Source organism: Apodemus sylvaticus, chromosome 12 (assembly GCF_947179515.1).
Source record: "Apodemus sylvaticus chromosome 12, mApoSyl1.1, whole genome shotgun sequence".
NCBI classification, from domain to species: domain Eukaryota; kingdom Metazoa; phylum Chordata; class Mammalia; order Rodentia; family Muridae; genus Apodemus; species Apodemus sylvaticus.
This window is the reverse complement of record NC_067483.1, coordinates 40523622-40594553: the sequence shown is the minus strand read 5'-3', so window position 1 is coordinate 40594553 and position 70932 is coordinate 40523622. Positions and strand designations below refer to the sequence as shown.

At 48.2% G+C, this 70932-nt stretch overlaps 2 protein-coding genes across 3 annotated transcripts; both read right to left on the bottom strand.

The window, feature by feature from the left end:
* Positions 1-11302: 11302 nt before the first annotated feature.
* Positions 11303-21936, bottom strand: Fmod (fibromodulin). The gene is made up of 3 exons (XM_052199820.1): positions 21811-21936; positions 18109-19094; positions 11303-13039 (listed from the first exon to the last, which is right to left on the bottom strand). The coding sequence occupies exons 2-3, from the start codon at positions 19085-19087 to the stop codon at positions 12888-12890; spliced, it is 1131 nt and encodes a 376-aa protein (XP_052055780.1). The 5' UTR covers positions 19088-19094; positions 21811-21936; the 3' UTR covers positions 11303-12887.
* Positions 21937-50522: 28586 nt separating this feature from the next.
* On the bottom strand, positions 50523-57095 carry LOC127697458 (histone H3.v1-like). 2 transcript variants are annotated; one of them, XM_052200628.1, is made up of 2 exons: positions 56944-57095; positions 50523-50974 (listed from the first exon to the last, which is right to left on the bottom strand). In XM_052200628.1, the coding sequence occupies exons 1-2, from the start codon at positions 57028-57030 to the stop codon at positions 50708-50710; spliced, it is 354 nt and encodes a 117-aa protein (XP_052056588.1). In that variant the 5' UTR covers positions 57031-57095; the 3' UTR covers positions 50523-50707. The 2 variants fall into 2 exon arrangements, 1 of the variants encoding a protein (XP_052056588.1); XR_007980472.1 differs by lacking the exon at positions 50523-50974 and adding an exon at positions 54689-55218.
* Between the last annotated feature and the right edge of the window lie 13837 nt (positions 57096-70932).

The window sequence follows — 70932 nt, the reverse complement described above, 5'->3', positions numbered from 1 at the left end:
GGTCCTCTCCCTCTCTGTCATCTGAGCATGGGCCTTCACAGATGCCTCTCAAGCTCACCTGTGAGGCTGCCTTCCTCCTGGGACAACGCAGATACCAGTGTCCAGTGTTGGCTCCCCTGTGCCTGACTGCCCTCCTGTTGTCCACTAATGCTGTGATAATGGTTGCAGTTGATCTCAGGTGGGCCCTGGACTGGACACTAGGGCGCTACTGAAGGGCCATCACTGCCCCCTTCTACAAGAGCAAGAGTGTTAAGGTGCCCTTCTAATTGTATACCCCCCAAAGGTGGGTCACTAGACAAGGTGCAAGCCACTTCGCCTTCCCCACAGCACAGAGAAGGAGCACAGCCTTCTTGATGGAGGGAAATGATCTTGGCTGGGGCAGAGCAGCTGTTTGGTTGATCCGTGCTCTGCTGGGCACCTTCCTTGGCAACTCCAGAGAGGTGAGGAATCACAAAGACTTCACATCAGGGATGAAGCTACACTAGGGTCATTTCCTTTTAAACAAAAGATGAGGGATTTCAAGTAAAAGAAAAATTAATACCAACTTACACCCATCATGACAGCAATGGGATGTTGCCCATTGTTCTGAAGCCTTGGCAATGTCTGCTGCCCTTCAACAAGGCAGCAGAGAGATCAATGCATGGTGGTTGGAGTGGAGGATTGGGAACTTCAAACATCAATGTGGATAAACCTTGAGCATATAACATTCTGTGGGGAATAGTCAGTTACAGACATTGGCATTGGGAAGGTGTCCAGACATGGCGTTCCCATTGACTATTACTTTAAAGGGAGCACCTCTTACTTTAAAGGGAGCACCTCTTACTTTAAAGGGAGCACCTCTCACTTTAAAGGGAGCACCTCTTTAAAGGGAGCACCTCTCACTTTAAAGGGAGCACCTCTTACTTTAAAGGGAGCACCTCTCACTTTAAAGGGAGCACCTCTTACTTTAAAGGGAGCACCTCTTACTTTAAAGGGAGCACCGCCTATTTTAAAGGGAACACTACCTACTTTAAAGCATCTAATGAAAGCAGTGCCTTCCTCCCAGCTGTAGATGCGAGCATCTTAAACTGGTGTTTAACTGTTCCTTTGCCTTCCACGGAACATTTGGCAATTCAAGATACTTGGATGGTGTTCACTGGGGTGGGGTGGGGGGAGATATCCTGGAGAGACCCAAATGCAAGGACAAAGAGATACTGCACCAGCTGTACCTAACAGTAATGGACTGAAAACAGCTGCCCCTCAACAAGACAGCAGAGAGATCAATGCACAGCGGTCAGGATGGAGGAACAGGAGCTTCAAATGTCAATGTGGATAAACCTTGAAGACATAACATTCTGTGGGGAAAAGTCAATTACAGACCTTGTGTGAAGTCACTGTGCAGTTTAACCTGGGTAGCCAATTAGATCGGCCGTGTAGACTCTGATGCTAATTGGCACAAACAACTCTAGCCAGTCTGAGATCTATAAACATGGAATAAAAGCCAGGATGCCCCTTGGCTGAGGATACAACCCAACCTAATAAACCAACCAGAAGTTGAAAGCATGTTCAACAAACCTAAGGCTTCCTAGCGCAGCAGCACAGCGGCCTGCGTGCCATAGCCTGGAAAAGTTAAAAAGCTCTGAAGTGTGCTTTCTACTGACGGTGTGCCACTCACTCTCCAGCGAAACTGGAAGGCAAAGGTGGATTTGAGAGAACTTGCCTCCGGAGAGGCTCGATAGCAGGAGCTTCAGGCGCGGTACCATTTATCACGGGTGAATTTGAAATTGTGTTAGCATGTGTAAACCTGAATGGTGGATCCACGGGGCTTGTTACATTGATCTCCAGGCTTCAGCATATTTTGGGGGGGAAATTCACAATTAATGGAAAGAGAAAGATAAGAGGCCTCTGTGAGAACCAACCCAGAAGGGGGCATCCGGGTACACAACGCCCATTTTAACTATCATTTTCTTGTCATCCAGCAGAAGGTTGCCTGCGTTTGTGGTGCTTGGACTATAGGAACATATTATAAAGTCCCCCCCCCCCCAAAGATCTTTAAGTCCTCCTCAGGAAAGTTCTTGTGAGATGGTGTCATGGGCTGTGTAACAGCGGACTCCGTGGCATTGGTCACCCGGACCATTAGAGCGTGAACTCATCTGGAGACCTTCTCCTTGCAAATGTAATCACCGAAAGTCTGGGATGAGAGCATCCTGACTTAGGGAGGCCCTTGAAGCTGCGCCCCGTGTCTGAGGAGAGATTACCAGAGGGACAAACAGAAGACACCAGATGGAGATGGAGACAGAGAGATGGACGTGTAAACCAAGCACGCCAGGACCTGCTGGGAACCGGAAGAGGCAAGCAAGATGGATTCCAAGACCTTCAGGAAGGCACAGCCCTGGAAGCACGATGTGTACGTCTGGCCTGCAGAGTAAACGAGACAATGGATAGATTCTAAATACTGCTGGACCGCCTTATTTGTAGAGACTTTGTCAGGCCAGCCATAGGAGATGAACGCTGGTGAGTATTTGAAATCTACCTTAAAGCAGGGTCCTGCTCCCACCAGAAGCAATTATCTGTGAACTTCAAGGAGGCAGGAATTTGTAGGTGACAGTCCCAGTCACAATCTACACCCTGGTGGTATCTCCTACTCAGGCCTTTGGGTGGCACTTTGCAAGCCCCGTTCCACATATTTCCTGAAAAAAAAAAATCATCTGCCATGTGTTTGGCTCCCATTTATTTATTAGGGAGACTTCCCGCCGTCAGAGACAGAGACAGCTCCTGCTCGTTGACGTGAGATCAACAGCCGCTCATTTTGCAATCCCGGTTGCTTCGTTGCTTCGGGAGCACCGGTATTGGACTCGGTCTTGCCGGACTCATCTAGACTTCAGAGATAGTGACATCACGGAACCTGGCCTGGTGAAGGTAGTAAAGGCAGTGGTAGCCAGACTCCACGCAGAAGCAGCCGGAAGTTCTCAGCACCGCCCCTTGGGGGGCGGGGCACCATGGTCTTCATGGACATGACCTTGGGGCTGCTTCTGGGTTGCACAGGGTTCATGTTCATGTTGCCAAAAGTTCTCTGTTCCTGACTTAACCTTTATTACTAGGCGGGGAGCTGTGCGCCCTGAAGCCTTGATATGTCCAGTTCTGTTTGGGGACTTGGGCTTTCTGGTTCTTTCTATGCTGCGACTTTAGTTACACCTTAGGAGTACCCGACTATTACTGGCTCTTATCTGGCTCCCATCTCCTCCTACAACTGCGGGCTTAAGCCTGAAGCCCACGGCACTCCTCTGTTGTCTCAGCCTGCCTCCCGAGTCTAATCTCATCACGACCCAAGGCTCAACAGGACAGCTGGGAAGGAGAGGTGGGGCTTGTTTAGATAGACTACAAGTCCAAAGCTGTTGTTGATCCTTGTGGACTTAGGAAGATTCGACACTCAACATTCAGTTTTCCTCCTAGGACTCTGACCCATTTTCTAGTGTAATCGTGCCCTTTGTCCATGCAGTGGGCCTAGCAGCCCAGACTTAGATGCAAACAGCTCATTCGCCTTCAGCGTTTGCGGTTCCTGCTGGGGCCCAGTGTGGCTGGGTGTGGTTGCGGGCCCTTTGTCCTTCCTAGCCATTTGCCTGTAGCTTCTCCTTTCCTCTGCTCCCAGGGCTGTGCTATCAGCAACGCCTTAGCTCACCCTGCAACGTGGTCCTTCCAGCTCCTCTGGTGGGCTTTGTCCCCAGGGCACGAACTAGTTTTCAGGGGTCAAAGCTTGCGCCGATGCGTTGGCTCCGTGTGAGCACAGCCTGGGGGCTGGAGATTCCCAGGGTCTCAACTTGGTAGCTGAAGTCACATTTACTCGCTCCCCTCTGTATGACTGAGGTAGAACCTTCAGGGAAAGTTTGAGCTCCACATGGGACCATTAGCTGCCTGATGACATTATAGCTGTGGTGTCAGCACCTGGGTGCATAGTAGAATGAGTGGCTTAGTCAAAAAATAAGGGAGAACGCTCAGGCCACTCCTATTGCTTCATTGGTCACACTGGTCCTCGTCATACGGGAGGAGGAGGAAGAGGAGGAAGGAGGAGGAAGAGGAGGAGGAGGAGGAGGAGGAAGAGGAGGAGGAGGAGGAGGAGGAGGAAGAGAAGTAAGAAATAACATTTTATCCATATACTTTATTTGGTACTTTTAACAGACTGCCTTGCAAGTTGCAGAATGAGCAGTGTATCTTTTATATTGTTAGGACAACAATGACTCTGAGTCCCCACCTAACTCCACAGCAAGGACCCTGGGAGCTTTATGGCCCTCTTATAGATAAAACCCAGCAGCTGCAAGCACCTTATCTGGCTCAGGGGCTGCAGGTGGCACCAGTCTGTCACGTGACCGAGCTGTGCCCGCGGAGAGGAAAGGTCCGTGCCCGGCGCTCTCTCCCGGCGTTCCTCCTGCGTCCGATTCCCTGCTTGTCTCTTCCCGAAGCCCCCAGATAAAGTCTCTGCATTTGCACCAGAAGACATCTTTTGGCATGCATGTAGCCAATCAAAATTTAGCGCAGCCTTCATTTCTGAAGGCAACAAACGCAGCAGCACTCAAGGGTTCTCCAGTTTCCCACCGAAATCCTAGGTTTGAGTTTTGCTATTTTGAGACTGGGCCGCATGTAGCCCAGGCTGGCCTTGAACTCTGAGGCTAGCCTTTATCAACTGATCACCATGCTTCTGTCTCCCGAGTGCTTGGACTATGGATGTGTCCCGCAATACTTGGCTTGAGATCATAGATATTTTTATATTCATGAAAATATATTTATATTTATTGAAAAGACTTCAACATGCCTTTTGCACTCAGCAATACTTTAACTTTAGTCAATGGGCCTCTAGATGAGTTTTGTTAATTGTAGTAATGAAAAAAATATACATTATATCTGAATTTTATGTTTTACATTTTGATATCACACTAATTTCTTTAATTACTGAACCAGGCTGGACTGCATTTGAGATGCTGTTCAAACCAGACAAGGAAGCAAGCACTCTGAAAAGCTGAGATAGTGGTTCCTATAATCCTACGACTCAGGACAGTGAGGCAAGAGGGTCATTTAAGCCAGGAGTTCAAGGCGGGCCTGGGTAGCATAGCAAGACTGTTTCGAAACAGAGCAATGCACAAACAGAATAAGATTCTGAGCAGAGGCCCACAGGCCTTACCTGCTTTTGCCAGCACAAAAGGCTACTGGTGGCACTGGGTCTTCTGGTGACAGTATTTCTCAACCTTCCTAATGTTGTGACCCCTTAATACAGTTCCTCAGGTTGTGGTGACCCCCAACCCTAACATTATTTTCGGTGCGACTTCATTACAAAGTTGCAACTGTAATTTTGCTACTGTTAAGGAACATGTGGGAGATATCTGGCAGCCATGGAAGCCTTTGAAAGGCTCTGGAGTCTGACTATGTGAGGTGGGATACTGCCCCCTTGTGGCCAAAGGCAAAACGGCGCGACTACAGAGAGCAACCCTTAGTATGATTGATGGTAGTTAGTGTCTGGCTACTTGAGTCTGAAAGAAAGAATTCAGGCAGTGTAGGCAGATTTGGTTTTACTCTATTTTGTTGGGTTTTTATATCTATCACCCTTCTCCACTCCAATCCTTTCCAACCAGGCAGGTTAGAGGGGAAAGGAGGTATAAATCTCTTTATACTATTTCCTGCTGAGTAGGGGCTTAGTTCCTTGGTGGCAAGTCAAATCTTCATCTTGTCAGGATATCTCAAATTTGTTGTTAAACTATAGCAACGGCAACCAGGAGCAGGAAGGACCACTGCCACCACCACCACCACCAGCGCCACCGCCACCACCAGCAGCAGCAGCAGCAGCAGCAGCTGCCGCCGCCCCTATCTCATCTGCAGAGCTCCTGGTGGCTTTGGCATTTATACCCTCTCTAGAGCCCCCAGAATTAAGCTATCTGCAGCGAGCAGATATTCCGCCCCTGAAAATACTCTGTTGCTGTGGATAATCTGAAGCCGCCTCATATCCCACGCCTGGGATTAAAACGAAAACATGATGGCATAACACAGCCGGATTTTAAAAGAAACCAAAACTCCCACTCCAGACAGTAGGTGATTTGATTCCTACGTAGCATCCTACCTGGTTGCTTTCAATGCTCTCTGTGGTCCGGCCATTTTTTGTTGCCTAGCATATCTCAAGCTTCCTTCCATATCTGGATGTTTTCCGTGGCCCGACCACTCCCTTCTCATCTAGATTACTGTGTCCACTTCATAGCCCTCAGCATCCCAGTCAGGCTCTTAACATCTCCTCACAGACCTGTGGTCATCTTGCCAGCTCTTTCTCAGTTTGTAATGTCTGGCTCTCGGGCTGTTTTTTCTGTTGTTATCGAATGAATGTCACGGTAAGACAGCGCTCCCCACCCCGAACCCGTTTACAAGCGAAGAGGGAATTTTAATTGAAAAACCACAACCATAAAGGCTAGCAGGATGATGGATTGAGAGTCATCTTTCATTTGCATCAGCCTTCTCTATCCTTCACCCACTGGATTCTCCGCTCTGAGAAAGGTGATCAGCATCACATGGCCTACAGGCTTCCCTGGTGGGTGTGGCCAGCATCACATGGCCTACAGGCTTCCCTGGTGGGTGTGGCCAGCATCACATGACCTACAGGTTTCCAAAGTGGGTGTGGCCAGCATCACATGGCCTACAGGTTTCCTAGGTGGGTGTGGCCAGCATCACGTGGCCTACAGGCTTCCCTGGTGGGTGTGGCCAGCATCACTTGTCTGCAGGCTTCTCTGGTGGGTGTGGCCAGCATCACATGGCCTACAGGTTTCCTAGGTGGGTGTGGCCTAAGGCCAGTGTGTCTCAGTTCTAGTATGGTAAAAACTGTGGCATTGCGGACAAGGAGCAGCAAACGAGGCGATACAAGTTACTTTCTGAGGTGGTTTGAATGAGGATGGCCCCCATAGGCTCATGTATTTGAATACTTGGTCCCCAGTTGGTGAGACTGTTTGGGAAGGATGTGGGGGGATGTAACCGCGTCGGAGGAGGTGTGTCACTGGAGATGGGCTCAGATTTCAGAAAACTTAGCGCTCTCTGCTTCCTGCTTGTGAGCCAAGACGTGGGCTCTCGCTGTTAGCTCCACCGTCATGGACTCTAATTCTCTGGAACTTAAACAAATGCTCTCTTTTATCCGTTACCTTGGTCATGGTGTCGTGTCACAGCAATAGAAAACGTAAGCAGGACACGCCTCTAGTACAGAGTCAGTCCTCACCAACGGTAGCATGTGGACAAATGGTGCCCGAGGCTGAGAGACGGCCCCTTTCTTGTGTCTGTCATGTGAAGCATTTAGAAATGAAATTTAGAACTGAGGGGAAGCGTGACTTTTTGTGTTCCCTTTACCTGTCTTGGTTGGTGTTATATTCTAAATCTGAATGGTCTCCGTGGACCATGTTTTAAATACTTTCCCCTCACCTAGTGCTGCTATTCTGGGAGGCTTGAGGAGCCTTTAGAAGGGACCGTCGAGCTGGTGGAAGTAGGTCATTTAGGTGGAATTTTGAAGGCTATACACAGCGCCTAGCTCCTACCTTGACCTCTGCTCCTTGGCCTGCTGTGCTGTCAACAGCTCCTTCTACACACCCCACTGCCGTGAATGGATGGTCTGAAACCCTGAGCCCAGAGAAATCATTCTTTTCTTGTCTGTCAGATGCCAATGCAGCAAGAGAAGGTACAATTGGTGTCAGGGAAATGGGGACACCCTTATAATTAAGTCTGCCCATGTGGTTCTTAGACATTTCCAACTGGTTTGCAGGGAGTGTTTGGAGATGCAAACTAAAGAACCCCTAATGACACAAGAAGACCTTAGTGGGTGATTCTGGTGGGGGTCAATAGACCTCCACCCCCACCCCATGCCAATACAAACACAAACAGTGAAGTCCTGGCTTATGAGGTTTGTTTGTTTGTTTGATTGATTGATTGGTTTTTAGACAGAATCTCTCTCTATAACCCTGGCTGTCCTAAAACTTACTAATGTAGACCAGGCTGGTCTGGAACTCACAGTGATCTGCCCATCTCTTCCTCCCTAGTGTTGAGATCAAAGGCATGCTCAGCTCTCTTGAGGGCTTAAATGTGAACAAGGACTCAAAAGAATTTGGACTAGGGGCTGGAGAGAAGGCTCAGCGGTTAGGAGCCCTGACTGCTCTTCCAGAGGTCCTGAGTTCAATTCCCAGCAACCACATGGTGGCTCACAATCATCTGTGATGGGATCTGATGCTCCCCCTCTTCTGGTGTGTCTGAAGACAGCAAAGTGTACTCATATACATAAAATAAAGAAATAAATTAATTAAAAAATAATTTGAACTAGAAGCCATTACAGAATGGCAAAGACTTTATGTATGTATTTCCCATATCCTGAGATTTTAAGTGAGGCTAAACTGTAATAGATAATTCGGTAGAGGAAACATCAAGATAGCATTCAGACAGCATGGCCATCACTGGCTGCTTCAGGGCTGGTTTACAGTGAAAACCGGCATTAAAAATATTCAGATCAGAAGGATGTAATAATCACAGTGTTTGTCCAGAAAAGGGAGCTGTTTGAGGTTACAGATAAAGAAACTGTGTTGACAACAGTAGAAGAAGCTGAGCACTTTGTATTAAGACAATAGGAAGTTTCCTTAGGGTGCTGCAGAATTACTGAGACTTCAGTCAAACAGGGTATAAAACTGCAAACTCATTTAAAGACTTCTTTAAAGAGAGCATGCCAGTGGGGTACCCTGCTCACAGGGAGTGCCTAAGAGCAGCTTTTCCTGGGCTCGGCTGCCTGGGCACTCAGAGGCCTCTGTAGCCACAGTGCAAGGAAGCCCAACTTCCGCTCAGGCTGGCAGCAAAACTTGGCACTATTTAAACCAAACTTGTTTTCTAGGTGTGGAGAATGCAAGAGTTATGGGGTCATGGAGAGCTCCTGCAAGAATCCAGAGGAAGGTCTGTGCGGCCAGGCCACATGTAGTTTCGCTGTAGGGGAGGTCTGGAAGGCTACACATGAAGCAATGGAGGTAAAGTCCAAGCTGCAACGGAGGAGGCCCTATGATGCTCCAGATGCCAGGAACAGAGGCTTGCTAAGGAGTGCAACCCAAATGAAGAGACTGCGTGCCCTGCAAACATCGTAAGGCTATGGCCGGACAGCCAAGGTCCATTGGAAGTCACGTCATGCTGTCCTAAATGTTGGGCACGCAGCTGCGGCAGCTGGCGTTCGCCCTGCCTGGATTTGGCTTTGCTTTAGTTCCAGTTCTCCCTGATATCCCCATTCCTCCTTTAGGAACAGGATGCTCACCGTGGACTGTAGACTGAGACCGGGCAGCGTTCTTTAGACCTAAGGGCCTCATGGCTAGAAGGTTGCCTTGAAACCCAGACGAGTCTTTGAACTGTGGTCTTCTGAAAGGTCTTGGGACTCTTGAAGTTTGAGTTGAGCAGGGCGTGGCACACGCCTCAGCACTCAGGGGGCAGAGGCAGGCAGATCTCTGAGTTCAAGGCCAGCCTGGCCTACACAGCAACTGCCAGGACATTCAGGGCTACACAGAAAAACCCTATATATATTTATATATATATTAATATTTTTAATTTATATATTTATATATTAATAGTTATATATTAAACATATTATTTATATATATATACACAGAGAAACCCTATATATTTATATATATTTATATATAATTTATATATTAGTATTTATATATAATTTATATATATTTATATATTAATAGTTATATATATTAAATATATATTTATATGTATACACAGAGAAACCCTATATATATTTATATTAAATATATATTAAGTATATATTATACATATTTAAAAATAATAAATATACAATTATATATAATATATGTTATATATTAAAGGCTTTTGAAGTTGGGTTATGCTTTGTGAGAAGCAGGGAAACCTCTGGAGGCTGGGGGTTTGCCGTGCTCAGGCTCCCACTTGAGTGTGTGTTCTGCAGCTGGTGGTGCTATTTTGGGAGGCTATGGAACCATTAGGAGGTAGAGTCTAGACAGAAGCCGGTCGCCAGGAATGCACCTTTGAACGTTACGTCCAGATCTTGCTTCCTGGTCTGCTGTGATGTGAACAGCCTTTTACCACACACGCTGTGCCACAAATTGAGGTTTCCCTCCCATGGTAGAGTGAGATCCCATGAAATTAAGAGTCACAATAAATCCCCCCTCCCTTAAGTTGCTTCTATCAAGCATCTGTTGAAGGAATCCCAAAAAATTAGTACAGTTGCGGTAGCCGAGTGGCTAAAACTGAAAGGCAGTTGTGGTTTGGATAGACCCCTCCATGTGTCCCTTCTCCTCCCCCTTCTCTAGCACCCTTCTGTGCCAGATCTTCAAGGTTCGCACGTCCCCTCATTCCATCAATAAACACGCTCCGGGCACCGTCAGTTCACGTTGGAGTCGGGGCAGTCAGAATTTGGCATGCATTCGTCCTCAGTCATTTCCTCGCTTCCCTGACTGGACGCCACAAGTGCAGCTGCCCTCCTCACTTCAAGGCAATGTTAAGTGCTTAACCTGGCACCTGGCACCAGAAGGGTTCAAGTGACACACTCTGAGAGGACCAGAGAGTAGGTAGGTGCTCGGGTTTAGTTCTTCCAGAACCAAGTGGGTTGTGCATGGTGGGGCAGCGTTCAGTTTCTGGCAGTTGCCACTAGAGGGCAGCAGCCATTAAGGCAATAGTACCTGGGCTCAGCCAGGTCCAGAATTACTTGGTTGAAAAGAAAGGAAGAAAAACATTTAGAGTGTTTGTGTGTGTGTTTATATGTGTGTTTGTATGTGTTTGTGTGTATGTTTGTATGTGTTTCTATGTGTGCTTGCCTGTATGTATTATGTGTTTATAAGTGTTTGTGTATGTTTGTATGTGTGTGTGTATCTGTGTTTCTATGTGTGTCTGTATCTGTGTGTGTATCTGTGTGTGTGTCTGTGTGTGTCTGTGTGTGTGTCTGTGTGTATCTCTGTGTCTGTGTGTATCTGTGTGTGTGTATCTGTGTATATCTCTTTGTGTGTGTCTCTGTGTGTGTGTATCTGTGTGTGTGTGTGTGTGTCTGTGTGTGTAGGGCAATGACAATAACAGAAACAAACAAAACCCAACCCTCAAACCCAGTTTTTCTTTCTCTCGGAGACAAATGGATGTGTAAATAGTGAGAAGAAATCTAGAAATTTTTCATAACACAACACTTGCTAACTTGAGTTTTTATATGTGCTACTTTTTAAAAAGCTCTTATAAAAGACGGAGTGGCTATGGTTCAGGGCCTGTGTGACTCAGCGCCCCGAGGCGATGTCGAGGGCTGCTACCAACAACCCCATCCTTCAGATGCACTTATAAAATAACTTTATTGGTCAGGTTAGCCACCATTCATGCTTGCTTCGTGCTGAGGACCCTTTATAGAGGCATGATGGCGTCCGCATGCAGGTGCTTCCCCGGAGCCCTGGGCAGGGCAGCCTAGCTCTGCACGTGCTGCTCTCTGGTTGAAACAAGCTGGTTTGGCTTTTGTGGATTTCAGGTTCTGGAACCCATGGCACAGTCTAAGCACCCCGCCCCGCCCCGTCCCTTTCAGAGACGCTTACTCTCTAAGTGCACGCAGTCAGGGGTCTAAGGCATCTGGGCAGGGACCCACCTCAGGCTAACAACTCACAACTGATTCTTGCCGCTGGCCACCCAGGTGGCTCTATCCCAGCGGAGTCTAGAAGAAGCTGTTGGTTGTACCTAGGCAATATCACCTTCAAAAAGAAGAGGGGGTTGCTCTCAGACAAGCTACGAATCACAGGCACCATTGGGCATAAGGCATGGCTCCACGGTGTGAAAGCTGAGAAAGCCAGGTCTAGTGCAGGCAAGACTTGGGCCTGGCCAGGGCTTCTTGACCCACTGAGCATCTCTAGCATTATGGACAAACGAGTTATTGATCACCCCCTAGTCTGGGTTAGCGGAAAGGTCCTCAGCTGGTGGAGTCTGCCTCTGCCCTCTGGGTAACAAACCTTCACACTTGGATCAAAGGATTGGCAGAGGCTCTCTCTCATGTTTTGGAAACCACACTTGCCCCTTCCATACTAGAAGCCCAAGAAGGGGTACAGATCATGTTGGGTCAAATGAAGCCAGAGAGGGGGCGCTGCCCCTTCAGTTCTGCTATTCTGAGGTGTGACCCTTCCTCATCTTCCTATGGATCCTGATAATGATCACTCAATTCTTCCCTCCTCTGATAGATTCGCCATTATAGAGCTGGTTATCCCCTCTGCCTTCGAGTCATAACTACCATTATTATGCTGTTCAGTATGGTGACTTTAAACAGGTAATTTGTGTGTGTGTGTGTGTGTGTGTGTGTGTATATGTATGTGTGGTGATTTTAGACATCCTTTTAACCTCAGAGAGTAGTGTGGCCTTTCTCCACAGGTTGTTGAACAGCTATGCACCAGCCTCTGTGTCTGCAGAGACATTAGAAGAGGCCTCAGTGAAAGAGGGCAGAGCGGGTGAGCTGGGCCGGGAGGAGGTGGCTGGCCAAGAGGTTTGGATGTTTTGAGGAGTAGTAAGTAGGAGCCCAGAGCAGCTGGCCATGCTGTTGTCTGGAACTGGTTACATGCTACTGTCTTAAGCAAGGTCATGGGGGAGGTTGAGGGACCGTAAGATTTGGGGGCTAGACTCTATGGCTGTTTCTTTTACCACCATGTTCGTTCCCTGCAGAAACTGGCCTGGCCCCTGATCCCACCTAACTTTACCTATCGGAAGGAGACTGAATAAGATTCTGTGGACTTCTATCATGTGCTTGTCCCAGACCATCCAGCAAAAGCCAAACCAGACCTTCAAGCCAAATGCAGCGGGGTGGCAGGGTGTGTGCTGGGACCCCAGTGCCCGGAGCCCGGAGCCTGGAGCCCGGAGCCCGGAGCCCAAGGCGAGGCCCCTCAGATCTCGATGAGGCTGGCGAGGCGCAGGCAGAGTGGCGCGTCCACCGGCATGGCGCTCCGCTTGATCTCGTTCCCATCCAGGCGTAGGACCTGCAGCTTGGAGAAGTTCATGACGTCCACCACCGTGCAGAAGCTGCTGATGGAGAACTCTGGCGGGACAAGAAGGGCGGGTGGGCGGGAGAAGCCCAGCTTAGGAACCAGATACAAAATGGGTATAAAGTGCCCCCTCTGAGCCCACTGAAATAAAGAGTGAAGACGCGGGTGGGAGTGGGGTGGAAGAGTTGAGATGGGGACTAACGTATTTCCGAGCTGGAGTCAGACAGATTGGCACTGTTGGGGACCGTGCTGGGAACAGAGCCAGTGCTGTGTGAGCCTCCCCAACTCAACCTCCTACTCCTCTACTCTCCGCCATGCTTTGCCACCCCCTCCCGGTGTCTTTCCCACCAGGCCTTGTTCTTTTTCCTGTCTGTGGACAGCAGGGGGAAGCAGAGGGTGGGAGGAGATCACAGCGTCTCTAAAGGCTCTGCGCACCACAAGAAGACCGCTCCAGGAATAGGGGCGCACTATTCTTGAACATTTCCTGTTTGCAGGTACAGAAAGTGGTAGGAAGTGAAAGAGAGAAATCCTAGAGGCCAACCTGAACTACACAGTGAGTTCCAGGACAGCCAGGGGCACACAGAAAGACCCTATCTCAAGAAAACATCCTAAACCAAACAAAATCAAACAACTAATTCCCCTGCCTTCTTGTATGATTACATAGGCCTTTTTTTACTTTGGGGGACAGGGTCTCATATAGTCCAAACCACCCTCAAACTTACTATGTAGCCTCAGATGTCACATTCTCCTGTGACACCTCCTGAGTGTGGTTATCACAGCATGGACCACCACACCTTGTAGTCTGCCTCTTTTATTTAGGTTTTTCCTTTTCAATTTTCAGGTGTGTATCACGTTTGCATGTACTGCAACACCCGTGTCTGTGTGCACATCTGTCTGTGCGGCCCAGTGTTTATGTCAGGGTCTATCTCATCAAATGCTTACCCTCACTGAGGTAAGGTCATTCAATCAAACCCAGAGCTTGCCGGATCTCTACTCCGGGTAAGAAGCGCTCTTGCTTTAGGGATCATCTGTCTTCTGAGGTTAGAATTACAGGCAAGCTGTCACCACCACCAGGGGAATGTTCTAGCGTCTGCAGCCCTGACCCCAAACTCCCCACTACCACAGGCACTTCGAGGGCTCTGAGTGTCCTTGGATGTCTTTCCCACAAGACCTTGTAGGTTCTGAGGAACGGAACTTTGGATTGGCTGAGTGAGGACGGGACAGAGTCACACACACCCTTAGGCCATGGTCTCTCTTATTCTCAGAGGTCTCTGGGGACTCTTTTGTAGAGGAGTCCCCCTAAGCCATGAACCAGATGTTGTAGTTGTGGGTCACCTCAACACAAAGCTCCCCACAGCTGTCTCTGTTGTCCTCTCTGTGGATAAGACCACAGTCTACTGCCAGTAACTTGAAAGGGAAAGAAGATAATCAAGACCCCCAGTTCAAACTCCGAAAGCGGCAGGGAAGCCCTCACTGGAAGCCATGACGCCTGCGGCTCCCCAGAAGGCACTCTTATCTTCTCTGCGAACTGGTTTAGAATGAAGTGGTGGGTGGGGTGGGGCATCTGGCGTGAACATCATTCACAGATACCACCAAGATACCACCCGCAGCCGAGAGCTGGTAGAGAATAGAGCTGGTTTTGCCCCCCATCTAGTAGCAGCTAACCCACTTTTTACAGACAATGGGGGTTCCTGGGGGGGACAGTGGAGGTAGGGAGTGTGAAAATGAAGGTTCCCAAGAAAGTTGGCACAGAAGGCTGAGACTGAGGAGGAACGTGGTTTTGAATCAACACGGTCAGTTGCTTTTAAGTCTCTGTGAAGAACTGCCCGAGATGGGTTGGTATGCCGCGGCAAACCCCCGTCACACTGCCCGAGAACACAGACTTCAGGCCCGGAGAAGAATTAGGTCCCGGGAAGAGCGGGGCTGTGAAGTACACTTTGAGGAGGAGCAGAAGAGCTGAGACACTTCTGGGTGTTTCCCTTCTGGTCTCTGGGAATAGATTTAGTGGGTACAGTGCAGGTGGGCTTGGGGCTGTCACCTGTGTACAGGGGCCAGGAGGGACATGAGGGGCTGAGTTTTATTGTCCCTTTCAGTCCTATTTGGGACTGAGCCAGAGGTCTGGACATGGAGCCTGCAGAATGAGCTAGCATCCAAGCTCCCAGTTGTGGGCACGTATGTGTGGGTCATACGTGTGGGTCATGCCTGTGAGCCACCAGACACGGCAATTAGATGAGATATTCATGGCGGCTCGAAAAGCACTCCTCCACACACCTTCCTCAAGCCCACAGGAGGTCAGGGCTTCTGTCGGGAGGCCTGGCAGACATTTTTCCAGCCCAGATTATAAATACTGACACGAGTCTTTCCAAATTCCAGTCCTGCCCCACTCCACTGCATCCCACAGCTTCCGAATAACATTCCGTGGCTCTGTCTGCTCCACCATCCCCTTCTGCCCTGCCAGGTCGGAAGAACTGAGGGAGGCGTCTGGGCAAGAGAGGTGGAGTGGTGATGGAGGTGGTGGGGAGAGTGCTGCCTGGTCTCCTGAAGGCCCGGAACTCCTGTTCTGTCGGGTCCCCTTACCACACCTTCACCCCAGCATGGTCACCGGCTGCCAGTGCAGGAACACCTCCTTCCTGGTTACCCAGGTGGCAGACAAGCTAGGGAGCCATTTCCTGCATCAGGGCCGGGCTGTCCCTGTTCTCAGTCAGAGACATCTGGCTTTAGGCCCCTTACAAAAGGCAGGAGCTGGGGGTTTCTACCTTCCTTAGTCTGGGTGACCTGGAGCACAGCTTTTCTTTTATTGTCCCCATGGTGACAATTCAGAAAACAAGTGCCCAGGCCATGCCTGTCAACTCTAAAAAAGGCAACAAGAAGGCAACCACCAGGGATTGACTGGGAAACGGCGCCACCAGGACCTCTGGGTCATGTGCTCTGCACACACAGCTTACTAATTCGAGACTGATAAGGCACGGGGAGGGGGGGGGTAACTTTGCTTATTAAAGAGAATCTGGGAGAGAGACTTAGTGATAACCCGGAAGGGAGGAATTACGTCCACACCTGGCACACAGGGATTTGGGGAAGATGCTGACGTCTCCCAGGGGTTTGAACAGAGAGTTTTCTTGCGGGGCCTCGAGACAACTCAGTGAATAATTTACTTTCCGAGGAGCTTTTGGGAGAGAGGTGGCCTTGCATCTTACTGGATATTTCTGCATAAAGACATAAGGATGACTAGATGCTGTGACAAGTCTCTCCTTGCCACCCACCTCTCTCTGATTGGAGAGTTAGGCATTGGCTCATGCGCTCTTTCCCAGAGTGCCTTTCTGCCACATGTTCAGAGTTACACTTGGACTAGGTACAGCGTATGGTGTGACATTTCTTATAGAATAGCTCTTCTGAATTCCGAGTAGGTGGCAGGTGACTGCAGGGTGGCACATGCAGCTGTGAGAAAATGGCAAACGCTGGCGGTGTGTGGCATCTTTAAGGTAGAATAAATGACTCCCATTGTCACCTTGGGACTGACAGGACTCCTCCCCCAAAAGAGAGACTTGAAGTAAAAGCCACTGTTACTCCTGGAACAGTGCCTTGCGGTTCAAATGAAAGGACCAGACAGATAGCGTTTGACTTCAGAGCCCCATTGCAACCTCTCTATCCTCCTGAGCAAGGCTGTCTGGTTGTTAACATCTTGTTAAATGACTGATTTGTCCCCTGAGAAGAGAGAGGGAACCGGAGAGGACAGGGCAGGGTATCCCTGTGCTTTGTTGGTTCATTCTTTCTCAGCAGGCTGAAAGAACTTCAAAGCCCACTGCCTGGGCCACAGGGGGAGGGGCCCTAAATGCTAGCTCGCCTGTACTTTCCAGCAAAGAGCAAGACATCAAAAGCCGCTGGGGTAATGCAAGCTTGCTCTGAACAGGAGATCCGAACGGAAAGAGGCTGAAAGGCTGCTAGTCGATCAGAAATCCATTTTTTTTTAAATCTCTCAGAGAGGTAGTCCTGCCTGTGCAGGGAAGTTCTTATAAAGCACACAGTCCTGTGCTCTTTCCCCAAGGCTTCGGGGTGGCCAGGCTCCTGTTGCCTCAGGGAGGACCTTTGCCTTGCCACCAGGGGTTCCTTGGACTCCAGGGAGAATGTGGGCAAGAAGTCCCACATTCAGTTCTGGGAGGGCTGCCCATTTTTGTTCATCGACTGGTAAGTTTGAAAAAACAAACAGCAAAACAGGAGACTAGCTGTGCAGGCAGGAGTCATGGGTGTGTGTGTGTATATGTGTGTTTATGTGTGTATGTGTGTGCGTGCGTGCATGCACGTGTGTGTGTGTGTGTGTGTGTGTGTGTGTGTGTGTGTGTGTGAGAGAGAGAGAGAGAGAGAGAGAGAGAGAGAGTCTGAATCCTCTGGTCCTCTGGTGACTGTAAGGGGGCCTCAGGGACCTTGGCATCTTACCAGCCCATCCACCCCCTAAGGCGGACCCCAGGAGAGAAAGAACACCAAGTCTCCTTCTCCATGAATACCCCCCAGAGCGGTCCTTCCTAACCTTCCTGATGCCGTGACCCTTTAACACAGTTCCTCATGTTGTGGTGACCCCCAACCATACAATTATTCTCATTGTTACTTCATAATTCTAATTGTGCTACTATTATGAATCATAATCAATTATGCAGGATATCTGATGTGCTACTCTTGCGAAAGGGTCATTCGACCCATGAGGGGTTGAGGCTTACAGGTTGAAAACTGCCACTCTAACGTTTTTTTGCCTTTTTTTTTAAACAAAAACAAAACCAACTCATTTCTCAGTGCTCCTCAGCCATGCATCCCCAGCTGTCTCTGACCTGTGACTTGTTAAGTGGCCAGCTCTTTCCACCAGTTCCCCATGCTAATCGTCTTTATCCTGCTTCCCCCAGCCCATGTGGTCACCTTGAAAGCCTTAGACTGGATCTTGCTTCTCCTAGGATGTGGTCTTTGGAGCCAACCAGCTTTGCAGTCAGCGCTAACCTGACTGGAGGACCAGTGTGTGCCTGGCTGACTACAGACAGGGCTTTGACGGTCAGTGCACTTGACCGTTAGGCTCCCTAAGCTCATCTTTTTTGTATTCCCATTGACATTCAAGGAGTCCCCTCCCCGGCCCGGATCTCACCGTTGATCCTGTTGCCCTGGAGGTAAAGGTTCTCCAGGTTGGTGTTGACAGGCGGGATCTTCTGCAGCTGGTTGTAGGACAAGTCTAGCTCGAGGAGGCTGCTGGAATTGAAGGTGTTGGTAGAGAGGCCGTTGTTAGTGAGACTGTTGTGAGACAGCCGGACATACAGCAGCTTGGGTGACCCCCGGAAGTAGCTGTCGGGGACGGTGTAGACATTGTTGTGTTCTAGGTACAGCTGCTCCAGGGCCGAGGGCAGGCCGTCAGGTACCCTTCGAAGGTGGTTGTAACTCAGGTCTAGTAGGATCAGGGACCGGAGGCCCCTCATGGAGCTTCCGACTTCCTGGATCTCGTTGTGGTGGAGATACAAGGCTGTGAGGTTCTCCAGGCCCTCCAGAGCATTGTTGGGGACCCGCGAGATCTGGTTGTGATCCAGGTGGAGCTCTCTGAGGGATCGAGGCAGCGGGCCGGGCATCCGGGTCAGGTTGTTGTGATCCAGGTACAGCCTCTCCAAGTGCCTCAGCTTGGAGAAGACCTTCCTGCCTACCTTGTCACTGGTAATCTGGTTGCCATGCAGAGCGATCCAGAGGAGCCCAGTGGCGTTGTCAAAGACGCCTTCCTGGATGGCAGAGATCTGGTTGTTTTGGAAGTAGACGTACTTCATGCGGGAGGGCACGAAGGGCAGGTACTTGAGGTTGCGGTTGTCACAGTACATGGCTGTGGGGAAGTTGGGGGGACAGTCGCATTCTTGGGGACAGTCACGGGGCTCTGGTGGAGGTGGCGCGCCGTAGGCATAGGCTGGGCCTTCCTCTACTCCGTAGGGGTAAGGCTCGGAGGGCTCGTAGGGGTAAGGGTCGTAGGGGTCGTAGTAGGTGGACTGCTGGTTTCGGAGGTATTGGATCCACCAGTGAGAGTCTTCATCGTACTGGCCCTGGGAAAGCGAGCAGAGCCCGGCCAACAGCAGGATGCAGGCCCACTGCATTGCGTCTCTGCAGAAAGGGAGAGGACAGAGCAAGAGGGGGCATGAGTGAAGGTGCGGGGGCAGTTGGGTAGCTCAGGCTGGCTAAAGGCTCTGAGCTACGCAGATGACATGACACGGGGGCTACAGGCAAGCTCTGGAGGGCAGGACCTCCTCCTCCTGGCTCTGCACACCTGGAAGCTGGGCCTGCGGAGCTAGGGAAGGTCATCTTTGTAGCTTCTGGTCTTGTAGCAATGAAAAGAGCCTGAGATTAGAGAAGAACCCTGGGATGTGGGCTGTGGGTTGGGGGAAGGGCAGGTCCTTCGCATCCTCTAGCACCCTGAGGTTCTGTTATTGAAGCTGAGAACCTTTTTCAGTACCATCTCTCTGTCTGTCTGTTTCCCCCTCCCCCAATTGTACACCTTCCGGTATATGGTGGGATACTTCTGGTATATGGTGGGGGTACTTCCGGTATATGGTGGGGGGTACTTCCGGTATATGGTGGGATACTTTGAGGCCTGAAGTCCCATCTTGTTTGGACTCACAGGGAATTTTTTCCTGTGAGTCCAAGGACAAGCTGGTTCTTCCCTTGTCCAGGAAGCCTCCAGAAAGGACTGGGACTTCAAAAGGGAATAGTTGAGCTACTTCCTGAAGCTCCTTTGGGTCTCCTGGGCAGCCTGGGGGTTTGTGGTCCTGAGTGTGTGGGAGGGCGTGGCTCCCCTGTGGCCACGCCACAGTCTGGGCTATTCTCCAAAGGGCCATCGCCTGTGGGTCTTCTGGGAGAGAAAAACGCACTGGTTAGCAGCTTGTGGCTAAGTGTGTAGCCAGCCTTCAGTCTTTCCAGACTGGGAACCCAGTATGGCTCTAATGATTGTCTTCTGGGCTGACTGTACTGTGTCTGGTCTGGTCTGCTTCTCTCTTCTGTGGTCCTGAAGAGCGAAAGACTTAACAATCTTCTCACCCACCATGAAGATCTCAAGAGACATGTGAGAGGCAATTGAAATGAATCAGGGACACTGAGAACTGGAATAGAAATGGAAGGGAAGCCAGGAAGGAGATTCAGTCTCCCTTTTTGAGACAGAGTCTCCCTGCACAGCCTTGGCTGTCCTGGAACTCACTATATAGACCAGGCTGGCCTCGAACTCTCAGAGATCCACCTGTCTCTGCCTCTTGTGTGCTGGAGTTAAAGGCATGTGCCACATACGAGGTATACCGTCTCCTCTTCTAAGCAACCTCCTTCAAGTGATGTCACCTGGCTTTCCAGGCTCAGCACCCATGCTGCTGAGGAGTCTGCTGCATTAGGGCTTGCTAGCAAGACAAACAAGGTACGCTGGGGCCTCCAGAAGGGAATCTGCAGGTGTCGACAGATGATGGTGGGGGCATGGGTGTCGTATTTGAGCTAGGTGCTCTACCCCAGGCTGCTATGGCCCGTGCACTGCCTAGTCCCCGTGAACAGAGGGACCTCCCAGGACACAACTATTAAGACAGAATACTTAGAACCTTTCCTGGTGCTCTCACCATTGGGCTGGGCTGGGGTTGGCAGCTGTGGACAGGGAGTCCTATGAACTGATGAGAGGAGACCCAGCTACGACAGTCCGACTTCTCCATTCCGGGGCAGCATCTCTGCTCCCTGACAGCAGTTCCCTCATGGCTCTTCATCCCACTGTTCCCCGGATGGCTCAGGACGGGCACTCTGGCTCATCCCCGGGCAGCCACAGTCCCTGGACAAAGAGTCCCAGTGTTCCTGAGGCTCAGAACCAACTGCCCACTGCCTAGGATGCTGGCTGGTCCCCGCTTGGGCCAGGAGAGAAGACGGATGGAGCGGCCCACTGCCAAGAGAGCATTTTTCCATGCACAGCCTGGACTGCCTCAGGACCGACCAAGGTGGCTGTTTGGAGAGGGCTGGCACACTGAGCCTCTGTCCATTCTGTCCCTCTTCCAGACTAGGCACTTTGGCAGAAGGGGACTACCTTCCTCTTCAAGGCTCAACTTTCTGTGGGGCTCCATGCCCAGTCACAGTGGCTTCCCCTCAGAGCTATGGCTGCTGGAAGGGCTTAGTTGGAGAGCAGGCCTGTCCCCTCCCCACCGGTCTAGACTGTGGCTTCAGGTCTGCACGCCCTTACATTGTTTCTCGTTGCGCTAGAGACCCTCTATTCAGTGTGAGGGTTCCAGGAGTGATGCTCTCAGACGTGAAGATCCTGACTCAGGAGCTACAAATGTCCTATTTTGTTTCTTCACTCTGGGGAAACTCTCTCCTATCAGAGCTGAGGTCAAACTAAAAACCATCTCCTAGCCTGAGTGGTTCCCCCACTCCATCCATGGCTCCTTGGATCAATTTTTTTAGCCTCTCATTTTTACTCCAACAACACACATATCACACAAAGCCTGCCTTCTAACATTTGGGTACCATGCCCCTCTCTAAGAGATTTCTGAGACTGTCTCCAAAGTGCCCCAAGTCCCAGCATCTTGAAATTCATGGGTAGCAACTGAGAGGCATTGCAATTTTCTTCATGTTTTCCTATCTGTGAAAGAGAGGCCCCCAACACCCACAGGGAGCTGTAGGAGACAGGTAACCTGTCGGAGCCCCCGCCCCATGCTGCCGCCTCTCTTCAGCATCCCTGGGAGGCATGGACCAGGTGGGAGGAATAACTCATCTCTGCCTACTCTTCTCCCCAGCCTTGTCCTTCCCCTGTTCCTTTTTATAGAACTGCAGGGGATCAAACCTAAAGAGATAGGACCACACTTACCCTGGGCTGAGCCGTTCAGAGTGACCACGTCCTTCTGTCTGGCCTCCTTGGGTTGGAGAATGTGGGAGAGAGGGAAGAGAGGAGTGAGTGGCTACGGAGAGTGTGCAAGTCTGTGCCGGGCCAGGGCCCGCCCCCAAATTCCTAATCAAATATCTTGAAGAGGGGCTGAGGAGCCTAAGCTGGCTTCTTCAGTCCTGTAAGGGGAGGAGCTCACTCTCGGCTCTGCAAAATTCCATCCGACCAAGGCTGTAAAAACCACCTTCTTTCCACTGAGTTATCTTCCCTGGAGCATTGGCAGCCTGAAGTCTCTTGCTGTTGAATGAGTTAGCGATGCCCCAGAAGTTATTTCTGCCGTCTCTTGTGCGGTGCCTGGATTTCTCATTAAGCCCATAAAGCAGACACAGGAGAGGGAGGACCAAGGCTTGGAGAAAGAACCTTTTTAACTCTTTCAGCAATCCTGCTCCCCGAGGGGAGCCTGTACTTACCTTTCTTGGCTTAAGCATCCCGCGTAGCTAGATGTTAGACTAGTGTGTGGGAGAGCATGGTCTCTGGAGGGCTTGCTCTGGATCCAGTTGGTGGCGACCACTGAGACCTTTCTGCCACGGGAACAAATGGAAAAATCAGGGACTCTAACTATTGCTGCTGTGCCTTTAGGATGTGGAATACCTAAGCCAGGGGAAGATGCAGCTAGAGGCACGGGCTGGCTGGAGACAGTGAGGAGCTTTTAAGAGCACAGAAAAGATTTTAGCTTAAATGTTTAAAACTGTGTTTTATGAAGGAGACTGGCTGGATCCAATTTGCCTTCTGACAAGGATTTATTTTATTTTATGTTACGAGGAGTGTTTTGTCTGTGCACTACAAGCATGCAGTGCCCATCGACGCCAGGAGAGGGCGTCAGATCTCTTGGAACTGGAGTCAGAGCTGATTGTGAGCTGCTATGCGGGTGCTGGGAATTGAACTGGGTCTTCTGGAAGAGCAGTGTTCTCACCTGCTGAGCTAGAGAAAGGTAAACACGTCTGTCCGAATTTTAATTTGGCCCTTGGGTGGACAGTAGCAGCACTACAGAGTATGGAAAGAGACGGAAGGCTGGGAAACCTAAGTTAAACTTCGGATTTGCAAAGTTAGATGGCATTTAGACATTCCAGGGAAGAGGCAGACAGGCCGCTTGGTCTGAAACTGAACTTGGAATTGAGAGAAGCATGAGACTGTGGCTTACATTGAGCCTGGTTAGCTTAGATGAGCCAAAAGGGTCTAAATGCTCTCTCCTCAAATTCCTGGCTCAGATCCAGTCAAGAAGCACCCTTTAATTTAAAGAAATACAAAGAGGGAAACTCTCAGAGGGTCTGAGTTTGGAAAGTTTAAGAAGTGTCTGGGCAGACAGGGCTTTCGGTCCAGCTGTTGTTAGTGCAAGGCTGCCAGGAAGGGGTGTGTCCCCCTGCTCTAAAGGGTCTGTTTTATGGGGGCTGGAGAGATGACTCAGTGGTTAAGAGAACACACCTGCTCTTCCAGAGGTCCTGAGTTCAATTCCCAGCAACCACATGGAGGCTCATGACCATCTATAATGGGATCTGATGCCCTCTTCTGGTGTGTCTGAAGACAGCCACAGTGTAGTCATATACATAAGTGTCTTTTAAAGTCTGTTTCACATTGTCTTCTCATTTAATGACCATGGTGTTATTTTTCCCTGGAAGCAGGGTGACTGGCAGGGAAGGGGCTGAAGAGTAAGGGTATAGAATTCAGTCTATATGACTTCACAGCATACATTTTTCTAAAACTCTAGACTAGCAGATGTGCAGGGTGGAGGAGTGACAGGAATTCTGTTCTCAGGGCTGGGCTCACATATGGTGACACCCAGAGAATCGTGGCCGTCTGCTGTGCTCAAGCCGGGGTGTGTAGGGATAAGAGGATGCCGAGTGCCGGGGGTTCCTGTCTGTACACGTACTTTATTTACGTTTTGTGAAGAGAAACAGCCATGCTGGGTTCGACATGGCCCCAAGTGATGGGGACACAGAAGGCCTCAGTAGGATGCATGTTCCCAATAAAAGCATGTCTGATATTGTCGATAAGACAGAATGGTCTCAGGAGTCGGAAGGATAACTCAGCGGTTGAGAGTACTGTGTGATCTTGCAGAGGATCCAGGTTCAGTTCCCAGCATCCACTGGCAGCTTACAGCTGTGACATCAATTCCAGGAGATCAAACACCTCCTTTTGGCCTCTGTAGGCACAACACACACATACAAACACACACATACACAGCTCACACACAGACACGCACACACAAATGAAGAGAAAAAGATGGAATGGCATCAACGTGAGGAGGAAAGTGTACAGATGATTTTCTAGTCAGTGAGCACAGCAGTGGGCATGAGTCTTGTTGACTGGATGTAGTTCACACTTCTTACCTACTCTTCCTCTTCTTCCTCCATTTTTGTTTGTTTGTTTTTAGATAGGGTTTCTCTGCGAAACCCTGGCTGTTCTGGAACTCACTCTGTAGACCAGGCTGGCCTCAAACTCAGAGATCCACCTGCCCTCTGCCTCCCAAGTGCTGGGATTAAAGGCACACACCACCACTGCCCAGCCAGTTGACACTCCTTCGATGGGTCCAGATAGCTCTGGGAAATCTACCTACCAAGTACAAATGTTTATTTCGTGAAATCCCAGCATCCCAACTAAAACTACAGTTACTAACAATACAAGAACAGTAAGGGACGAAATATCAAGGGGAATCTTTCCCACATGAGCTCTGTTAAAGAAGTATCTGAGCAGTGAGCCTTGCACCAGGCCTTCTTTGCCCCACCGCCGGAGAGGTGCCCCACTTCCTTCTTTGCAGGAAGAGCCTGGAGCAGATGACTGTGAGGCAGAATTCCTGAGGGCCATGCACTGTCGAAAGTGCCTTGTGGCAACGGCAAGAGGAGGCTCTAACTCTGCTTTAACCGATTATCTGTTCTGGCTCTGAGATGTAGGATCCCGGAGCTTGGCCTCTGCATGGGAAGCCAAATACAGCATACAGATGCCCTCTGGGATGCAGAGGGACTCCACAGGTGAGGAGTCCATGCGTGACACAGGTGTTTTCCTGAAGGTGTTGAGCCAACACTGTCCAGTTACTGCAAACTGAAGAGATGGCTATAATATTCACTCAGTGTCCCTTGCCCCTAGCTGGACATACCAGGGACTTAGAGGGCATTCAGTAATTCAGAACTACATTTTGGGCTACCCATGGAGTGTCTTCAGTAATCAATCCTGGGTGGAGTAACCATTACTGACCGGGCCAGGAAAACTCTTGTCTTTCGAGCCAATTAGATTTTCCAGGGGTGCAGACCACTGTAGTTTCCTTCCTCCCCAGAAAAGGTCACATTAAACCACAGCCACCAGGCACAATTGATTGCTTCTGATGCCGGACCAACCCGTCTAGGAGGGATGAAATTACTTGTGACTCAAATCACACCAGTAAAGAGGTGGTGGCTTCAAACCCTGGTCTTTTCTCCCCAAGGGAGTTAATGACCTAGCCTTTGATCCCAGACAGCGCAGCAAAAGTGCACACAAGTGAGATTTTTGACTAGATTTAAGGGGGGTCACTAGGAAGATGGCTGTGCTAACACAATCCAGGCCTTCTGGCCTATCCCTGAGTTCTCCTGACGCCATAGAGGGAATTTAACTAGTCTGATATTTCAATGGAAAGTCTCGGTTACACTGGTACAACAAACAACGGTGCCCCAAAAGTTTCCAGGAGAGATGTTTTTGCTATCCGCTTGGCACTGAGGGCTCATTAAGAGCCTTTAGACCGTCTGCTCTTCCCAGAAGGATGAGTCCATTGTGATGTTGAAGCTGTAGAAAGACTTGTGTTCTTTCATCTGGAAGAGGAGCAAGACCTCAGTTCTAAGTCCCAGGAGAGGCTACGAGGTTCCAGAAATCCTTCTGCCAGTCTGTGTAAGATGACAGAGAGGCCTCGGCTGGGGCACCAGGGGTCATGGACATACCCTGAGCTTGCTTGTGCCCCCACTACACTGTTGGTCTGGCAGAATTGTTGTACGGTACAACAGTGGGCCCCAGGCAGGGGAGCAATGACTCCTCCTGCCCAGTGCCCCCATGCTGCTCTTCCCTGGCCAAGTGGTGGGCATGGGTCCTGAGAACATCTGTGAGCTCTATGGCCTCAGCAAAGCCACCTTCTTTAGCTGGTGGTCAGCTAGGACCTGCTGGAGCTGAGTCTGCTCTGGCTGCCAGAAGATCAGACTACACTATGAGCAGATGCCCTGCCATCTTTGTGGTTCACTGACAGCCATTTAGAAACTCCATTACCAGAAGTCCATAGCACCCTGTGAGGTCGCTGAGAATTAAGTTCTTTGCTCCTGGTTTCAGTGTGGGAGGATGTGGAGTCTTAGTGTTTGCAGAGTCAGGGGATTTTCTGAAGGTCTTTATGCAGAAAGTGTCCAAGCGAAGACCATACTAGAAACATCTTAGATTGCCCCCAGTAGGATGTTGTGTGTTCTTGGCCGGTGTCAGACCAACTTCACCTTTACCTGTTTGGGGACCTAAGAACATCACAATTCTTTGGCACGGGAGATTTTTGTATGTAAGGAACCTAACTTCCTGACCTCAGGGTGATTCCTAATACTTCAGAGCTCTGCAGTTTCTCTGGAAGAATTTCTCTAAGTGTCACGTCAGATGCACCAGGATGCAGCCAGCGAGTGGTGACATCCGCACACCCTTTCAGGGAGCCAATCCAGAAGTCTTGGAGATGTCTCACACCAGGAAGCCTCTGGGTACTGCTCAGTCCACACCGACAGGAGGAGCTATATGCGTAGCCAACACATGCTGAAGTTGCTAGGCCAGTAGGTCTCCTAGATGAAGCAGGAATAGATGGTGCATGCCAGACCTGGGAGGCAAAGGGTCCCCAGCTTCACGGCACACTTGTACTGGGCCCCAGGCCGCAGCTAAGAAGCGCCCTGCATGGCTGTATGCAGAAGGCTTGGAGGTCCTACAGCCACATCAAAGTGATTCAGACCGGTGAGGCTCCATACCTGTACCCTAGGGTCTCTGCTGTGACTGAGGGGCTTAAGTGAGGTCCCCAGAGGAACCCAAAGGAAGGGCAGTGGTTGTGACTGCCGCCATTCCTCACAGACTCATCTCTCTGCAATAGAGGTGGAACGTTCAGTGTCACATGAGCATGGAGACTGTCTCTGTCCATGGCCCAGGCTGCCTCTCCCCTTGGCACAGTGTTGGCCCCTTGTGGGAAAGACACTTCCCTGTTTGTTATCTGAAGAGCTGGCACACTCTCTTTGGGCAATATACACTCTTCAGCAAGACTGGGACTGTCTGACCTAGAGTGGCCTGTGCCCGCCTTGGGGGTGCTGTGGTCACATTGCCTGGCCTCAGGTGGGTGTGTGCCAGAGCGACTCCTCCGCTGCCTTGCAGCCCTAGATGCAGATATCCTAGGCCAAAATGTTAGCTCCTTCATCTCTGAATCTGAGAAGCTTTAGGAACAACTGGGACTTGACAGAAATTCCTGCTTTTAACCAATAGCTGGCAGTTCAAGTCCCGTGTTCCTTATATAACCAAGAAGCACAGGTTAAATGACTGCTGTATGCCCCAAGAGGGTAGACTCTGCTGTGGCGAAGAGAGTCCTGGAAACACGGGTGTGAGGGGCATGGGTGTGCCCAGGCCAGGAGGATGTATCTCCTCATAGAGAGGACTTAGCTTGTCTCTGGGACAGTGGTCACTGCGGTCTCTATTTGTCGGAAGCCAGGTACAGTCTTCTCCCAGCAAGAGTGACCTCTGCTCTGGAAGAGGAGCTGAGCGAGGCTTTTCTCCTGGCATGTAGCACCTTGCGTGGATTTTAAATGTGAGCCATTCTGATGGGAGGCAGAGTGGAGTGGGGCACAGGGTCGAGAGCAGCTGTGGTGGAAGGTCTTGGTTGTCGGTGTGACTGGCTTGATAGATGTCTAGGACTTGTGAAGCTTGTGTGTCCGTGGGTGCAGGTCCCAAGAACTGACATGTGGAAGCGTGAGGGGGTAGAGGGGAAGACCTCCTGTCAGTGTGGGAGACACCTTTAATTAGAGATCTGGATGAAAAAACAGTGTGCATTCATTTTTTTTTTCTCAGTGAGTGGGTCTGTTGCTGCTGTTGATGGTGATGATGGTGATGGTAGTGGTGGTGGTGATGGTGGTGGTGGTGATGGTGGTGGTGGTGGTGATGGTGATGGTGGTGGTGGTGGTGGTGGTGGTGATGGTGGTGGTGGTGGTGATGATGGTGGTGATGGTAAGATCCTCCAGTGACATTTGACTCTGACTCCAGCCTCTGTCTTTTCAGTATCAGCAACTCTCCAGCGAGCTTCCAGGCTTTCAGCATCGGATTGGCACTGCTGAGCTTCCGGGGTGGGGAAATTACTCACTTCTGTTCTTCCAGTGTGCACATAGCAATGCTGGGTTTCCACAATCACCTCTAGGCTCTCTGTGCCCATCCCCACATTTTGTTTTATTTTATTTTATTTTATTTTATTTTATTTTATTTTATTGCAACAGAGTCCCACTATGTATCCCAGGAATGTCTGAAACACAGTGTGTAGCCCAGACCTCTATTGTGTAAGTCAATTCAACAAATCCCCCACACCCTTTAAAAACCCTTTAGTGGGAGTATGGACATGCGCATGTGTTCTGCCCCTCAAGAAAACCTTGCCTAGTACAATGGCTTTGCTCTTTGACTAGACATTACCTAATATATTTACAGTACATTCACCGCATGTTATATGTGATTAGCATGACGATGGCAAGATGAACTACAGAGGGAGAACCTTCTAGAAGGTATATTTGGTTTAGGAAAGGAGGATGTTCAAGGAACAAGGTCTCAGTAAGGAAGAAGGCAGAGTGGTAACCTTGAGCCTGCGGCCTGGCCTGCCTACCATTCAGTGATTCACAACATGGCAGTCACTTTTGCCCTGCACATAAGCTAAGAACTAATGCCGGAGGGAACCACAAGACAGAGAAGTCTATAGGATGTTACCAAGCACAGAGATCGTTGCACATGAGAGCAGGCATGGAGAGCGGCCTTTAGCCCAGTTACCGCTTCTGAGGTTCTCACTATTCTAACCTTAATAGACAGCCACTGCTCTACCTTAGCTCTACAGATGCGCAGGAACTCAAAGGCACGGCAGAACGCTGCCAATTGCATTCCTTCCTCATAACCCAGGACCACCTGTGGGGGGGCGGCCACACCCACAGAGGGCTGGCCTATCCCACATCAATCATCCTAGACTTACCCAGAGGCTGACCTGATGGAGGCATTTTCTGAGTTGAGGTTTGTTCCTCTCAGATGATCCTAGCTTGAGTCAGGTTGGCAAAGCCTTCCCAGCCCGGGGAGGGACAATAGATGACATTAACCTCGTGAGCTGCCGGGTGGTGCTATGGTTTGAAAATGAAACATTGCCACAGGTTTGTGTTTTGAACGCTTGGTCCCTGGAGAGTGGGGCTGTGTTTGGAGGCTGTGGGAGCTTCAGGAGAAAGGGACCCGCTGGCTGGGTACTAGGGTGCGCCTTCTGGAGGCTTAGCTGTACCTATGTGAGAGTCTGACCCAAGTCTCTTTTTCTTATTTCATCAAAACCAGCAAGAGTTACCCCAGGTCCATCTAAAGGTCTGAGGATGGGCAGTTAGCTGCAACTGGGCTCAGTAAGGTCCAGAAAGAATGATTCTCAGAAACCCTACTTTCTTCTCTTGCCTAGTCTCTCTGTTGGAACCTGTAGTGCAGCAACAGTTAAACAACTAACTAAGTAACTAACTAACCTAACTAGCTAACTAACATAACTAACTAATATAACTAGCATAACTAACATAACTAACTCACATAACTAACTGATGAAAATCCCCTTTAAATGAGGATCCAAGAAGGCAATGGCAGTGACTTGGAAAGGAATGAAGTTTTGAGTCAGGCAGGATGTAGTGCAGTAGGGAGCGTGCTTGGTACACACAGGCCTGGGATTCCCATCACTGGGAGATAATTGCCACACAGCCTCTGTATGTGTTAGGGCCTTAAAAATGTCTGCCTTGTGTGTTCTGACACTGAGTGGATGGAGGATTCTGTCTTAACCTGTGGAGAGACTTGGGAAACTGGTTTTACTCAGAGTGTTAGTGGTAGTTCTTGGAAAAGCAACATAGATCATATATCTGTCTTCTGTGGGTAGGGGGAAAGAATAAAAGAATTGGAGACCAAAGGATCTAGGCGCTGACTACACAGTGCTCCACGGTAGAGGGCAGTATCCTGGAACCAGTGTACCGGCTCTGCTAAAGACCCATGCACAGGCCTTCACTCTGATCATTGACACTGTGCCGAGGCCTCCTACTGATCTCTAGTTCCATCCAATCAGCGAGTGACTCTATAGCGTCTCATTTGGAATGGACACGATGACCTCAGAATCTTCACTTAGCACTGAACTCCCAAGAGGAAGGGTCATTTAAGCAGCTGGAAATGGAAGGAGATGGCCACATACCTGATTGAGGGGCACAGACCAAAGCAGCCCCAATTCCAGATCTCACACTTGATGTTAAAAATGCCTGCCTCGCAGAACACTCATGTTTATTTCAGTAGAATCCTACACTTCCTTGACAAAAATCTTCTTCAATAAGATCGGTGTTTCAGACGCGCCGTGCTTCTCTGGGGGTTTGTAAGCCCCTAGGAGCTCAGAGTTGAGCAGCATAGTTTTAGGGCATGCACCCCAGCAGGACAGTCAGTCATGCGCTGCGCTCTCCCAACTCAAGATGGCCAGGAGCAGAGGGGAATGAGAACCACAAGCCAGCTCCTCGTGTCGGCTGCCGCAGCATCGTGAGGGCCATCGCTGCTTCTTCCATAACTTTCCTGATGGGAACTCTGCCAGATGGCTCAGAGCCAGGCTGCCTGGTAAGCTTTGAGAAGAAATACATTCCATTCCCAGTCCCCAAGAGGCTACATTTCTAAGGGAATTTGCAAGAATAGAAATTGTTTTGATCTTCGATCAAGATACAGATAGATTCCCCTCCTCGCCCACCTCCCACCTCTTAAGATTGTCAACCCACTTTGGGAAATGCATCCTTGTGGGAGAACTTGCTTTCTACCACGCCCCTGACAGTAGCTAGCGGCAAACTTCACCACCCTGAGACATTTCGGTCTGGCCTCTTATGTTTCCTTTGGCCCCGCTCTTTCTCCTGATCCTCTGCTTCAAGAGGGAACTTGACAGTGCCGTCTAGGGTCCAAATGACCTCTCTAGAGAATAGCAACAGGGAAGACAGGGATTTAAAGAATTGTTGTGTTTAGTGTGTGTGTGTGTGTGTGTGTGTGTGTGTGTGTGTAGTGTGCGTGTGCTATGGTCCATGTATGAAGGTCAGGGGACAAGTTGCAGAAGTCGGCTGTATTTTTCCACCACGTGCGTCCTGGGCATCAAACTTGGGTCATCAGCCTTGGTAGCCGAGGAAATTCTCCAGCCTGAATGGATACTTTAAAAGTCCAGGCTAGGTTCTCTACACATAATTTCACTTGATGACTTGTAAAACCCTGCAACGCAACTGCCATTTAATTTTTTCATTTTATTTCATGTGTGTACATGTTTTGCCTACGAATATGTCTTTATGACACATGCATGCAGTACCCCTGGAGGCTGGAAGGCAGTGTTGGGACCCCCCAGACCTGGAGTTACAGATGGTTGCAGCTGTAATGTTGGTGCTGGGAATCGAACCCTGGACCTCTGCAAGAGCAGCCATGCTCTTAACTGCTGAGCCATCTCTCTAGCCTGGACACAGTTACCTGTGTAACACAGACCATAGACTGCAGTTTAAGAAGTGAACTGGGATTTAAACACAAGCCCAACATCCAGCTGAGTATAAACTGACAACTGACTTTATGAATGAATGAAGAAAGCGGAAGTGAGACTCAGGGTCCTATGAGCACAGTGCCTGCTGGGAGCCATTGCTGTCCCTGATTCGCCTCTGGGAAGGCCTGAAATTTTCCTCCGGCTCTTCCAGGCACTTCCGGTCCTTCTCCATCCCTGTTTCTCTTGCTGTTGAGTTTCTGGTCTCATCAGTAGTTGGAAAAGGCTTGATAACCCACTGTAACCCACGATGACCTACCATGACCTACGCATGCCCAGAGGGCTCAGCACTGCTGGTTTGGGACTGCCTGTCAGAAAACTCTTATCAGAGTACTGAAACTCCACAAGACTTGCTCAGGCGGTGGTGAGGCTCCGCCCCTTGCCTTTGGAGGAGTCACTCAACCGCTGAGGTGCTAGCATCTCCATTAACCCTCCACCCAGACCTAAAGGACACAGGGAAAAGGCCTTCTCCCCTATCCTTTCTTTCTCTGCACCCTTGCCTAAGTCTTCATTGAATCTGGACCAGGCTTATACTGTCATTTCTGAGGAACAGTCCCTGCCCACCCTGCCTAGGACACTGCAGACTCCGAGGAAAGGTCCCACGCCTTGCAATGGCAGCTGCCAGACACCCCATCCCTCCTCAGCAGGAGGCAAGAGAGCCCAGACACACAGAGGAAGTGGATACTCGGCCAGTGGCTGAGGACAGGAAGGAGCCCTCTCAGCCAGGAAGGCCTAGTGTCCCCAGCCGTGTGGGTTTGTCGGGGAGGAAAGCCAACAGCACTGATTAGTGACATTTGCTGTGATCAAAGGCTGTCATTTAGAGGAAATAAAACCAAATAAAGCATTATAGGGTAGTGCCTCACCCTGTCACTGCGCTCAGTGACCCGTATGTGAGAACCGGCTGGGGACCTGACCTGTGTATGTCCTAAGAGGGGTGGGCATGCCACCAGGAATGTTTTTAAGTAAATGGAAGCAGTGATCGGAGGTCACGTGACCATTGAAGCGTCAGTGTCCTTTGCTCTGCAAGACCTGGTTCTAATTAACTTAGCAGGAGGGATGGGACAGCACTGGCCATTGCAGGCAAGAGAATATCTGGCTTTTGCCTCCTTGCCTCCCTTCCTCTCGGTCCCCTCCTTCCTTAACCCTGTCCCCACTTCCTGTTCTGACAGTAACTTGACACAAGCTATGTGTGGTCACCTGAGAAGAAAGAGCCTCATCTGAGACAATGCTTCCATTGGACTGGCCCGTAGCGTCTCTTTAGGGGCATTCATTTTACTGATTACTGACTGGTTTTGGAGTGTCCAGCTCGCTGTGGGCAGAGCCACTCTTGGGCAGGTGGGACTGAGTTGTACAAGTGAAAGCAGGCAGAGCCAGTCACAAGGAGCAAGCCAGTAGACAGTACTCTTCCATGGCCTCGGCTTCAGTTCCTGTTTGAGTTCCTGCCCTGCCTTCCCTCAGCAACTGGCTACAAGCTGAAAGATGAAGTAAACCCTCCTTTCTTCCCCAAGTTGCTTTTGGTCATGGTGTATAAGGAGAATTTCTTGGCCCGCCAGTTCCCAACTAACAACACGGAGACTTTCATTTATTTATAATAACTCAGGAGTATAATTTATCATACTCCTTCCCTGGTAGCTTTTATAACTTATTAACTCGTTTTTTCTAGTCTGAGGTCTGCCACATGGCCTGTTTCCTCCCAGCCTCTAGTACTCATCCGAGTCTCTCTGGTGAATCTTCCTGTGCCTCACTCTTTCACAGAGCGACTATCTCTGCCTAGTCTCTCCTTCTGTGCTATAGGCCATCATTTTTTTTTTTAATTAAGCCAATCAGAAGGTTCAGGATGGAATGTTTACAAAATACCCAGACAGGAAATGATCCAATAAAAAAAACAATGCTAACATCCATTCTGGTCTGTATTCAACTCTGTCCGGGTAGAAATCAACATTTGAATAATACAAAGACAATCGCGACACAGTGCACAATTAATAATGTCCCAACAATGGTGTTTATCACAGCAACTGTAAGTGAGCCAGGGGCAGTTCCCTTCTTTATGTCTGCTTTCCTCTCTTTGTAAATTGAAAGTCACTGAAACCTCGGAGCAGTGCTTGGCAGGCGACCCTCCCGCCTTCACTCTCCCCCTTCTGACACTTGTGGAGGTGTGAGCCTGTGTGTGTGTGCCTTTAGGCGTGTGGAGGAGGGTGGCGGGTGCGATCAGTTTGAGGGGGTCGTTCGACTTCCACACCCTCAGGGACTCTTGTGTGAGCACAGCGATTACGGCAGACAGTATTTCCCCCGAAGTCACCAGGAGCCTGGAGCGAGGTAGGCTTGGCATCCATCGGCAAGAAGTCAATTTAAGAATCAAGTAATAGGGCTGGAAAGACGGCTTAGCAATGAAGAGAACTGGCTGCTCTTCCAGAGGACACGGGTTCCATTCCCAGCACCCACACAACAGTTCACAAGTCCCCCATTGTCTTTTGCCTTCTGCGGATGCTGCATGCGTGTGGTGCACAGACATACATACAGGCAAAACATCCATACACAAAAAATAAAAGTTAAACAGTACAGGAAATAGCGAGAAGCAGAAAATGTAGATTTAGTCAGTGAGGCCTCTTTTGGGAGAGGATCGGAAAACGTAAGTGCGGTGCCCCCCTCCCCAGGCCCATCTCAAGTTTCGACAGGAGGGTTAGCTCTAAGCTAGAGCAGGAAGTGTGCAGAGCTAAGGAGCGCTGGTCACGGAGCCTTCCTGCTCAGAGCTGCCGATGCATCATTGTCTCGCTCTCCTACAAGACCGTCTGACAAGTTGTCAGCACTGTGTGAAGTCTCCTTCTGGAAGACAAGCTCCCCTCTGGCTGGTGCCAGGCTTCTGCCTGCTCTGCCAGCTCAAAGCAACTGTGAGTGCTCCCCTTTCCTTACTGCTCCCGAGGGCACAGGCTTTCCTGAACCCAGGGGTAGAGCCATATGACAGCCCCCTGGCTAGCATAGAGAAAGTGTGAAGGAGTCCATGCTGGGGCTCCCGTGCTCTCGGCTGGCACCACCACAGGCTGTCAGAGCCCCGCTCTTCCCATTTCTCGTGGTGTATTGGGTTCAATAGTCTCCTAGCCAAAGGGAGAGGCACTCTGCTTCTTTTAATTAGGTTAACATTGTAGTGTAATTAATCTGTGCTGTCTGTGTGGGCGTGAGGATATGCCTGAAGACACGCACTTGCACAGGCCGGGAGGAGGCTGGTCCTGCTCTATCACTTTCCACGGTATTCTGAGCCTCTCCATGAACAAGAGGCTCGTCTTCCCCTGCTGGACTTGCTGGCCAGTGAGTTCCTGGGATCCGCCCATCTCTGCTCACTAGTGCTGGAGTTATAGACATACACAGCCATGTTTGGCCTTTTTACATGGGTGTTGGGGATTTAAACTCAAGTTTTTTGAGCACAGCAGACACTCTTGTCCTCCCATATCCCTTCTTTGAAGAATCTTTGTTCCTGTCAGAAAGGTTACAGAGGCAGAGGTAGTGGAGGAGTGGTTGTGTGTTAGGCGCAGTCATGGCTGACGGCAGCTTCTCCTCAGGCCTGGAGAAATGCAAGGAGACACAAGGGAATCATCACCTCACCTTGTGGGCATCCAGGTAGAGGAAAACTCTGACAGCCTGTGTGGTAGTGCCGACCTAGGGCCCACAACACAGACTCGCTTCAGCTCTTAGCTTTGTTACCGGGAGGCCATCTTGTAACAAGTCTGGCAGAACAAAGATATTCTAAAGAGATACTTGTGTTTCTCAACCTGACCATCAGACTATTGAAACAATGGACCCCAAAGAAATGGGAATTTCCCCAGGCATCTCACGCTGGGATCAGGAAAGGTCACCAACCAGAGAGGAAACTTGTCTCTGGGAAGAGACAGTTTGTCAGACCACCTTACAGGGTGAAGCCCAGACAATGAAGGGTCAATGGCGGCTTTGACTGCATCTTGACGAGGACTGCTCTGTGTGCATGTCCTTGACCCTCTACTTAAGCTTTGATCTCATTCTAGGAGAATGAGAAACTTCTTTGTGAGGTTTGCTGGATCCCTTTGACCCTGTCCTCGATACGGCCACCTTGAGAAAATCTTTTTTTCTGCTTTCTGCTATTCATTTGCCGTTTTTTATATTGGCTTACTGAGGATGGATGTCAAGTGCGTGTGGACTCAGAACACAGGGTGTGGCCCCCAAGTTCGATAATGATCTGATTTTGGTCATCTGTGTTCAGGAACGCCTGTGGCCTTGGTTGTATCAGGCAAGCCGGTGGCCAGGAACCTGTCATCCTCCTGCACCTAGAGGGCAGGCATGGATGAGAGGGCTGATAGCTTCGGCTCCTTGGTCATCAGAGAAAATTAACTACCTTTCCTAGATGTACTCAAGACTGCACCGTAGTGTTTTGTTTACTGGGCTATCTGGGATCTTTAAGAAGCTCAGGGAAGTTAGCGGACAAGGCCTGGATACCAGTTCCCAAATGCCAAGAGCAGCAACACTCCAGTACCCCTTTCTCCATGATGCACATATACCCCTTCCAGGCTCTGGCTCCTCTCCTGGCTGTCTCCTCTCCAGAGAACACCTGAAGGACAGCAGGACCCTTTAAGTGTGGGAGGAGGCACCAGGGGAACCCAGTACACTATTTAGTTAAAAGCATATCTTGCCTGCACACTACATTTCGGCCACTGTTCCTGGGGCCTCCCACTCCCGCTGGCTGCTTTTTAACTTTTTTCCTGTTGCCTCTGAAGCCTGGTCTTATTTTCTCTGTGTTTGAGCTTGAAGAAAGGCTTATGAAGAAGGGTGTAGGAGAGGCTCAGGGTGAACAGGAACTCACTGTGTTTACTAACCAGCCCAGGCCACCTGACACAGGCAAATCTGGATCCCTCTGACATATTTGCTCACGGAAGAGGGGCTGTTGCGTGTGGAAGCTGTGCTCCCCAGTCCCGCAGCCTGGGACACATCAGTGTATGTTTGGCTAGCATATGCCTGGGCGGTCTGGCAACAACACTGGCCCAGGAGGCTGAATTCAACCATATGTAGTGGAACATGGCTGCAATATGCTTTCTCGGCAATGGTCCGGAAGCTGCTTCAACCCTTCTCATAGTAGAGGCATGGGCTAGCTGGCAGCCATGCACACTGGGGGCTGTGTTTTGCAAAGATATGTGTGCACGCTTATTGAGGTGAAATTCACACTTACACAATTAGCCTTTTAAAGTGCACAGTTTGGTGGCCTTGGGGACATTAACAACATTGTGCGGCTACCAGCTTTCTCCGATTTTAAGATTTTTGTCACCTCAGAGAACACACTGTACCCAGCTAACAGTCCCTCCCATTTCTCTCCCCCTCTCATTGCTTAGCAACCACTAATCTGTTTTGTTTCTATGAATTTGCCTATTCTGAATATTTTAAATATAAGCAGCACACAGTGTCCAGCTCCTTTTGTTTGGCATGCTGTCTTCAAGGTCTCTGAGTCACAGGGTCTGCCCTTTCATCTTTCCATTTGTTGCTTGTTTATTGAGATAAGGTCTCACTCTGTAGCCTAGCCTGGCCTTAAACTCATAGTGATGCTCCTGCCTCGGCCTCCTAAGTGTTGGAATTACAGATTACAGAGACAGATCTTGACCGGCTATTTCTTTTCCTTTTAATTAAAAAAAAAGTATCTTAATTTTAAGTATGTGTGTGTGCATGTATGTGTGTGTGTGTCAGACAGACAGACATAGAAACACACACACACACACACACACACACAGAGAAAGAGACAGAGAGAGAGAGAGAGAGAGACAGAGACAGAGACAGAGACAGAGACAGAGAGAATGGATGCAGGTTCCCAGCAAGGCTGTGGACACCCTGGAGCTGGTTAGCCACCTGAAGTGGGTGCTCAGAACTTGTCTTATCTGAAAGAGCAAACAGTAGCTTACTTGCTGAGCCATCCCTCCGGCCCCTTCCTTTCTGTTTGTGGTTGAATAATATTCCCTGTATCTCTAGGTAACACTTGCTCATTCATTTGTGAATTGATATTCTGGTTGGTTCCACCTTTTGGCTCTTGTGAATTGTGTGTTATAAATGTGTGTGAACAGGTATTTGTTTAGGTCTCTGTTTCTGATTCTTTGCTGTATATTCACCCTTGGAGTGGAATTGCTGGGTCATTGGTCATTCTGTTTACTCTGTGAGGAATCCATACTTCCTTCAGTCCTCAGAGTATAGGACAGAGCTGTTTAGTAAATTAACAATTGTTGTCACTGCTATCTTCAGAAGCAGAAACAGGCATAGCATGTACAATGATTACATTAAGAATATTCTAAATAACCAATCAGAATGAGACAAGGGCTTCCAATTCGTAGCGACAGAACCAGAACCAAGTGGCAGAGTGGACTTCAGCTCCAGGTCCATGCAGCCAGGCTTCTTGGCACTCCGTCCTCCCTCAGCTTCCCCTAGTCAGAATCCCCCAGGGACTCCTGGAGAGAAGCTGAGCTGCACCTTCCACGGAACCTTCTGGAAGGTCCATCAACCCGTTAGAACCTTAAGATTGCCCAGAGGTTGGGACTATAATGAATGTGGGGCTATTGATCTCTTACCAGCCATTCCTCTTCTTCCTTGGTGTTTGATCTAACAGCCTCGAGATTGTCAGGTGGAACCCTTTTACATTTTGCACCTTGCTGTCATCCTCCAGCTCTAACAGCTAAGGTGTCATCAGAGAGCAGCTGAAGCCACAGCTTTGCTGTAACCTGCCTGTCAGGTGCTGTCACCAATGTATTTGAAAAGGGTCTTCTTGGTTTATGACTTTGCTATGTCTCTAGAAAAGCTTCGTGCAATTGGCAATTCATTGGAACGTGAAATTTGAGGAAACCTAAGACTGTGTTCTGAGGATATCTACAGAACAAACTATCTCTTACCCTTGTTGACATGAGAATTTTACCTTTTTTTCTTTCAACAGATCTAGCCCATGTGACTCAAGGAAAGAGACAGGATACCTGAGGAGAGAGCCTTTTCACCAGGTCTTCCTCTGGTTGCTTGCCTTTCTCTAAGGGCTTCACTGTGGTGGCCTGGACACCAGGCGAATATCACTGATCACAGCTAACGGCTGGCTGAGCCAGCGTGTCCCGAGAGCAGCCAAGTGTGTGTGTGTGTGTGTGTGTGTGTTGGGGGGGCAGGATCCAGAGGCTGTCCTCTTCAGGAAGATCTGACAGCTTCACTCTTCTCGTCTGGGAGCCTGAGTGAGTGTCTCACACCTGCATCCATGGTGTCACCCAGCCATCTCCTGAGGTAGAGGAGAGGAAGGGGCCACCCAGGCTTTGCCCTGGTTTCAGAGGGCAGGATCTGAGGCCCAGGGAGTTAAGCATACATCACCAGAAAGGCCATTCAAGTTCCTGGCTGCGGCTCTCTGACAGTCCCATCCTCTTCCTCCTTCCTGCTCTATCCTTCCACAGAAAAACAAAGAAAGAAAGGTGGCTAACTCGGTGTGGAGAACTAGATGCTGCTTTGAGGTTTGCTTCTGCCTCTGGGGAAGACTGGGTGGAATTTCTAATCTTGGAGTGGATCTAGCTAACTCCAGCCAGGAGAGAGGAGCCATCCTGACAGGAGGGGGAGGGGAAGGGGCAGTGGAGGACAGGCTGACTGCGGCCACTTGGAACTACCTGGTTTGTGGCTATAACCATCACAGCAGCGTCTGCCCACCTGTCCTTCCACCCCGTCCCCATCTTGTTAAAATCCTCTGCTTTGACAGCTTCAAACAAGCAGCAGACACCCTGAATTTTATGCCTCTGAAAATGTCATGAGGAGTTGGTAGCTTTGCTTTGACTTATTTTTCTCCAAAGATAAGGACTGGGAAGACTTCAGGGGCAGACCCAGCCTGGGAAACCCCAACCCCACCTCCAGCACCCAACGCAGGCCTTGGCCCTTTTCTGCCACCTCCTCCTGTTCCTAAAGTCACATGAGTTGGCATGGGGGTCAGGTGAAAGGCGCTGGCACTGAAAGGGGTGAAGAATATCCCTTACCTTGGAATGGACAGGCAGAGCGATTGGCAGGGCATCTGGGAGGTGGGCCAAGTTCTAGTTCTCCCCCTAAATGGAGGCTCCAGGAGGTCTGATGCTTTCCTGGCACTGTTTGTATCTGTGCATCCCACCACCATAAGCCTGCAGCTATACCTCCCAGTCAGAACATTTAAAGACAAGCGACCTGGCTTTGCAGATGGGAGTCAGACCCGGTGGCGAGCATCGGCAGTCAGAGCGCACAGGAGGCAGGGACAGAGGCTAACAAGTTCAAGGCCAGGCTGAGAACTACATCCAATACCTGTCTCAAAATAAAAAAAAGCAGAATGCTTGGGTCCAGTCTCACCTCTTCTGCTTGTTTGTCATGTGATCACAGGATAGTTGACCCTGGTTACCAGTTTCCACATCTTTCTAAGGTGGAGCCAACAAGACCATCAGGGTTGTTGTGAGCACAGAGGGAAAACTTGGATTTTGTCTCTGCCTTGAGAAGGGTAAAGCTGGGTTCACATGGAAACTATTGCTTTCCAGCTGAGGGAAAGTCAATGGCCGAGCTCCGGGCTCCGGAGAGGTGGTGGAAGTTGCCTAAGGCTTCCCAAACAAATGACTATAAACAGAGAAACTAAACAACAGGGATCTAGTTTATTCAGGTCTAGAAGCCAGATGTCTGAAATCAAGTTACCGATAGGGAGGTTGGCTGTAAGGCTCCAGGGAGAATCTTGCCTTGCATCCTCTTAGCTTGGAGGGGCTCCCAGCGCTCTTTGGTCTCTCTTGGCTTCAGTTTAACTTGATTACATCTGAGAAGATCCAGTTTCCAAGTAAATTCAAGGACTTCTGCATCTCTTTGTGGGGTACACAATTCAGAAAACGCAGGCCCAGAGCCACTTCAACCATTTTATCATTGAGTATACTGGCTTCTCAGCTGGGAGGAAAATTTGGTAGAAGAGTAAACTCCCTCACTAGATTTATAAGGTAAAAGGTTACTATGAAATTGTTGCCATCCTTATTTCTCAGGGAAACTGAGGCTGGGAAAGATATTCAGGTTACACAATTATATGCTAGTGTGGTTTCTTGGAGTATGAGAGCTGACAGTGTTCGGTGGTACATCCCAAGTCTCAAATTCAACACAGTCCATAAGGTACGTCAGGGACCAGGTTAATCCCTGGCCCCCAAGGGAACTGAAGAAGGACAGATCAACTGTAGTTGAAAGTAGAAGCCTGAAGGAAAGGCCGTCCAGATACTGCCCCGCCTAGGGATCCATCCCATATACAGTTACCAAACCCAGACACTATTGTAAATGCCAACAAGTGCTTGCTGACAGAAACCTGATATAGCTATCTCCTGAGAGGCTCTGCCAGTGCCTGATAAATACAGAGGCGGATGCTCTCAGCCAACCATTGAACTGAGCACAGGGTCCCCAAAGGAAGAGCTAGAGAAAGAACCCAAGGAGCTGAAGGGGTTTGCAGTCCCATAGGAGGAACACCAATATGAACCAACCAGTACCCCCAGAGCTCCCAGGGACGTAATCACCAACCAAAGAGTACACATGGAGGGACCCATGGCCCCAGCAACATGTGTAGCAGAGGATGGCCTTGTTGGACATCAATGAGAGGAGAGGCCCTTGGACCTGTGAAGACTTGTTGTCCTAGTGTAGGGGAATGCCAGGACAGGGAAGTGGGAGTGGGTGGGTTAATGAGCAGGGGTAGAGGGGATGGGATAGGGGGTTTTCAGAGGGGAAACAAGGAAAGGGGATAACATTCAAAATGTAAATAAAGAAAATATCTAATAAAAAGGAAAGAAAGAAAGTAGAAGCCAAGGACTAGGTGTGGCAGTATGTGCTTTTACTCCCAGCTCTTGGGAGGCAGAGGCAGGCAGATCTCTGTGAGTTCACGACTAGCCCGGTCTGCATAGTGAGTTCCAAGACATTCTGAGTGCATAGTGAGAACCTATCTCAGACCAACTAACCAGCCAACCAACCAACCAACCAACCAACCAACCACCAACCAACCAACCAACCAACCAACCAGCCAGCCGGCCGGCCAGCCAACCAACCAACCAACCAACCAACCAACCAGCCAGCCGGCCGGCCAGCCAACCAACCAACCAACCAACCAACCAACCAACAACCAACCAACCAACCAACCAACCAACCAACAAACCAACCAACCAACAAACCGACTGACTGACTAACCAACCAATGAACGAACGAACAAACGAACCAACCAACCAACCAACCAACCAACCAACCAACCAACCAACCAGCCAACAAACCAACCAACCGAATGAACGAACAAGTGAACAAACAAAGAAAATAGAAGTCAAACCTTTCACTGTGCTTGGAGATGCTAAGTCTTTGAGGCAGGGAACAGGGCTACATCATTCTCCAAGAGACTTGTATCTGACAGATCTGAATCAGATTCAAATTCAGAAGTCTCTGCTTCACCACTGTACAGGGATTCAGCCCTAACCCTCATGTGCCCAGGCCAGCTGGCCTATGACTTAGGTTGTGAGTCGGTGTTAATGGCACTGTTGGGTTGCCAGTGAGTGGCTGGCCTGTGTGCACTGTCTCATTGAGAGTTCCTCAGAGATCCACATCTGGGGAACACTCAGTACAGCCTGGTGTTCAGGGATGCATAGAAGTATTTACACGGCTCGAGGGGCAGAAAGAATACGATGTCCTATTCCCAGCCCCCGAGCTCATTTCTTTTGGGTAGACATCCCCTCTCCTAAACCTGCTATCCAGCTCCTCCACAGAGGCCTGGCTCCCCAGAAAGTAAGAACCAGTCTCCTTTTTCCTAGTTCCTTTCCTGGGCCACAGCTGCAGCTGTCTGGCTCTCGCCATAGCTCTTTTTGCAGGGAAAGGAAAATGTAGTGTGTTTGTTCATCAAACAGCCTTGAATAGAACCTTTCAGAAGGACCTTTACTGAGCTGTCGGGCAGCCAGCAGAAACTGCTGCCAGCCATGTCACCCGCCTTGGAGAAGTTATGTCTTCCAGCCTTTTCCTCCCAGTAGGCCAGTGGCCTTCAGGAGACTTAAGATGTCCTTATATGTGTGTTTTGTACTACTTGCACTGGGCTGGATGGACCCCAAGGAGCTACAGTTGAGGTCTGAATCCTAGAAGCCCTTTGGATCAACCACTCACAAACTTGACTCAGAACCATATAGTTCTCAAATATGAGCAAGTCAGAATCCCCTGGAATATGCTTACAATGGGAAATGCTCAGCCTTGTCTCCACAGCCTCTACCTCAGCAAGTCTGGGGAGAAGAGGGGTAGCTTGCATTTTTCCTCCTCCTCTTCATCTTCTTCACCCTCTTTATGTGTGTGTACATATGTGTGTGTGCAACCTAGGGTGTCATTTCACACGTCATAGTTAGGGATTCATTGCTGTAAAAAGACAACATAATCAAGACAACTTATGAAGAAAAATCGGGCCTGGCTTACAGTTTCAGAGGTTCAGTCCATTATCATCATGGTGGGAAGCATGGCAGTGTGCAGGCAGACATGGTGCTGGAGTTCTACATCTTGATCCAAAGGCAGCAGAAGGGGACTCTAATTCCACATTGAGTGGAACTTCAGCATAGGAGACCTCAAAGTTGGCCTATGTAGTGACACACTTCTTCCAACGAGGCCACACCTACTCCAATAAGGCCACACCTACTCCAGTAAAGCCACACCTCCTAATAATGCCACACCCTATGGCCAAGCATGGAAACATGTCAATCTATTGGGCCAATCCTATTCAAATCATCAGATGTGTTCTGTCCAATTTTTTTTTCTTTTCTGTTTTGAGATGGCTTTTTCCCTGGTTGGATAGCTTAGTCTGACTGGCTAGTGAGCCCCAAGGATCCACGTATATACTTATTTGGTACTTGGTACTTGGGAGGCTGGTGGTTAATGCTGATCTTGCAGTGGGCATCAGTCTACAAATTGGATACCACAATTGGTTTGCGTGACAATGGAAATATTGACATTTTGGGAACCACATCACCATAGTACAACAGACAGCAAGCTATGTATTTATATATTGTCCTGTTTTGCCATCTGGTTGGTTGCTCAAAGTAGGCACTGGCGATCTCTGCTATAGAAAGCTGCTTACAGTGGGTTTTCTCAGCATTGATGGCAGGGATACATGTGGTCCTAGGGATGTGGATGCTGGCAGTAGGGTACCAGGTTGGTCTAGAATTCTGTCAGATCAATATCCAAGGCTTCCTTAAGTCTGAGAGATGCATGAAGGCCGACTCAGTCTGGCTAGAGAGACTATTAAGATTGGTATAAGGAACATTCCTAAGAAGGCACAATCAGAATATTCCATGGTGGGGTGGATGGTGAGGCTGACACAAAAGAGCTCAACTGTATCTGGAAACCAACGGTCTGGGAACAGAGACATCCTGCTCAGACCTCTTGCAGTCATCAACAGAGTCGTCAGCAGGTTGTAAACCCAGAACCTGTTCTCTCACCAAAGCTCTGGAAACCGACTTATGCATTGCTCAGAAGCTTGTGAATTCTAAGATGGCATTAGTGACTTCCTCGCCCATGGTGTAGTCTCAATGGGTGTAGTCATTGGCAGCATTTTTCTTGCCTGTGATGAGCTTCTCTGAGCGGACAACAGCAGCCACCAATGCAAGCTTCGTCAATGCTGTGAGTTCCAGATCTAAAACACTGTCCCGAGAACGCGCTAGCATCTCTCTATCTGCAGAAGCTGCTCTCAGGCCAGCTGCTGCCTTGTTCCAGGCAGTATAGTTCCCAGCAGGCATTGCAAATCTGGACCCCAACCTAGCCAATAGGGATGGAGATACACTCACACATGGTGGCTCCAGGTCAGAGGATGAAAGTGACAGAGGCAGACAGTGGGTCCCAGTTACTGTCCCTGAAAAGAGTCAGTGTAATACAGTTGAGAGCTCCGGGGACCACACCTTGTATGATCACTGGTCTGAGGACTCCTAAATATAGAGCCTCAAGCGCTCATCCACAAGATTCCCAGTCAGGCTAGGGTGGGGCTCATGAATCTGTCTTTCCACCAGTGTGGGTGATTCCCAGTGCCTTGGCTCTACACTGTTAACTCGGTATAACCCAAAGGCACATTGGAGGGCACCCAGGACAAAGACTACGAGCCTGTATAGAACAAGGGCAGAACCCAACAGATGGCCTTCTCTGGGTTTGCCTTGTTTTTGTGGCGCTTGTCTTGGGGGCACTGATCAGCACACCAGGCTTGTGCTTTCACTGAGAAGCGCCTCAGCCCTGAGTACCTGGCTGTTTGGCAGTAGGCTGCATGGAGGAACTTGTTGCTAGCTAGAAGCCCGGCCTGCCCTTATGCTGGACAGAAAAGAACTTGCCAGTTTGCTTTTACTATTGGCTGATAAGTTAGTTGTAGCTCATGGGCTTGGTCATAGCATGGGGCTCTGCTTGGTCTGATTAGGGGATGTCTCCCACTTTCCAGAAAGTCCCAGAGTTAGGATGGGGAGCTGTGATGGAGAGTTCATTGCTCCTTAAAATTCCTCTCTCATTCAAATGGGTAGAATACCGCAGTGCCCCTTTGAGGCAGAACAGGAACTGAAATCCTAATTAGCATCCCTAAACTCTTTGTCCTATTAGGCAGGCACACTTTAAAAAGCAGATTAAAGAATCAGAACAGGGCAGGCAACAGTCTCTGGGTGCTCAGGTGTGGAGGTCCTGAGGGGTTTATAGGGCAGGAAAGGAGACTTTGGGGATCTTTGGGGACGGAAGATTCCATATGCAGGCCTGCTCTTCTGCAGTCTCTAAAACTTAGAGCCTAAGTGGTAAATTCAAGGAAGTTGGTATGTTTGTCTCCTTATCAAGAGTTTCCCAAATCCTAACAGTGCAGTCAACTCTCCCGTATAGGGCCTCTCAGCACACCTGAGGTTTTTGTGTTATTGGCCCAGACCCTAAGGACAGATTTGAAACATAGGCCATGAAGTAGCCTCTTGAATTTTGGAGTACCACAGTAGCAAAAGAATTGAATCAAGCTGATCTGAACATTTTTCTAGAGCTGGCTAGAATGGGTGAGTGACTGACAAGCCCTCAGTCTGGCTATTTTAGTTCTGAGTCCTGGGAAAACGCTCAGAGCGGTAAGAAGAGGGAACCTGGATCATTCATTAGTCCCCTTTTCGGGGTCACCCAACTGCTGCTGCTAGGAATTTTGAGGGGGCTCAGATCACTCTAACTGCATCATAGTTGGCAAACAGAATGATGTAGAAAGGGGAGTATTTGGAGTGCCTCAGAAGGGGCCATGATAAAACTTAACAGATGATAAAGATCTAGACCGTAAGGCAGTCATGTGCTGACTGAACGCATCCTTAGAGTGTGTCCTGTGAGAGAGTGGCATCGGTAACAGAAAGAAATGAGTCTGCCCTGGCATGGTGGGTGATGCCTTAGCTGGGGTTTCTAATGCCGTGATAAAACACCATAACCACAGTAGCTCAGAAAAGGAAGTTAGCTCAGAAAAGTAGCTCGAACTGGAGGCTGTTTTCATTTCCATCATGATGGGTCACACAGTGGCGGGCAGGCATGGCAGATGTAGCTGAGAATCACATCTGATACACAAGTTGCAGGCAGAAAGTCAGGAAAACTGGGCCTGGCATGGGCTTTTGAAACCGCAAGGCCAAGCCCTAGTGACATACCTCCTCCAACAAGCCACGCCTCCTAATCCTTCCTAAATAGTCCACCAGCTGGGAACATTTAAATATATGATCCTATGGGGACCATTCACATTCGAACCACCACAAGTGCCTTTAATTCCAGCATAGAAAGGAAGATCTCTGTGAATTTGAGGCCAGCCTCATCTACATAGTGAGTTAGTTCCAGGATAGCGAGGAATGTAGAGAGAGTCCTTGTCTCAGAAAAACAAAAATGAAAACAAAACTAACCAACCAACCACCAGTGAGACTGTTAGCACTATTATGACTCTTACTGAGAATGTAGTTAAGAACAGAAATAGTCGGGGGTTGCTTTGCCCTCATTAGAGAACAGGCCAGATAACTGCCTAACAAACCCTGTCTCACATGTGTTAACAGGACTGATGCTATTTGTCACTGTTAGCTGTGACAAGATGTAAGGTCATTGGTTTGGTGGGAGAATTATAAACATTTTTTTATTGGCCAGTATAAGTTCAGAATTGGCCACCAGGCCATCAGATCTCCTCTATTACAACTTGTAGGAAGCATCAAGAGACAAAGTTAATGAGGGGAAAAATTAGCAACCTAATTAACCTAAGTTTTGCTTAGTAGGGTGAAATTTAATCATACAGTTAGGGCACACCTTAATGAAATGGGCAGAACAGGAGTGGACCTCTGCCCACAACTGTTCTTGCTAGGGCATTCACTCCAAGGGCTGGGAGGTGTCTAGCCCCGCCTTCTGGGTGGTGGATGCAGTCAATAACGGTGCAGGTTCCTTAGAATTGAGCATCTGAAATCAAAGGGACAAGGTTGTTCAGCATGTGCTTGGAAATTGTGATAGCTTCATCCATCAAGGGGCTTTGGTTACTTGCAAGACTGGGAGCTGAGGAAAGGGGGAAAACACTGAGAGCTAATTAGCTTCTGCTTCCATCCAGATCTGAAGGATCAGAAGTAGCCCTCAGAGGATCTGTGCCAAGTGAAACTTTAAATCTGTCCTTAGCAGAAAATGCAGGGAAGAGTCATGTGGCCAGTGGAGAATAACTACCTTGTATATGGTGTGGTTTTGCTGTCCCTGGGCAGGAGTAGAAGACCCAAGATAATAGGTAACTCCCAGAATGAAGGGTTCAATACCAGGAGCCCTTATTGTACGATAAGGCTCTCACAGTGACCTGGGCTCTCACAGTGAAAGAAACTGGGCTTCAAGAGCAAGGCAAAAGGCTAAATGTCAGAAAAGGAGCTTGAGAACAGGTATACATGTATACATACATATATACACGTGTATACATATACACATTTACACATATATACATATACACATTTACACATATATACATATACACGGACACACATACATACACATACACACACACATATATATATACACACATACCCACACATATACACATGCATATATACATATGTATATATAGTCCCACAGCTCTGAGCTTGAGCAGGAGCAAGACCATTACACAGGAACAATCCTGTGACCCCTGCTGAAATGGGGGCCAGGCTGGGCTGCCTACCAGAAAGAGGTCAGGGAGGGATCCTTGGGACTCCTGAAGCCTGTTGACATGGCCCACCTTTCCACCCTAGCATCTTTCATCCAGGCGCTACTGAGAAACCAGCTAGACCTGGATAAGTCATTTGGGAAGTGTCTGAAGCCAGAATCAAAAAACCCAATAGCCAGGATCTGGGAGAGCCATTAACTTTTCCACACTCTGTCTCAGCACCTGGCTTCCACAGGGGAAACTCATGGGCCATCTCTGCCTCTTTGACCTCAGTTGGTGCCTGGCTGGACCTCCTGACTCCACTGCTTCATCTCGGGCATCAGAAGGCAACTGTGCATCAACTCAGTCAAAGCCAAACACCTTACCCACCCTCTAGTCTCTGGCCCTCATGAAACCCCAAGTGTGTGAGCAGAGTCTGTGCACATTCCTGTCTGAGAACAGAAGGGGTCGCGATGGGTTCACAATTAATTCCCTGGAGCAGAGAGATGCCAGAAGAATGTAAGACCCAAACAGATCTTGTATAACAGCTCCAAGCTGAGGATCAGGGTTTCCCCATCTGTAGTAGAACTAACAAGGATTGGAAGGCAGTCCCTTCCACCCTCCCATCCACCCATACAGCAAGATCGTGTAAAGCAGCCACAGGCTGCGTGGTGTCAAGGACAGGCATACTGACCCCTAGGAATCCTTCCTTTTCTAAGGCTCAATCCTGAGAAACCTCTTATTCTTCCCCAGGGTCCCAGAGACTCGCCCCTCCTACTTTGATAAGTAGCAATTATTTCTATGGGGAGAGGAAAAGAAGCTCATCTGTGTAAAGGCCATAGAAGCTGCATCTACCTGCACAGTAAGAGTCAGCTGACACCACTGCTGCTGTCCATTCCCAACACTGTGGAGTTCCGGTGTCTTGGTCTGTTTGGGACAGCACTCCTCTAGGATCCTGTAGAATCTGGCTCTTTTTTATCAATAGTTTCAAACATGTATATTCAGATTACCTGTGGCACTCAGCCTCTTCAGACTGGGATTAGCAGTTCCATGTCCAATCTCAGCAACTTTGAATTTCTAACAGGCATTTCTGGTGAATCCAAGGCCTGAGACATTGTATGGATCCAGGCCACTCATTTCCCCTTGGGATTTAGGAACATAGCTTTTTGCCCTGTTGCTTCCATCTCTCAGGAATAGCCCAAGAGCCTTGTTACCTTACAGAAGCACAGCTGAGGGGGGATTTGCATGGGTTTGCATAGAGTTGAGCATCGGGAAGGGATATAGGCCATTTACAGTAGACGAGTACAACTTACTGAGATCTCCCAATGGTCCAAACTCGAAAACATGACTTTGCATGATCTTAGCTTCCTGCACTAGTCAGGGTGGAACTGGGGGTGGCACTGGGGACTTCCACTGCCCCTTAGCTCCTCCTGTTCACTTCAACAGGCCACCTCCTACAACATGGCGGCCCATGGCCATCAGCGCCACCTTTCCACACTGCCTAGATCACAAGACTGCTTTTGGAGACTTGTTATCTGAGCCTGTTTAAGCAGCCATTGGTCACTGCTCTGTAAGCTGTCCCCTGCCTCTCCTCACCAGGGGTAGGGGGGAAGTGAGGGGAGAGGAAGAGGAAGCAGCGTCAGTGGTGGGAGGAGGTGGTACACAGTGATATTTCTTTTGGCTGATGGCAACAGCCACATTTAGTGACTCCTCCTGTTGCTGTATTAGCTATTATTAATTATATTAAAAATATAACAATCATATTAATACATACATTATACATGACAATATATTACTTACAGAACATATTTTATAGGTTATGTTAAGGTTACATATTAATATAACGTATTATATATAATAACATATATTATTAATATGACAATTATGTTAATAATGCTTAATATAAACAACTTAAGGGAGGAACAATGACTTGGCCTGGTGCATTTAGAGGCTTTATTCTGTTATGGTGAGCATAGTATAGCAGAGAAAGAAGCTCCTATCATGGTGGCCAGGAAGCAGAGAAAGAATTCTGTGACCTGCTTTCTCCTTTCCTTACATAGATTCCATCTGGGTCCTCGCTTCTCAATCCAACCAAGTTGACCATCAGGTTACACATTGCAGCCACCAAGGCCACACAATCACAGAGAACTCAACCCTGATAATGCTATAAAGAGGTGTGGCCCAAAGCAGTGCCACGGGCGGTCACACCCACTCTATATCGGTCCTGGCATCTGAGGCCCATGGAGACCTCAGAAAACATCTTGAGAGACTGCTGGAGGGGGTTGCTACCACACTTGAAGTCCACGTGGAGGTGACACCTGCTGACCATCCTGTCCAGAAAAGTGAGTCAAGCCCTGAGCCTTACAGAAGAGCCAGGCTGGAGAGGTGTCTGCTGCAGACGCTACAGGAAGGAACTGAGAGGCTTGGCGAAGATGCCTCGTGTCAGGGACACAGCTACCTATACATCCCAGTGTTCTTGTGACTCCCTCATGGTTGTGGGATGAGGATGTAGCCAACTGGGCTATGAGATGCTAAGAAGCATTCCCAGTCCCCACCCACCATTGTCCTTTGAGATTTCTCCTATTCTGAGAGTCAGGGAATGAAGATGGCGGAACCACAGAATAGAAAGAGGCTGGATGCCAGTCACTGCTTGGAAGACAGCTGCTTGCCAGTTAAGAAAACCTGTTTTGAACTTTATATGAGCAAGAAATAAATATCTCTCATATTTGAGCGGAGCCCTATGTATTTTTAGGTTTCTTTTATTATAGCAGTTGGTTACATCTTAACTGAGGCAAGGAGTACCTAGGGCATGAAGGAATCTAGCTCTGAGAGACCTTGACTAAGGGCAAAGGAGAGCAAAGCCTGAGCCCCTAGAAGGGAAACTTTCTTCTTAATATCTTTTATTTATTCTTTGATAATTACAAAAGCATACAATGTATCCTGACCACAACTTCCCTCAATTCCTTATTCCCCCATCATGTCACCTCCCACCTTCGCACGATCTCATTGGTTTGACCTTGCGCAGTTATAACCATGCGGCGGTGAGTCCCTGAGAGCAACGGCCAGTCATATCCAGAGCACAGTGCTTCACAGTCCTCCTCCTCCTCCTTCTCCTCCTCCTCCTCTTCCTCCTCTTCCTCCTCCTCCTCCCCCTCCTCAGGCTTCCATTCATCCTCTCCTTCATGATTGATGTTCCTAGAGACTGGAATGTGAAGGTTGGAAAGCTTTTCTTTGTCTGGGGTCTAGAAAAAAAAGAGAGAGAGAGGACCCAGAATTCTTAGACTAGGGGCAGAGTAGACGGGTGGGCTTCCCAGCATAAGGGAAGCAGCGATGCAGAATGGCGAGGGAAACCCCAGGTTGCTAAGATCCGATTTTGGAGACCAAGTCGACCTATGAACTTCTCAGGCCTCCGGAGTGCCAGAGTCCTGATTTTCCTTCTTTGTAACCTCTCTGCTTGCACCCAGTGTTTTCTTGCTGCTTCCCCCATTTTCTGCCTAAGGGAAGATCTCGCCACCTCTGTGAAAAAGAGGTATAAGGGACTTTCCAGAAGTGCCAGTCCCAGGGCTGGCTGGAGGCGGCTGCTTTCATTTTTGTGACAATAAATGTTAAACAAATCAGTCACCTTTCTGGGCGGCTTCTCTGGGGAGGTTTTGTGATCAAGGCCAGGAGCCTTAGCTGAGGGTCTGAGGGTTCTGCGCATGTCAAGGGAGAGTTAAAAGCCAGCACACACCGACCCAAAGGGAAATGGAGCCGAATGAACTACAAAGCCACTTGTGACTTTGAGAAAAATGGAAGTCAAAACCAAGCCAGCCTGCAGGCCTGAGGGGACCAGGAGTTTATTAGTGCTGTGCCTGCAAGTTTGCAGACTCTAGTGGCATAACATTTAAAGGTATAGTGTCCACTGAGCTGTGACCTCCGAGGCAGCACAGATGTTTCTAGAACAGGTTGAAGGGTCTTGGTGGAGTGTTCTGTGCTGGCTTTCCCCTTCCTTTCTGGGTACAGTGACTGTGGTCTGGCCTCTCAGGCCCTTCTTGAAGGACCGTTTCTGATCTCAGCTCTAGAATTTAGTCAATCATAAGCCAATGGAAATTGTGAATTTCCTTTATAAAAATGTTCTGACTTTGGAAATGTCAATGAGAATTTCTGGAAAGAAGCTGTGTCTGCAGATACTAATAGGCCAATTAAGCTGGAGAGATGGCTCTGCAGTTAAGAGCACTGATTGCTTTTCCAGAGGTCCTGAGTTCAATTCCCAGCAATCACACGGTGGCTCATAACCATCTGTAATGGGATCTGATGCCCTCTTCTGGTGTGTCTGAAGAAGCAACAGTGTACTCATATACATAAAATAAGTAAATCTTAAAACTGCATAATTTAGAGGGGCTAGAATGCTGCTGGTCCAGAGGCTGATTAACTTCATCATGAATTAGCCCCAGGAATAGCCATTCCTTGACCATTTCAGAACACTGTGACTAAGAGACAAAAGCCTTTTAGGATCTACTAACCTGGCAGACCAGTAGCTTCTACCAGCCCCCAACCTAAGAATATCATAGGTCTATAGGAGAGTTTCCCCAACTTAGCGCCTCCCTGGTGTTCTCGCTAATGTATTTTAAAATTGCTTTCATTTATGATGTTGTACTGTCAAAACTTCATAAAAATCAAAACAATCAAAAACTTCATGAAACTGCTTCCACACTAGCACATGGAATTTGGGGTAACCTAAAACTGTTTTTATGATCCAGGGTCACTCAAAGTTGACTCTAGATTACACTATCTTTTAGAGCTGTGTTTGTTTGTTGGTGTGTATGCCTGTGTATATGTGTGTCTGTCTGTATCTGTATGTCTTTGTGTCTGTCTGTATCTCTCTCTCTCTCTCTCTCTCTCTCTCTCTCTCTCTCTCTCTCTCTGTGTGTGTGTGTGTGTGTGTGTGTGTGTGTGCATCTGTGTGTATTACCAAAAGGAAGGGTAGAGGCAGAAGAATCAGAAGAACTTTCCAGAAGGCAATTGCTGCAACATGTCAGAGCTCATGGTGTTAGAAACTGGGCGCAGAGGTAGAAGGCAGGGAAACGCTCCACTGTTTGCCTCCGTAGGAAGAAGAGCCTTTCTGCGCGCGTGATGCGGGGGTGAGCATGTTGCCGTCTGCCTTTTCCTCTGCTGCTGGGGCGTCTATAATGAGCCTGTGTTACCGGCCAGTGGGTTCCCTTTCCCTCTCTGGTTGTCAGATCTCTTAACTCTGTTCCACTTCAGTTTCCTTGAAACATGCCTGCAAGTCTCTTTTCATGCACTCTGCTTTGTGTATGCCATGCCTGCTGCTTGCGTGTCTCCCAGACTAGACTGCCTCTTCACAGTCTGCTTCTGCTCCCTTCGATCTCTTCTTCCCCTGAGAGACTTCTTCTCGGGTTGTTGGTGGTTGGCTGGCTTCATTGCTTTGGGCCTGAGTTGAGGCAGAGTATCGTGGTGGTGAAACATGAAGGAGGAACCTGTTGACCCACGACACCCAGGAAGTGCAGAGAGCAAGAGGGGTTGGGATGGTGGGGGGTGGGGGGTGGGGGGAGGGGGAGGCGCCCAGGAGAAAAATCTACTTCTCAGGGACTTCCCCCACAGCCAGCTGACTGCCTCCAACTACACAGCAGGCACTTCCTGTTAGACCATTGTCTGGGAATGGATGGCTGTCAGCACGCTCAGGACCCAGATCACTCAGGAGCCTTGCCAGCTGGTGACAAAGCCTTTACTCAACACATGGACCCTGGTGACACTTAGTGGTGGTTTGAGTAGGAATGGCCCTATAGACCATGTGTCACGTGTTTGAGTACTTGGTTCACAGGGAATAGCTCTATTAGGATGTGTGGTCTTGTTGGAGTAGTTATGACTCTGCTGTGTCATTAGGGTGTGGTCTTTGAGTTCTCAGATGCTCAAGTCAGTTCACTTTCTGCTGCCTGTGGATTCAGATGTAGAACTGCTGCTACTTTGTTTCCAACCCAATTCCCTGGTAAAAGAAATCTCAACTCAATCAGTAACAAAACAAGCTACAAGCCTAGATTGGGCAGATCTCCCACTACACTACTCTAATTCCATCTATATTATCCCATATAACTTGGGGTTTCTCCAGGCCACGAGCTTCTCTCTCTGCAGCCTCTCTGTTTATCCCCCGTGGCTCCTCCCCTAGCCTCTCAGCTTCTCCCCCTTCCTCCTACCCAAACATTGGCTCAAGCCTTTATTTGAAAAGTTAAGGAGGGGAGAAGGTTCACAAGGCAACTCCTCATCTGCAGCCCCTCTGAGGAGTGGAATTAGCATCAAAATACAAGCCCAGGGCCCTCCACAACATAGAATTCTCAGCTCCTTCTCTAGCACCATATCTTCCTGCACACTGCTGTGCTTCCTGCCATGATGATAATGGACTGAATGAACCTCTGAAACTGTAAGCAGGCTCCAGTGAAACGTTTTCCTTCATAACAGTTACCGCGGTCATGGTGTCTCTTCCCAATAAAACCCTAAGACACACTTTGAATACAAACATGGTACCTTCACATTGAAGAACACATTTTAATATTCCTTCTTGGTTGCTATTAATAATTCCTTCATATTTATAGTCTAGTTTATGAATTTTCTTTTCAACCAAGTCTGGTTTTCTAATTTGAACTCTTTATCATGTTTTAAATTTTAACCAGTATTTTCTCTCACTGATGTAATGTCTGCTTGGTTCTTTCCCAAACATGCCTGGCGATTTTGGGCAATATGATATCATACTCATGTTTGTCTTTCCATTGGTTCAAGTGAATCTAAACATTTAATGCAAGGCAACTTTATATTCTCTACCCGATTCTTTTTTAAAATGTGTTGACAAGGTTTACCTTTGTGCTCCAATATTATATCTATTTACCACACGTTTTCTTCATTTTTTTAAAAATCTAGATGAGCATTTTTTAAAATGCAGTGTTTTTATTATTTGAATTGCATATGATTTTGTTTAATCTAACCCTCTTCTTCCCTCCAACTCCTCTCGGACTCCTGACCAAGTCCTCCTCCCAACTTCATGTGCTCTTTGCCTTCCATGGGCTCTGTGCTGGCCATACACACATAGGTGTAAAGCCATCCATCGGGCGTAGGCAATGGCCCAGGGCCACGCCCGTGAAGAAAACTGATCACCTCTGGCCGCCATCAATTGTCAGTAGCTCCTCAGCTAGGACTGGGTCTCCATAAAGACCCCCCTTTCCCGGTCCATTTTAGTACCTAAAACCCTTTGCAGGGTGGTGAAGTGTAGTTGGCAGTAGTGGTTTGTTTCTTTGGTATTTGGTAATCTTTGATAGTGGGCTTATATTTGGTTGATTTTAATCTTTGAAAATCCCAACAAAGGTCTGGAGAGATGGTTCAGTGGTGAGAACACTTGTTCTTTCAGAGTCTATGGGTTCAATTCTCAGCACTGGGAAAAACGACTTGATAGCTCGAGTCTCCACTTGAGCATGTATGATTTGGCGTTAGGAATATTTACCTTGAAGAGAAATAAAGATAATTATACCTGGGGCTCTCGCCTACTTTCCCACAGCCACACATGATGATGGCGCTCATATGCACAATACTGTATTTTCAGGGAAACGAAACCCTATAGTGACCCGCCTTTATCACGCTCACAGCTCCACCTGAGAAGTGGTCACTCGGTACAGGCCAAGGGAGGCGAGCGACATCAAGCTTCCCATTGTGCTATGCTTCCTCCCACCCTAGTAAGCGTTTGGGTCACAGCCGCACATACTTTCTAATGTGATGACTTTGGATGTACACTCTAACACAGTGTAAAAGCACAGGTAACTAGGTATTTGGAGTGTTCGGCATCAGGCCCTAGTTGCACAGAGCTTGCTCAGGCTGTTTGGTGCTGAGCTCACGTCAGCCCATCACTGAGATCCAGTCACAGTTTCCTCTTGCTGGCCTGGCATCTTTGCCTCTCTATGTGTCTAACAATCTTCTCTTCACTGTTGGCTGTTTTTCTGTTTTTGTTTTTCAAGACAGGGTTTCTCTGTGTTTCCCCTGGCTGTCCTGGAACTCACTCTGTAGACCAGGCTGGCCTCAAACTCAGAAATCTGCTGCCTCTGGCTCCCAACTTCTGGGATTAAAGGCGTGCGCCACCACTGCACTGTTGGCTTCTGTTCCCTGCTTGTTGTACCTGAACACCCATTCTGAACTATCCCCTTTTCCCAGTGGCTCCCAGTAGCTCCGCCTTGGGCTCTGAGAGCAGTTGTAAGTCCGTCTCAGTGGGACTGCCGAGCCCAGGCTGTGAACTGGCTAGGGCTGGGCCATCTTTCTCTGATTACAGGGTCCCGGGGAGACAGGACCACAAAGACAGGGGCTGCGGGCAGGGCAAGCTTTCACTTATGAGGCATTTCTAACCCCGGTGAGAATGAAGGCCTCCTGCAGTTTCTCTCAGTACGAATCAGTTTTTCTTTGGATAGGAGAATGTTAACTCCAAATGTGTGAGGGCAGGTGGTGCCAACGGTTCATTTATTTTTTTTATTTATTCTTTATCTAGCTATTTATTTTTGTGGTTCTAGACAAAGAACCCAAGGCCTTACGCATGCCTAGCACTGAATTACATGGCCAAACTCAGCCTTTGGGTTTGAATGGGGTAACCACGCATATATTGATGAGTGACATTTTTGCTATTTATGAGCTGTTGATGCCCACTCGTTCCCTGTATCCTATATATGTGAGCAGTTAAAAAAAATTAAAATTCTCCAAAGTAACAAAGGAAACCTGGGGCTGTGCTGGAAGGATTTGGATAGCCTAGTGGTTAGTATCAAGGACTCTGGAGTCAGATAGCCTTGGTGCGACTCCTGGACCCATTATTTACTAGCTGTGTAACCTTAGGTAAATGTTTCCATCTCTTTGTGTCTCATCTTCCTTATCTGAAAAATAAGGATAATAATTGTCCTTACACAGTCGTTCAATGAGTGTATACAGGACACCTTTAAACCAAGCACCCATAATAATTGTGCGGTACGCATACATTACTGTGGTCTTAAAACTTCTATAGGTCACCTTGCTGATGATATGCCTCTCATGGTCCTAATTCTACATCTCCTTGGAGCTGAGTCTCAGGCTCACCCAAGGGAGACTTCATGCACAGTTCAGAGTGCCTCTATCTTAGCTGTTGGAAGTAGACATTTCCCTCGGTTATCATTTCATCTGTTTAACAAGAGCGTTAGGGGAAGCGTAAGGGCCTCACCTGGGAGCCACGTGGAGCCGCAGGGTGCCGCAGGTCTCCCCACTTGAGTACAGGAAGGGCAAAGTGTTTCAGAGGCGGAGGCGGCATCCGGAGAGGAGCAAGGGAAGCTGCGCATGCGTGCTGCTCTGCTTCACCCTCCCTGCTTCAGCCAAACGATGGAATGCCGCCATTGCAAGGAAGTCAGCCGCCCTCGGCCGAAAGAAAACATGCAAATCTTCAGTGCTTCTCTGTTGCACATAGGATGTGGGAGAACCTAGTGAATCTCAAAAAGAAATACATTTGCAAGTATGTGTCTTGTTTTTAATCCTTTCTCCAAAGCCTTTCACATCATCTATTTTTAGAGGAAATTATGTTCTCTAAAAGTTCCACCAGGCTTGCGCTTGGTCACATCTACATATCAAAGCACAGTCAGCAGGACTCACACGGCTGCACACATCCAAGTACACATGCATTCCTGAAATGGTGCACGCGCCTGCCTGCACACACACACACACACACACACACACGCACACGCACACACACGTGCATGCATGGTTCACACATATCTGAGTTTACACTATGACTAATAGTGACCAATATGAAAATTTATCTCTGCAGTGTTCCTACACGTTTATTGATGCACAGTCATGTGTGTGAACTCAACTCACTCCCAGGTTTGGGTTAGGGCAGGGAATCATGCGTTTTCAGGAAAGGTCAAAACTATAGCTGAATTCCTAAGCTTCACCCTAGGTTCTGCATCTGGCTGTGGTAACCCAAGAATACACCCAGGGTTTAGGAGGGGGCAGGCTCCTGAGGCCACTGGGCTACAGTCATTTTCACTGACCACTGGCACTCAAGTGAAATGACCAGCTTTGGTTGGGGGCTGTTCCAGCTCAGGGCAGAAGACCCTTAAGTGGGGGACCTTGGAAGGGCACCCGGAGGCGGGGCACTGGCAACTGTGGGTTAGGAGAGGTCAAGGGCTCCATCATGAAGCAAGGATCTCGGAGCTGTAAGTTTACCATGAACTGGAGCCAAGACACAGCCAGGTGCTGCTTCTAACATCAAGGGAGCAAGGCGGGCGGTGTGGACACAGTCGGGCCTGTGGTGGGAGACGGAGGGCAGGAAGCACAGAGTCTGAGTCTATACACTTTCTCTTTATGCAAGCCAGACTCATAAGTTACCTCCTCCTCCCTCCCCCAAGCTGGAATTCACTTCACAGCTGCCCTGTTTACTTACCCACCATCTGCGCTCCTCAGAACCGGGTTGTTTTTTTTTTTTCCCGAAAGCCAGGCCAGGTTGGACAAATATTTCCTCAGCCGGCTCCTTAGCCTCTCTGACTGAGGGAGACCATCCGGCCACAGTGTCCTTCAGCAAATGCACAAAGATAGAAAATCCAGGACCTGGAAGCGACAGGTTCTGGAGGATGTGGTCATCTTAATCGATCTCCCCCCAGGCCCCTGGAGCCCAGCTATGCCTGGGTGTTTATCATCCAGCTCCTAGAGAATATGGGGCAGGCCCTGACTTCTGTAGCCTGTGTGGATCTGCCAAAGTGAAGTGCCTGGATGTTAGTGGGGGGAGAGACCCTCGGTGACCTTCCAGTTCATGCCCTTGCTGTTAGGCCTGTAACCCTAAGAGCACAGGTACACAGAAAATACAAAATAACTAACAAGTGAGTGAGTTCTGGGCAGTCGGTGGCCTTGTTTTTAGTGTGAGGTAATGGTTAGTTTATGTAATTTAATTTCAAATGATGTATGTCCTTAACAACCAGCTCACAAAGTTCTGGAAAATTCAACAGTCAGCTTTTGTGAGCCAGTATGGACTGACTCCAGAGCTCCACAGCCACAGTCCCTCCTCAACTTAGAGAATGAACATGCCCGTGTTAAATCGCTCGCGTTAGATGCCAAGGCCACATCACCAACGGAGGGCTACAGAGGGCTTGGCTTCTCTGAGATCCTGTGTTCAGAGGGCAGAACAGACACCTGCTGAGGCGAGAGCAAAGCTAGAGAAACACTGTGTGGTTTTGCCTTCCTTCACCATGAATGCTGAACCACAGTAGCTGGGCCTGCAGGTTAGCCATTCCCCCTGTCAGGCCACGCCTCTCTGTGTATGCTTCAGTCCGGGGCATCAAAAACAGCCGCTCAGCATCCGGCCTCATCCCCTTAAGACCTTCTCCTCTCAGGAAGGCCTTCTTTGCTATTTTAGCTAGAGCCTACGAGAGCCTGTGTGGCCGTGTTTCCTGTGATTGTCCAGACCTCATCAGTAGGAGTGGATACACTAGGCCTCTCCAAAACTCTCACGGAAAACGCTCTGACATGAGAAAGAAGCCTTTTTCCCTGACTGAGGCTGTACAATCCATCCCTGGTCTCTGAGCATCTGAACAATTGATGGGATTTACCCGAAGCACAAACTCCAGAGAGTGGCAGTTTAGAGAGAAGACAGGAAGAGGGCACAGGGACCTTGGCACAACTCCGTAGCCAAGACTTAGGGCTTGTTTTCTAGCCCCGGCCCCTTGTGATGGGGTGCACTGAGTGTGCCAGAGGTGTAAGAACAGACAGAAGAGAAGAGGCTCAGGGGCGAGGAAGGGGATGGATATGTTAACGTACGTGTTTCTTCCATTTTAGGGGTGTCGGGGCGGTGGCTGCTGATAAACTGGACTCATTCCCACAATTCTTCATTCTTGTCAGGACCTTTGATATCCACAGCCTTCCTAACCCAGTGTGGATTCTATGGCCTGTCCACATAGACAGCTTCTTGTTCTCATCCTCCTCCAATGTTATTATTACCTGAAAGCCCTAACAAATAGCTGTAGCTCTCTGTCTGTTCCACACTATTCCCAAACAAGTAGACAACGGCTGTAGGACAGTCCACCGCACCCCTAGATGCAAGATGATGCATCTCTTCGGTGCTCAGAACTCCCTGGAAATCTAGCTACATCCTTAATCAGTTCACACACACACACACACACACACACACACACACACACAGCCCAGCTCCCAGGTGAACAGCAGCGACTCTCACGGAGGCAGGTGCCCTCTTCACCGTGGGTTGGATGAGCCCGTTGCCTCCTGTCTACTCCTGTCTCTGCCTCGGAATCTGCTCCCCTCACTTCTGAGATGCCACTTGTTGACATTTCTTAGGATATTAAAATGTCCACTCAGAAGCTACAGTGGCACTGGAGGAGGAGTATCTCATGTGGACCACACCCTAGGCTGTGTCTCATCCTCCAGCGCCATCAGTTGGCCAGGGAGGAGGTGTTAAAGGTACAGAAGGCATTACTCAGAAGCATTGATATGTGTCCTCCCAGGCAGAGTTTAAAGCTGGCTTGCTCCCCTCTGTGAGGACCTTGTTCTTGGTGACACCGTGCTGGCTTCCAGGTGTCTGCTTTCTTGATGTGGCCCGTGCCCTTGCGGCCCCTGCACCATGCCTCCTTTGGTCTGTACCACATGGATTCCGATTGGGCCTATGGTCTCTCATGTGTCTGTTGGGAGCCATGTCCAAACTCAGGAGCATGCTTGGCAAGGTAGTAATGATCCGGGGCAGTGGCCTTGGGGAGCTGCAGTTCTGGATTCTAGGAACCCAACTTCCCCCACTGAGGGGCTGTGGTTATCAGTCCCAAGTCTGCAACACACTTGACATATCCCATATTATTTTTGCATTTGGTTAGCTTCCTGTTGACCTTGTCCAATGGTATGATAGTTTTCTGTTGACTCTATTCCACTTTCTCCCATGGGAACTGTATATAAAATGCCACACTTATTGATAAAGTTGCTTGGCATACGCCATCAGCTTACGCAATAATCCCTGGTCCCAATTTTCCGGCCTTCTTTGTTTTCTTTTCCCAGTTCTCCCCTTCAGGTCACTGTGCCCAGAAAGATTTATTTCTGGGGCTGGAGAGATGGCTCAGAGGTTAAGAGCACTGACTGCTCATCCAGAGGACCCGGGTTCAAGTCCCAACATCCACATGGTGACTCACAACTATCTGTAACTCCATTTCCAGGAGGAATCTGACATCCCCACATCTATGCACATAAAATAAAATTAAATACATTATTTCTTTAAAAGACTTATTTCTAATTACATGCATGTGTGCAAATGAGTAGGTGTCCATAGAGGGCCGGAAGAGGGTGTCAGACGCCCTGCAACTGGAGTTATAAGCAATTGAGAACAGCCTGACGTGGGTCCTGGGAGCCACCCTTGGGTCCTGGGCTAGAGCAGCATCTGCTCTTCGCTAATTAGTCATCTCTCTATCCCCCGTAAAATGGATTTGTTTGTTTTTTTTTGAGGCCAGCTTGGGCTATATGAGGTTTTTGAACTCTGGATTTTTCTTCCCACATGCTGGGTTCAGAGGTGTGCTTCAGTGCATCTGATGCCAGCTTGGGCTATATGAGGGTTTTGGACTCTTAAGTTTTTTTCCCTCCAGCTCCCACGTGCTGGGATCACAGGGAGCACACCTGCCTTCCACACAGTGGACTTACAACTTTCCATACTACTACATAGTACAGCTTTCTTTTTGATTTCCAAGGCTGGCCTTGAACTCACAATGCTCCCTCCTCCATGTCCTGAGTGCTGGGACACTGTGACTTACAGCCTCACACCTGGCTAGTGTAAGTTCTTTGCTTTCAGTTGCTGTGTAGGACACACAGTGTGTCTCCTTGCTGCCAAACACCTGGGTTTGCTGTTTTCACCACAGAGAGTGTGGCTGAGATGAAGCTATCATTTCAATCACGTGAGCCTCTTTAGACTTTTGATCTAGTGGAGTAGGATTCCTGCATCTTCAACACGCTATGCATTGCCAAATGATTATTCCAGAGTGTGTTTTTTTGCAGTTATGTCCCGAGCAGGGGTGAGTGAGTTCATTGCCTTGATGTTGTCAAACTTTAAAACGTTTTGCAGCGTGATGGGAATTTGAGTGTCGCTGATTTCTGGGAAAGTCGGGATCTTTCACAAACACCCGGGCGCGCCATCTCTTTTGTGAGTGACTTGTTTATATCATTTGCCTGTTTGTCTTCAGAACTCATACTTGCCTTACTGACTCTGAGATTTTTTTTTAATGCCTGTGTTCAGATTCTTTATTCAGTTATAAATTATTTCTCTTTTTGTGTGTGTGTGCTGTTGTTATTTCAGTTGCTGCATATTTTTGGCATGCAGCTTGTAATTTTGAGATTGTAATTAAGCTGATAGTTTTTATAGTTTCCAGTTTCCAATTGTGTGCATTTGTGGTATTATTTAAAATATTTGCCCCTATATGAAAGATGTGAAGATATGTCCGTGCTTCCTCTTAAAAGTTTTGCCGCGGAAGCGGTTGAGTGTCCATTCCCCTGGAATGTATTTTTGTGGGTACAGCATCTGGATGCTGGCACCCACATGGCCTCTCCAGCGGGCCATCTCCACCCTATCCGCTTGACAGGACTCAGGCTTTTACACCTTGTGAGTTGGTTTCTGAGATCTTTAATCTGTTCTGTTGGGTCGTTTCTTTCTCCTGTGGGAACAACATACTCTTAGCTGTGGAAGATTTCACATGTTCAAGTGGGACTGCCCCCCTCTGTCATGGCACCGTGGATGCTTTGCTTGTTTGTATTTGTCTATAATTAACCAATCTTCCCATTTTCCCCCACCTCACCCCTCACCCCTGCACCCTGATTTTTCAAGACAGGGTTTCTTTGTATAGCCCTGGCTGTTCTGTCCTGGAACTTGCTCTGGAGACCAAGCTGGTCTTGACCTCACAGAGATCCTCCTGCCCCTGCCTCTGCCTCCCGAATGCTGGGACTAAAGGCACGCACCATTACCACCTAGCGGATCAGTCTGTTTTTGTTTGTAAACTTTTTGTAGCTATGGCAATATATAATAACTGCACATTTCAAATATATACAGTTGCTAAGTTTTGACATATGTCTGAGGCCACATAAAGTCAATAGCACTGTGGAGTGTTGGACTTACCTGTGGCAGACAGACTGTGAGATGGAGCCCAGACATTCCCATCTTTAGCTGTCTGTGCCCTGGAGTGTCATCTTGTATGTGCAGATCCCTGACCTGCTTCTTATCAGTAGAACACTGTATAGCACAGGTGCTGGAATATCACCTCTATGGCTGTGCCACATAAGACTATCTTCCATTCACTATAGATTCTCCTTTATTGGCAGATTCTCCTTTGGGTAAAGCAGGCTGTTGGGTTGTTAGCTGCCCTGAGGAGATGTCTCTATGGAGGGTGCCTCCAGCCAGTAATTAATAAGAAACTGAGGCTTCAGCTCCAACAACTCACAAGGGCCTGCACTTCACCAACAGTCTCAAAGCCTTGGGTAAAAGGTGCCTTCCTAGTCAGGTCAGGAGATGAGTCTGTACCCAAGGCACACCATGGCTGTAGCCAGACAGAGCCTTAAACAGGAAGGCCATTCTGCGTTACTAACTTACAGAAACTGTGGGGCAACCCACAGGCATTATGCAATGTGCTAACTTGGTAGTGATCTATTGCATAGCAACAGAAAGCTAATAACTACTCATGGCTTCCAAAAGGTTGTCTGTGCCTCCTCTGCCTTCTTCTCCAGCTCCATCTTCAGGCACCTGACTGCTTGCTATCACTACAATCGGTCCGTTCATTTGTTACTAATTGTTTTGGTTATCATGCAGCACAATGGGCCTTGTTGTGACGATTCTACGTATGTCAGTGTGCTTTGCTCCCGTCCCCTTCACTGTATATAATTTAAGATGTTCTTCCAAGCGTCCGAGAATTTGAACAGCACTTGGTATGGCCGGGTGGCTTAATTCTGCCCATTCTCTGGGGTGACGTGGGGGTGAACTGGGGTCTTTTCTCAGATGCTTATTTACCATCAGTATTTCCTCAGAGACAAGTTTCTTTGAATCTTTGCCCATTTTGATGATAATAATTATAATAAAAGTCCCATTTATAATAAATCTTAGAACTAGGCATTGTAAAATTATCTCCACCTGCTTTTTTCTACTTCCACATAACTTCCTTTAAGCCCCCATAAGAACTTTGACTATGATTGATTGGGAGGAGGTTGCCACCTTAAAATATTAACTGCTCTGGTCAGTGAGTACTCAGCGTCTTTCCAAATTGTTCAGATCTTCTGCATTCCTTCAGTAATATTTTATAATTTTCAAGGTAACATTATTGCACATCATTTGTCAAACTGGTACTTGCTTCTTACTTTGGATGGGGTTTCCATGTTTAATTATTTGATGCTAATGGGTAGAAATGTATTGATTTTCATTTTGTGTCACATAACACTGCTGAATTCATTTATGCGTTCTAGTGACCTTTTAGTCACCTTTTTTTCAGCAGATGCCTATGATTTTTTACAATGAAGATCAGCTGTGCTGAGAATATAGCTAGCGTTGCTTCCTTCCATTAAGCCCCTTTTCAAATTGCATTTTCAATAACAATTAAAATTTTTAATTAGATTTAGTTATCGTGTGTGTGTGTGTGTGTGTGTGTGTGTGTGTGTGTACATGTGCCACTGTGTGTGAAGACTGGGGACTGCTTGCAAGTGTTGGTTCCTTTTTCTACCATGTGGGTCCCAGGAACTGAACTCAGGTTGTCAAGCTTGGTGGTAGGCACCTTTACCTGAGCTACCGTGCCTGCTCAATATATTTTTTAATTGCTTTATATCATCTAGGACCAAACTGTCGAATCCATTGCACCGTATAGGGTTCTGTGCTGAATTTCTGATCTTCCATTAACTTTGCACTGTTCATAAGGTCTGCTTCCTCTCTCATTCTTTTAAAAGTATATTTGGGGTGGAGGGAGGGCTTAGCAGTTAAGAGCACTGGCTGATCTTCCAAATGAACTGGATTCAATTTTCCACCTACATGGTGGCTCACAAACATCTGCAAGTCCATTTCCAGAGGATCTTGCCCCCCTCCTCCCCACAGGTACCAGGTACACACATGGCACAATGACATTATATAGGCAAAACACCTATGCACATACATTTTAAAAAATTGTGCATATTTATTTTAAATGCATGAGTGTGTGCCTGAGTATATGTATGTGCACCACATGTGTGCATGTATGTGTACCACAGATGTGCAAGAGCATTCAGAATGCTGAATATCCTAAAACTTGGGTTACCCATGGTGGGGAGCCACCATCTAGATGCTTCTGAATTTTTCTTTGACTCGCAGCCTTTTAAAATTTTTATTTATATATTTATTTATTTACATCCCAAACCTGGTCCCTCCCTCCTAAAATCCCTCTCCTCATCCCCGCCCCTCTCCTCTGAGAGAAGGAGCCCCTCTCCCCATGTATCCCCCAACTCTGGCGTATCAAGTCTCTGCAGGTTAGGAGCATCATGCTGGCCTACTATGCTTGCAGACAGGAGCCTAGCATACCTGTCCTCTGAGAGGCTCTACCCAGCAGCTGATGGAAACAGATGAAGACACCCACAGCCAAGCATTGGACAGAGGTTGGGGACTCTTATTGAAGCCTGGGAAAAGGGTGAAGGCCCTGAACAGGATAGGATCTTCACAGGAAGACCATCAGAGTCAACTAACCTGCACCCCTGGGCACTCTCAGAGACTGAGCCACCCATAGATCTTGGGCTGGACCCATAGATCTTTTTTTTTTTTAAATGCTATATTATTTAAAAATGCTGGGGAATTTTTAGGTCTTTTTTTCTTAGCAATGCCCAATTTACTTACTTCATAGTTGAATTATATATTTTCTTTTGATTTGAGCAAGTTAAAAATTTATTGTGCCTTACTTTATAATCTAAATCTTAGTAAATGTTTCATGAAAATGGAGGAGAGTATGCACTCTGCAGCTGTCACACAACAGAATGTTCTTGAAATGTCATGTATGTCGTTGTCGACTGGTTAAAGAGGTATACTGGCTGGTTTGGTATGTCAACTTGACACAGGCTGGAGTTATCACAGAGAAAGGAGCTTCAGTTGGGGAAGTGCCTCCATGAGATCCAGCTGTGGGGCATTTTCTCAATTAGTGATCAAGGGGGGAGGGCCCCTTGTGGGGTGGTATCATCCCTGAGCTGGTGGTCTTGGGTTCTGTAAGAAAGCAGGCTGAGGAAGCCAGGGGAAGCAAGTCAGTAAGAAACACCCCTCCATGGCTTCTGCATCAGCTCCTGCTTCCTGACCTGCTTGAGTTCCAGTTCTGATTTCCTTTAGTGATGAACAGCAGTGTGGAAGTGTAAGTTGAATAAATCCTTTCCTCCCCAACTAGCTTCGTGGTCATGTTGTTTGTGCAGGAATAGAAACCCTGACTAAGACACCAGGCTTCCTCAAGGCTGTGGCATTCTTTTGATGCCCTACACAGTTGTGATTCTTTTGTTCATTTTCTATGTTGCTCAGGTTGGCCTAGAACTCATTAGGTAGCCAAGGTTGGCCTAGAACTCATTAGGTAGCCAAGGTTGGCCTGGAACTCATTATGTGGACCAGACTGGCCTTGGACGAGAATCCTCCTGCATCAGCCTTCTGATTACAGGAGTGCACCTCCATGCCTGCCTTCATTTTATACTTGTTTTTCCACTGGTTGAAATAAAATATCAAAATATCTAAGTATAACTGTAGATTTTTATGTTTCTCCTTGTATCTCTATCAATTTTTCCTCCCTATATTTTGAAACTATAACATTAGATGCATATCTATTTTTGTAGATTATTGTCTTGAGGGATCAACTTTCTCACCATTTTATGGCTCTATTCTGTGTGGTGTGTCTTATTTTGAGGCATTTTTCTTATATTATTCCTGTCAGCGTGGCCTTTTAATTTTAGCATGGCATCCCATTTCTACCTTTACCTTGCTTTTGTATTCAACTGAGGTATCTCAATAGAGAAAATAATTGGGTCTTGCTTTAGAAAGAAAGAAAGAAAGAAACAAACAAACAAACAAACAAAGAAAAAAGAAAGGAAGGAAGGAAGGAAGAAAAAAGGAAGAAAGAAAGAGAGAGAGAAAGGAAGGAAGGAAGAAACAAACAAACAAACAAACAAACAAAAAACAAAGTGGAGCTGGAGAGATGGCTCAGTGGTTAAGAGCACTGACTGCTCTTCCAGAGGTCCTGAGTTCAAATCCCAGCAACCACATGGTGGCTCACAACCATCTGTCATGGGATCCTATGCTCTCTTCCGATGTGTCTGAAGACAGTTACAGTGTGCTGGTATACATAAAATAAATAACTGTTTTAAAAAAATCCAAAGTGAGTTTCTGCCTTTGCCTAGTGGGCAGGACGAAGCATTCTTCATGACTTAAATAGATTGAGTCATCGCCTGTCGCTCCTGTGTGCTCTGTGGTCAGTCCCCGCTGGACTCTCCTGCCTTCCGTCGGTGCTCTGGCATCCAGGTGCCAGGCTCTGTTTGTCCCCTGTCCATCTGGCTCTACTGCAGATGTCACGCAGCACGTCCGACAGCCCCGTTCTCTGCTCCCAGCCAGACATCTCATGGTACAGATATCACAAACTGACTAATACTCTAATGATACCTTTCTCTTACAGAATTAAGCAGCTCTTTAAGATATTTGTTTGTTTATTTATCCTTGTTTTTGTTTTTGACAACATGATTTCTCTGTATAGCCCTGGCTATCCTGGGACTTGCTCTGTAGACCAGGCTGGCCTTGAACTCAGAGATCTGCCTGCTTCTGCTTCCTGAGTGCTGGGATTAGCGGCCTGTGCCACCACTGCTCTGCACTCTGGAAGATAGTTTTGAATTGGACAGGTTTGCTGTGTACCTACATAATGCCCACTTCCAGAAAGTTCTTTTATGTAAATCCAAGTTTCCAGCTAGTATTAACTTTCTTTTGTTCAGCTAACTTCTTTTAATTTATTTTCTGATCTGTTTTTTTTTTTTTTTTTTTTTTTAGACAGGATCATGTTACATAGCCCATGTTGGCCTCAAATCAATATATAGCTCAGGCTGGCATCCCATTAAAAGTGATCCTCCTGCCTCAGCCTTTGGAGTACTGGGATTACAGGTGTGGACCACCATGCCTGGCAGTAACAACTTTTATTTTTCTGGTCTTTAAGAGATTATTCTCTTTGTGTTTTAAGATTTTCATTTTGTGGTTAGTTTTAAGAAATTTGAGGGTTCAGCAGATAAAAGCACTTGCTATGCAAATCTGGTGACCTTAGTCCAAGGCCCATAAGGATGGGAGGGGGAAATGTGGTTCCAGAGTTGCCCTCTGACCTTTACACTCATGGTATGACACCCCTGTTCACATACACGTACACAGTAACAACAACAACAACAATAACAGAAATTGCACTGTGACACACCTGGATGTGGTTTTCTTCATGTTTCTTCTACTTTGGTGTGTGCACTCAGCTTCCTGGATACGTCTGTAGCTTTCATCAAATTCAAAGTTTTGGTCATCTTCAAAAAAGAACAAAAAGAAAGCCATCTTTTCTGCCTGCCATTTTCTGGGATCCTGATTACATATTTATTACTTATCTTGACATTTTCTATCAACTTCCTAACACCTTGCGGGTTTGTGGTTGTATGTATACACATAGGTGTGTAAGGTGTGTAAGTGAGTGAGTGTGTAGAGATAGCGTCGACGTGGGCATTCCTCCTCAGTCATTCTCCACCTTATCTGAGGCACAGGATCTCTCACTGAGCCTGGAGCATGCTGAAGTTCTTAGGCTGACTGGCCTGCAAGCCCCAGGGACCTTCCTGTCTCTGCCTTGCTAGTGCTGAGATTTTAACTGTGAGCCACCTCGTGCTTGCAGAGCAAGCTCTATTCTGACCGATCCATCTGCTCCGCCCCAGACCTTTCCTTGGCGATATAATCTGAATGGTTTCTATTGTCTCCAAGTTCAGTGGCTTTCTTCTAGCAGGGGTATCCAACATGTGCTCTAGGGGCTGCATGTAGCCTGTATGGCTGCGAGGAGTTGTAACTTCAGCCCAACATAAAGCTGTAAACTTGCTTAAAACATTGTGAGGATCTATTCTAACTCCGCCACACAGTTCTGGAGTGTAAACTTTGTAAATGACAGTGTTGTGTCATTGCCCATGCTCCCTAGCTTTATGTCAGTTTGACACCAGCTAGAGTCATTTTGGAAAAGGGGAGCTACCTCAGTTGAGAAAAAAAAAACCGCCTCCTCCAGATTCGCCTGTGGGAAGCCTGGGGTGCATTTTCTTGATTGAGTGATGTAATGATGTGGGAGGGGCCAGCTCACCATAGATGGCATCACCCCTGGGCTGTTGGTCCTGGGTACTAAATAAAAGCAGGCTGAGAAAGCCAGAAGCAGCAAGCCAGTAAGCAGCACTCCTCTGAGGGTTCTGTTTTGGTTCCTGCCTTGAGTTCCTGCATGGATTTCCTTCAGTGATGGACTGTAATATGAAACCATAAACTGAAAGATAACCCTTTCCTCCCCGAGTTGCTTTTGATCATGGCGTTTTATCACAGCAATAGAAACTCTGACTAAGACAATGTCAAAGGCTGAACATGCCTGTAAGAGCTTCTAACCTGCTGTTGTGTTCCTTCACTATGGTTTTGGAATCTAGAAGTCAGTTAGATCAGGGGAATGTGGTAGGCCATGCCTGTACTCTCGGCACTTGGAAGGCTGCCGCAGAAGTGTGTCATTGTGGATTTGAGGCCAACCTGGGCTACATAGCAATATCTGCCTCCAAACAACAACCAAAACAAACAAATAGAAGGAACCAACCAAGCAAGCAAGCAACAAAACAAAAACCCATAAAGAAGTGAGTTAGGCTCTCTTCCCATGCTCTCCTTACTGCGCATGCGTATTCCTCTGCTGCCCTCGTAGTTGTCCTGGGCACAGAGAGTATGTTTATCCTCATTGGTTTTGTGTATTTAATTCTAACATCTATGCCATTTTTGGGTCTGTTTATTGGTCTCCTTCTAGGTTCTATTTCCCTGCCTCTTCACATGTCTAAATTTCAATTGATTGCCAAATGCGGCTTCAAAGGCCACTAATGTCCATTTTGCCGATATTCTGACTCCATATCCATTCTGACGCCGATATCCTCTCCACCACCCGGCACCCAGCATTCCCTCTTCTTACTCATTTGTGGTTATTCTTTCTTTCCTTTCTCCAGCCTCCTCTTCCCTCAGCTGTCGCCAGGGGCTGCTGCCTCGCTTCTTTTGAATCTCGGTTCAAATGTCACTTTATTAAAGGAATCTTTTATCACTGATCCCTGTTCCATTCATTTGTAAATATTTATAACTACTTGCCAGCCTTGTGGATGACTATTACATCCCCCCCTTCCAGCTTCAATCTAGAGTATACCATGACGCCATTATAAAAACTATTGCGGTCAGCTGCATCATAAAATCATCGAAACAAGCTGGGTGTGGTGGCAGACTCCTATAACACTAGCCAGCTTTGATTAAAGGTTACCTTAGCAACAGCATCAATAAAAACAATATTACTTTAATATTGTTTAAATGTGAATGGATATCAGAGGAGAGTGACCCAGAGATGGACCCTAGCAGGTAAGGAATGAAAACCATCTATTCCCCTGGAGCGTTGGGAGAACCAAAAGCCTCGAGAACACCTAGTGCTGGCTGTCGGATGGAGGTGTGGGGATGCGGGGGTCAGCACGTCCTCTCACTGTCTCTGGGTGTTTTGCTCAAGAAATTTTTCATCTCTCCCACCTCAATCCTACTTATCTCTATATCTGAATCATTTTAGAAATTATGTATTTTATGTATGTCTGTGTGTGCTAGGGGCATGCCTAGTGGCCATGGAGGCCAGAAGAGGGCATCAGCTCCTCTGGAACTGGAGCTACAGAGGGTTGTGAGCCACCATGTGAGTGCTGGGAGTTGAACCCATCTCTGGAAGAGTGGCCAGTGTTCTGAACTACTGAGCCATCTCTCCAGTCCCATATCCACAAATTTTATCATATATGCTTCAGGTATACAGCAGACTGTCCTGGGATACACAGGTAATCTCTTTTGCTTCATTGGCTAAGACTTTTATGTTTTAACTGCTAAAGATTTATTTAACTAATTTTATATGTAGGAATGTTTTGCCCATATGCACGCATGTGCACCACCTGCATACCCAGTGCTCTCGGAAGTCAG

What these genes read in the sequence shown, in the direction of transcription:
- Fmod (XM_052199820.1), bottom strand. Translation starts at nt 19,087, where the DNA reads ATGCAGTGGGCCTGCATCCTGCTGTTGGCCGGGCTCTGCTCGCTTTCC. An exon ending in CCAGGGCAACAGGATCAACG is followed by an intron (nt 13,040 to 18,108) that starts GTGAGATCCGGG and finishes TTGTCCCGCCAG; the next exon opens with AGTTCTCCATCAGCAGCTTC.
- LOC127697458 (XM_052200628.1), bottom strand. Translation starts at nt 57,030, where the DNA reads ATGCCGCCTCCGCCTCTGAAACACTTTGCCCTTCCTGTACTCAAGTGG. An exon ending in CGGCTCCACGTGGCTCCCAG is followed by an intron (nt 50,975 to 56,943) that starts GTGAGGCCCTTA and finishes TTTTTTTTCTAG; the next exon opens with ACCCCAGACAAAGAAAAGCT.